At 46.7% G+C, this 72,089-nt stretch overlaps 1 protein-coding gene across 1 annotated transcript; it reads left to right on the forward strand.

The window, feature by feature from the left end:
- The first annotated feature begins 20,328 nt into the window (after positions 1-20,328).
- Positions 20,329-41,280, forward strand: LOC149324776 (neprilysin-like). Its single transcript, XM_089565279.1, has 4 exons — positions 20,329-21,261; positions 34,579-35,010; positions 36,698-36,880; positions 41,092-41,280. The coding sequence occupies exons 1-4, from the start codon at positions 20,329-20,331 to the stop codon at positions 41,278-41,280; spliced, it is 1,737 nt and encodes a 578-aa protein (XP_089421405.1).
- The last annotated feature ends 30,809 nt before the right edge of the window (positions 41,281-72,089 follow it).

Here is a 72,089-nt window from a genome sequence, read left to right on the forward strand (position 1 = left end):
AGCCGTCGTCAAGGCTGCTTACTTGCTCTGGCAGAGCCTTGCAAGCGTCGCGGAAGAGTTCTACGCTTCCTATGATGGTTCTTGGCCGCAGGTTTTCCAAATCTGCAACGACAGCGTGGGGTCGATCAACGAAATTTGGGACCTCTTTACGGCGGAAATTCGGACGACGCCAGAGAAAGACGAGCAGGCAATTCTGACATTCGCCGCTGTGAAGGAAGCTGTTTTCTGGGACTGTCGTCGCAGCTGGTTGTTCGTAGGCGAGGACACTGAGAAGCTGGAGAAATATTTTAAGGATTTTACTCTTGTGACTCCTACAACCTCAAGTACAATGCCAGTCGCGCTTCCAAAGCCCACGCCCGATTTCGCTGAAAACTTTCTGCGAGGCCGAGCGTTTAACTTCGAGGCGTTCAGGGCGCGTCTGTGGGGCTTGCAAGCTTCACATGTGCTCGACACCGGTATCATCGTTATCCTTGGGGGCCGATATTTCCTGTTGCCGGCTTCCTTCTACGATGCCATCCGTCCCAGTTCACCTACATCAGAGCTGGCGAATATGGCTGCCCTAGGCTGGCTGCTGGCGGAAAGCATGTGGTCTGCTGTGTTCCATGGCATCGCGTGGAATCCCAAAACTGAAGCACACCTCGAAAAGCTACGCGCTTGTTTCGTCAGGACCTACTTGGGCAGTGATAGAAACCCCATGTTGACGAACGCCATGATGGCCGCGTCGCTTGGCTTGTCCTCGCTTCTTGGTGCTTTTCACCGTCCCGATTGGAACATTACAAAGACTGTTTTCAGCGCACTTCAAATGTCACATGGACAGCTTTTTTACTCTCTCGCTACCTACCTGCGTTGCCCTATAGTAGAGTATCCAGAACTTGTGAACTATGTCAACGTGCCATTGATGTACGTTAATGACTTTGCAAACGTGTTTGATTGTTCACCAGAATCGCCCATGACAAAGCCTCAGCTTTGTTCTATCCGTGGAAAGTTAAAGTAATGATCGACGTATTCACGTGAGCGCTGCCCACGATTGGGAACTTAACGCCCGAAGCCTGTGAGATCTTCTGTGGCACTCTTTCACTGTAGCGTTCTTGAGTTCAATTCAGTACTTGATGCGTTCTTTCATTTTCTCTGTGTGCCAGTTGTTATTGCTTGCTTAGTTATCTCAATCAAGTAACCTGCTCAGTTGCTCTCTGGTGTTTCATTTTTTAAGCCGGAAAACACTTTTGTGATAAGATATGGAGAGACTATCGATTTGTTCCTGTCATGAAGCAGCATGCTTTTCCGTTACTTTAATTCTTCATTGATAACTAACGAGCATTATTCACAAAAGAAACTAAAGGTAACCTTCAACACATAGCGCAAGGCCTGGCGAACTACATTTTTACTCGCGAAATATTGTTCCCTTTAATCTACCCTACCTTGACGACGAATACTCTTATGTCGGCCAATGAGATCTACTGTCTATATTTTCATCTCTGAAAATTGCATGACCTGCTGCAGGTGGCGTCAGAGCTGGTGTGCTGAAAATTTTAGTGCAAGACTATACTGCGTTTTGCCGATTATCAACATCTCCTTGCAATAGATATGTTTCCAAATCTATAACAAAGCTTGTGTTGTTGGTGAAACCACCCGAACGTTTTTACAGATACAGGTATGATACTCGGTTCATATGTACAACATCAAAATTCGGAAGTCACTGTATGGAGCTACCTCAACAATGATAGTTGGGCCGGGAGATCCTTTACGTGATGTGCGGGTTGGCTTCCGTTTGGTTTTGCTCTTAATGGTCCTTCGGAACAGAGAGTAGAATTACATCTGCTAAGGGAAAAAAAAGGAACTAAGCACTTGTCATACGGATTACAAGTCTTCTTTTCAAACTAGACGAAATATAACCACCTTTTCCTGCATTGACCAGCACACTGAAGACGCAGGTAGTTCTAGAGGCTGAATGTTTTCTTCCTACACGGAAATTCTGTCTAGACGAATGCAGGAAGAGCCAGTCCGATCAATATATCTATTTAATGCACGATTATTGATACAGTAGTTGTTCAAGATTTCAGGGTCGATGTGTAGGCTCAAAAGTTTGCATTTTCGTACTTTGCAGGAGACATTCTTTCGCAGTTCCCAATTTTTAAGTGCACTTCAATGCTCTTGAAGTCTACCTGGTTTTTATAAATTAAGTCCTAAACATGACCAAACAGACGCTGCCGTTTTTGTTGGTAGCGCGCATTTTACAACCAAGTAACTTACCCCAGTTAATCAACCCGACTTTTGCGCCGAGTGTCGATAACCTTCTTGGATATCATATAAGACCCCAACTGGGACAGGTGGCCTGATATCCGGAGTATCTCGTCCAACATTCTGGGTCAAAAATTTTTAATACTGAAAAACTGTAAGGCACTGTTACAGAATTATTGGGGTCAGTGGTCTATTCTTGTCATGTGCAGCAAATTCTTTCTTTTTTTTCGGTTTTCTATCCCTTCCTTCGAGCAGTTAAGACTGCCATTGAAAACGAATGGGAAACGCTTTTGAGAATAGCAAACACGCTAATGCCGAAAAAAAAAGCGAGCCTATCCACGGGAGGTCTGTGGATAGAGGAATTGCTATAATGAAATCTTACAATATGAAAAAATTGCGTTCATGAACTGTTTCCCGCGCATGAACGCTTTTGTCCGGAATTGTTGCGTATGAGCGTTGGGAGGGAAGTAACTTCGTCGGAGTCTAAAGATCATTAGCAACAGAAAACGAATCATGCATGCGCACTGACAGGCTAATGTACGCGAGACCCATATAGTCACGTTGTAGTGACGGCAATCCAGCGGTCAGTAAGACACGAACAGAACCTGGAAATGAAGCTTATTATTTGGGCTGACTTGCGCCCGCAAAAGAACTGAATCACTCGGCAGCGGCGTAAGCAACAAACGTGCTCATCAGTCGTCGAACTACGAATGCCCGCTGCTCGCGGCATCGTTCATTTAAATCCGGCAAGGAAACTTCGAGATAACAGGTCGAGATCATCTAGAGTAATCTGGAAACACGTAGATGCAGCTCGGCATGGCTGTGATGAGTCGAGATTAGTCCGGTCGCTTCTCGCGTCACGAACACAAATGATAACACCCCTTTCCTGCGGCCTTGCGCGAACGAACGGACACTACAATGATACGTGGCAATATTGCAACTTAGTCGTTTTGTTTGAGCGTGTTCGAAAGAACGAGGGCGGGTGGCCTATCAGAGGTCAAGAAACACTAGTCAAAGGCAAACATGAGATGTTCGCGCAGACAGTGAAGCCAATGTCATTACAAATATGAATTAGATAGTTAAAGTAGCTGGAGAATTGTACAAAGCTCACTGCAGGAGCGAGAAGCTCAGAATGGTATTGATGAAGCCAGCGGAGTCGAGAGGTCCAAAATAAGAAGGTGGGGAAAACGTTACTGCAGGTCTAGTGAACGATGATGTGAAGATTGTGCAAGAATAACTTTCCACACACTATACCCAGCTCATTTTGACCTCGAACATGCTCGAAATTTGAAATGTGATCAGTGTTCAAGTTTAATTCGCTCCTCATTCCCTCAGTCCGCACAAAAGCCGGAATAAAGAACAAAACGCTACGTGGCGGCGTCTACAGACGAGACCGATACGCAGCCCATGACTACTCGCGCACATTTATCCTGATCTATAAACCGGAACTTTAAACACTGCTGTTAGCGAGCCAAGTACCATCATATCCTATGGGACTGCAAAATAGAGCCACCTCCGGGTGATTTAGTTTCCGCTTCTTCTCTCGAGCGTGGGGACCATGCTGGCTAGCTCTGACCCAAGCACACAAGTTTTGGCGGCGGAGTGGGCTAACGAAGTCTTCGAGAGCTGTGTTCTCTCGACCCCTTGACGCGACCTCTCAACACCAAGGTCTCTTCGAGGAATAAAATGTTTTACGCTCAGTTGCTCAGCCACAGCGGCGAGCGTTATCGCGTATTTGAACGTCCAAAAACTACAATGGCTATTATGAACGGGAGCTGCTTGTCTCAAACCTGCTATTTTAAACGATTAGTCGCGGTTTCCCTGAAACACCTTGTGTGTGTGTGTGTGTGTGTGTGTGTGTGTGCGTGCGTGCGTGCGTGCGTGCGTGTGTGCGTGCGTGCGTGTGTGTGTGTGTGTGTGATTATGTGTGTGTGTTTGTGTGCGCGTATGTGCGTGTGTGTGTTTGTGTGCGCGTATGTGCGTGTGTGTGTGTGTGTGTGTGCGCGTGTGTGTGCGTGTGTGCGTGCGTATGTGCGTGTGTGTGTGTGCGCGTGGCGTGCGTGCGTGCGTGCGTGCGTGCGCGCGCGCGCGCGTGTGTGTGTGTGTGTGTGTGTGTGTGTGTGTGTGTGTGTGTGTGCGCGCGCGCGCACGCGGGCGGGCGGGCGTGGGCACGCGCGCGCAACCTGGTGCCTTGCCCAGGCTATGCGAATGGATGTTTGTACGCATTGTGGTTCGTCCATGCCCAACATTCTCGGGGAGAAATTTTTGAAAATTCGAAAATTGTTGATTATGTAGTATAATCTTTCAAACAAGCACTATAATATGGATGATAAGTTAGATGAACACAATAAAGATGCAACAACTTATGTCATTACTATGGTTTAATACGTCATATCTACTTTATCCATCAGTCTGGGTTAAAAGGGTTAAAAGTGCAATCACGTACTTCCACGGGAGAAGTTTTCTCTAATAATGGCCTGCGACACTACAGGACAATTATTACGTGCGGTGGTAGCACCTCCTATGCCTACATAGTCGCCGCATGCACCCGCCTCAGGCTAGAACGCCGCGCTGATTTTTCAATCCCCCTTGAGACAGGCATTATGTGCAGTGCAGACAACGTGCACTGCAGGCGTAACCACAGATTCGTCACGCATATCGGCACTGGCTAGATTGAGCCAGCCCTCACTTAACTATGCCCTAAAGTAAGCTCGAGAGGATGCTGTAAAGGAACCGATAATTAACACCATACCTTGCACTATTCTTCCGCGGGGCGAAACTGTACATGTGGTCCATTCCAGACATTTCCCTTCATCGAACATCCTTTAGAGGGTTTGGAGGCTGCAACAGCAGAAATGGGAAGAGTTTTGTTTCTCCCGTTTGTGATATTCGAATCCCTATAGCCCTCGCTGCACTCCTTTTCAGTACTTCCCATCTGAATGGTGCTGCGTTAAAACGCAATAAGCCATTTATGGCCTGCAAGGAAATTAGGCACAGTTGCCTGAACTCTTCAACGGACAGTATCACTTCCACGTCCTGCTTTTGACAATTTCAACTCGAGAGGGTACACAATGGTTTATCGACGTTTCCGAGTCCGAAATATTGAGATATCACCGTATGCAGTGTTCTGGCTTATCCAAAATCTTTCCAAGGCAAAATGTACCCAAACAGCTGCAATCTTGGCATGCAAGTCTCTCAACCTAGCCGGACTATGTACAACACTTTGGTGTCGTGAGACAGAAGCGGACAGTGCGCAGGAAATTTAAGGTAAGATGGTAACAGCGCTGAATGCCAGCAAGTTGAAAATAGGCTTCAGCTAAAGAAAGAGTCTGCAGTGTTAAAAAAGAGCACTGACGGATTGAAGGCAAACCTGTAGTGTCTCCAAAGGGCATCCGATGTCGAAAGCTTCCAGGCACATATGCCAGGCACATATGCCAGTCACGAACGGCACACTTCTTTCGTGTCACAAATGCAAACGCAGCTTCATACGCATTGCACTCTGTTGTTTAGCACCAACAAACATCGGATCATTCGAAAAGCAATTCAAGCATGCCATATCCATATCGATAATGCCGCAACTGACTTAGTAAACCCTCGATAAGATTGGGATGAAGAGCCTGCTGCTCTGGGGGCTCTTTGACGGCTAAGTGCATTTTTTGTTGTTATGTTTCACGATGAACTCTCAAGCCTTACATGTTTCGTTTCTTTTTTCCTACTTAAAAACCAGGTATATCTAATCCAGCCTTAATCGAGAGCCACAGCCTGTGCTATGTGCCCCTTTTCCCATATTTCGTGCTTTGCGTCGTTGCAACCATGGATCGTAACAAACTAGTCCAAGGACTCACTGCACTGCTAAGCACATAGCAGACCTTTGCCAGTTCGGAAAATGAACAAGCGGCTTCAGCTCGATTTAGGTGCGCGCCAATCTGACAGAAGTGCATAGCACTTGGCTAGCTGATAGCCCGACAGCTAGCATCATTTACGGCAACAGGCTGCCCAGATTTGATCTTGACACCATGATCTTGAGCTAAACAGGACAGGGGCAAAAGAGGTAACAATAAAAAGATCTGTATGCACGAAATACATGCTCACATAAAATCACGTAAAAATGAAGTTTTCTTTTTTGCGAGGTGAATTTGAGCTTACTCAACTTACAACCTCTCGTTTCAAATCTCGAATGAAATGAACTAAGGCAAGCTTACATTCCGAAAATTCCACTGCACGTGCTGTGAGGCATGAGGTCAAGGCATTTCTTAATGCACTTTGTTCTGATTTTTGATTAAGATCAGAACAAAGTGTTTTAGGAAACTGTCCATGCTCATACAGGTGTGTTTGAGAGAGAACGGGCTTTTTATGTACTGACCTGCTCGTGAACAGCCTATTCAGTGCACCGGACTATATTTTATGTCTTCGGATGAGTCTAAGCTCTCTCAACTACCAATACAGCTACTTGCGCAGAAACTTCCCCTTCACATAGCTGAAGCTAACTGCTGATATGCCTGTGCTTACCAGCGTTGGTTCGATTCTAAACCACCTGCCTCTTCTACTACTTAATCTGTGGATAAAGCATAAGCTGTAACCATGTCAAAGCCGCTACAAAACCTTAACACACCCCTGGGCGGCACCAGCACACAAGACAAATGCAGCAACTCCAAAAAAAACGACGTGGACATGGTTTCATTGTTTATCCACGTTTACACAAATGTAATGAAGTCTAAAAAATCACGGCATCGTTATTTTCAGTTTTCGCCATCAAAAAATTTTCAATGGACTAACAGTGGCGTTTCATTGAAGAAGCATCAAAGCACGCGGAATGCAAGCTCGTGCAGAAGAAGTTGAAGATTTGCAGAAGAAGCCGCTCTTCGCCTTGTCGCCACTGTCTCTAATCGATCTCTTGATCTGCGATACCCCAGAGAGTCTATACAACATTGTCCCATGTCGTCAGGGGCCGCAGATCAGTCAGCGACAACCGAGGCCTGTCCCGCCGGCGTCTGCTCCGCGGTACAGGGCGACAACGTCGCGACTTCCGCGGCTGCACCCGCCCCAGCCTCAGATGTCCTCACCGAGCCCAAGTCTGAGCCGGCGGCGCAGAGATCACACTCCCACGGTGGTCGCAAGCGGAAGCGCCGTACCAGAGAACCCGGCGATGGCGGCCGAAAGTCCGGCGCAGAGCGAGGCGTTTCGACGTCAGCAAAGACCGCACCGGAGCCTGCTACGCCTTCTGGTCATTCCGGCGTGAAAGCGGAGAAGGACGCGGCCCCTGTTCCTGAGGCCGATCACTCGGCTGTTCCTTCTAAGCTTCGCCCGGATGCGTCAACCCTCGCCGCGGCCTCAAAGGTACGCGGAACGATGGCAGCATTGCGAATTTTGGCGCCGAGTTCGTAACAGCTAGTAGTCTTGAGTACTAGTTCGCATGTTTTGTTCCTCCTACTGTACTGCGGTGTTCGCTGAAATAGTAAGCCAGCGTTGTAGCAGACGCGTCTATTCTTAACTATAAAAGTGAATGCTTTGAGCTCGTCAACACGTTTTTCCATGAAAGATACGCGGTTGATCGCAGTGAATTTTTGAGGCGTGTTTTGCTTAATGTGCTCTGCCCTACCTTTTTAATATGTTACCGCTGTGAAAGTAACGTTGGCTGCTAAATTTCATTCTCCAGCTGCCTCTATAATTCCCAAGGAGGACAAGTGTGCACAAATTATTTTTGTATATCTTTATAGCATTTCCGCAGAAGACTGAATGCACAGGATGGTAGTCCTTCGATGTCAATTTCGAATAATGCAGTTTCCGTGTATCCCCATTTCCCGAAGATTGGTAAGAAATTTCATGGAACTCAGAGCGAAGAAAAGCTTTCAGGTTCAAAAAACTAGTGTCGAAACTCACCGCTAGAGGAGATGCTTCACTAAGCGCTTCTACGGCAACAGAGAGGTGGAAACAGACTAATAAAATAACTGGCGGATCGGCCAGCTTCTGCGGCAATATTTAGGACAGGGAAACTATTCAGAAGTTTGCATGATATTGTTGCAGAAATAGCTGTGTGTCTCAAGCCGTTATTCAATCGTCTGTAAGATGTATTTGAGGTTTACTTATAAAAGAAGGGGTTCCTGTGTTTTATTCCAATATGTGGACTTACAGCGAGCTTCGGAATGTGTGATGGTGAAGCAGCTGAACGGCAAAAAGACCGATACTAAGAAGACTTGACACCTCGCTGTGCTTGCGCCGTTTCGCTGTTTTATCATCCTGTGTGATCAACTCGCTGACGAGTTTGAGGAGTGCAAGAATACTGCTTTGCGATGCTTCTCCTACGGAATTATACCGCACCTGTTTCTTGTGCTTTGCTTTCCAAATTGCACAAGTGCAATGATGTTCAGCTTTCTTGTCCTCGCAGCTCATCCCATTGTTTTGCTTTGCAAAAGGAGCGTACAGAGTAGTAGTTCCTCCCTCGCACCAGGGCACTAGAATCAGGGAATGGTCACTTGCTCAAAACCATCTGTCACTGCCACGCTGACGGCGTGCCACAGCAGAGTAAAGAACATTCCGTTTAGACAGGTGAGAAAGATGGCCATCGACTAAGAGCGGCTTCCGACAACAGCCGTATTACCGTAAAAGGTTGTTCAGTCGTTGATATGTTCGTTATTCTAGTGCTAATCCACAGAACTAGGGTGAGAAAAAGAAAACAAAACTTATTTAAAATTAGGAGGGCACTTGAACTCTGCGCCCTGAGGTATCACGCTTTAGTGTTAATGGCTGCATTGAGCGGCCTAGTGTCCTTTTTACATATCACTTTTTAAACGCGAAAACTGTTCTTTATTGCATGTTGTTTTATATCTTTATTTCTCTTATTTTGTATTTACCACAAGACAGCAAGGCTTCCCTTTTACAAGTCGAACAAAGGTTACAGAATGGTTCAGGGGTAGCGGTTCAAGTCCCGGCTAGAGTGCTTTCCTTTCCAGAGCAACTGCTCTTTCTTTAGAGTCAGTACTTAATAGTGGTGGAATGACGTCATGACCCTGTGTGACCGTTATGGATTGTTTGAATTACCGGCGCTACCTCATAAGGTTGTAAATTCACGACCCTTTCGACCCGTCTGGATTTTCTCGACGCGTCAACGCCAATGCCCAAGACTGCAGCTACGAAACTATAGCGTTTCCTTCGCTGAAAAGCATCCTTAACTCTGTGACGTTAATAAAAGTAGCTTAAGGCCCCTTCATTCAAGCGCCGTGGATATTCCAGAAGCTTGCTAGACTAAATGCGCCGAAGAGTGTTTTAACCACAGGGAGCTGGAGTTAGCGAACCTTACTTTACTGTTCAAGGGAATACAGTTGTGGAATTCACATACACACCAGCCTCAATGTCCGCTGCTGAGGGCATACCAGTAATCGCTTCAAATGCATCATCGCTGTGATGCCTGAATGATGTAAAGTCTTAGCCGTAACGAAGCAATGGGGTTGGCATCTAAACTCTACAGCGGAGCGCTAAATGCATCCATTAAGTGCTAAATCTTTGGCATATAAAGGAAAGCCGTGCCTGCACATTTCGTTAATGTTTGACATTTACAGGCGCCGCAAAGGCTCGAATATATGGCTTAAAGCTCTACGCCATTGCCTGGTTGCGCTTAACAAAGACGGTGCTGCGTGTTTGCCCCTGGTATACGCTCACACCGCCCCATTGCACGCATTGCAGGGGTCAGCCCAACAGCCGAAGCCGGGCACAGCTACAGCCGGATCTGCCTCCGCCTCCAATGCGGGGACGCAGGCCAAGACAGTGGCCAGCAAACAGCGCAGCAAAGCGGCGCCTCGGTCAGGCACCCATGGTGCAGCGACGCTGACGATATCCCCGGGACGCAAGAAGCGAGACTCCCTGAAAGCCATGAACGCGATGCTCAAGGCCCACTCGGAACAGTCGGTTCTCACGGTGAGTGGCAGCGGGTTTGCTCTGAAATACGCACTCAAGTCGCCGTACCTAAAGATTTCTGGTGCGCTTTCCCTGGGTAATAGGACTGATAATTACCCGTGCATTGTGTATGGTGTACGGCATCATCTATAGTGCCCACGTAAGGCCTGAATTATTACATGTGCCGTCGTCATTAGTAGCCTGGAAAAAAATTCAAACTTTCAGCCAGCATTATGAGTTAGGGACCTGGTCAATGCGGGGCCTCCCACTGCAGTGCATGTGCGCGGAAATGTCGCGTGACTTTTCGGAAGTGACAGCGAGCCGCAACAGGTGGCGCCAAAAGTTGCCCCCGAAATGCAGCCTTCTCCGGCCTTATGCTTGGGCTTGCGTGCATCCTTCTAGATGGCTTAAAATTGCCTATCTGTGTAAGCCCGCTCCTTCAAGAAGTTATGTGAACATAATCAGAAGGTGGTGTAGTTTTCTTTCGTTCAAATTTAGGCAGCGCTAACTTTTAGGACGAATACACAGAGGACTTGACAGGACGGGCGCGAACTATGTTTATTCAACACGTTTTTCGTAGAACATAGAGGAAAAGACGACTGTGAGCGCATGCGCATCTGCGACTGACCACAGAAGGAAAGGCCAAGAAAACGGGACGGGGGCAAGAGTAAAGTGAGGTCGCTTTTTTTTTCTTCTGAAAGATGAGAGCAAGGTAGATTAAGGCGAGCAGAATGCATTTCGACCCTTATTTTCAAGCAATCTGAATTCTCTGGCATGCAGGGAGACAGAAGCCGTGCTGACACACATGTCGCATCTTGCCTTGATAAAAAATGCTTCGGATAATTCCCGAGCTAATCTATCTTTGCTCCAGGTTAGAATTTTGATTTTGTTAAGCCGTGGCTCACAGTTCTGATCGTTTAGATCCTTGCAAGAACGGCAATGGGCGGGTAGATTCAGGCATGAGTCTGATGCATTTCCCAAACTTCGTTCATGTTCCTTGGCACGTTCGTTATCACAACACCCTGTCTGGACAACGTACACTTTGCCACAAAAAAGGGGGATCTCACAGACCACACCCGTCGCACACTGGACAAAGGGCTTAGCGTGTTTTTTTCCACAGCCGGATGTTGAATGGCTACTACTTCTGACTTTAGGGCACATCTTGGACAGTTTACAAGGCGCAGAGAACACCATCGGAACGCCGTACTTCTTGCCTACCCTTTTTAGGTTATGGCACACTTTGTGGATGTATGGCATAACCACTGGTTTGGCGTTCCCGGGTCTTTCTTTTCTGCGTGTCGTTTTCTGCCTACCCTTGAATAACCTGCACCAGCAGAGACAAATCATCCGCCCGTCGAGCACACGAGCTGGACGGTGGATACTTTCCCAGACTTCCTACGCACCCATCTCTTTCCCACGCCCACCGCAGTCTCCGATCCATCCCCTAACCTCCGCCTCGCACCCATTCCCCGCAACATGTCCGCACACACACAAGCAGGCCGCTGCCAAGCATACGCATACAACCACAAGCCACCTTTGGAAGCTACGGCGGTGGCCTACACAGACGCCTGTCTCACGGAAACCGCGGGCTCTACAGCAGCCTTCTTCCTTCGTCCTTCCATCTCTACAACCAGCACTCACACAAGCGGTCCATACACCTCCCCACCCTCCACGCTCGCCCTAGAAATACCCGGGATCGCCGATGCCATCACACACTTTTTCACCCTACCCCCCGCCCCCCAATACGTTGTCTATACAGACTCGCAGGCAGATCTGCGTGCCTTCCATGAAAGAGCCCTCGCTTTCCCTACCCGATAGGCCTTAGATGCCGCCCTCTTAGCATTATACCCACTACCGGTGACCCTCCGGTGGATCCCTCGTCACATGGGCATCCCCGGCAATGAGCTGGCTCACCAGCTTGCCTGCGAAACTATACACCGGACGCCGGGGATCCCATGGACGAGCCCACCGACGGAGCAGGCGGTCAGGGCTTACAAACGCACTCTCGACGAATACTACGCGCAGCGAAAATTGGGTTTAGCTCATTTACCACCACCGCACCCATCCTTATCGATCCGTGAAGCTCACATTTTTCGCCGAATACAGTTTAATCTCCTCCATACACCAGCCAAACTTTACCTATACCGGTACACTTCCACACCTCAGTGCCCAAACTGTCCACACACATATGCAGACATAGAACACTGCCTTACACAGTGCAACGCAGCCTTCCAGTCCCCTGCCTATCCTTTCCCCCCACCTCCACCGTGGCCCATCTGGCTCGCCTCCCTGGATCTGAAGCTGCAATAGGCCCTCGTCGCCTTGGCCCAGGGCATACTGAACGCCTAATAGAAAGGTTGTTCTAATAAAAGTATCACACCACCACCACGTTAAGCCGTGGTTCACAGTTCTGATCCAATGGGCGGGTAGAATCAGGTATGAGTCTGATGCATTTCCCAAACTTCGTTCATGTTCCCTGGCACGTTCGTTAACACAACGCCCTGTCTGGCCAACGTACACTTCGCCTCAAGAAAGGGAGATCTCGCAGACCACACCCGTGGCACACCGGACAAAGGGCTTAGCGTGTTTTTTTTCCACAGCCGGATGTTGCAGGGCTACTACTGCTGACTTTAGGACACATCTTGACCAGTTTACAAGGCGGAGAGAACACCATCGGAACGCCGTACTTGTTGCCTACCCTTTTTAGGTTATGGGACACGTTGTGGATGTACGGCATAACCACTGGTTTGGCGTTCCCGGGTCTTTGTTTTCTGCGTGTCTTTTTCTGCCTACCCTTGAATTTCTGTAGGAGTGCTTCGGCCACAGCTGGCAACACGTGATCAGGGAACCCTGCTTTTCGCAGCCTCGCTACCTCACCCCGAAAACTCTCTTGCAACATGTGAGGGCACGACTTGACAAGAGAAAGGGTGGCAATAGCCCTGTTAACAGTTTTTGACTGGGCCGAATCAAAAGGCAAGAAATCTTTCTTGGCTCTATGGCGGTAGCACCAGCATACACACTTTTCTCTGAGCATGATGTTCAGGTCCAAGAACAGGAGGCGGTTAAGCACAGGTAACTCGTACGTACAACAGAATCTTTTTCCATGTTGCACAAATTGTTCTACAATATTCAGCGCAATTTACTCATACCGGCCTTGGTCACTTTTCTTTAAATTTACTAAAAAATCGTCTACATGTCTAAAAATCTTCAGGACATTGCCTTCGTCAGTTAGTAAAGCCAAACCGTTGTCGAATGATGCAAAAAAAATGATACAGAAAACTGGATCAAGAAATGATCCGATGCAAATGCCCTGACGCTGTAGATAGCGCCGGTTGTCAAACTCGATAAAAGTAGCGTTGATATAAAATTCTAAAAGTGACATGAAGTTATCTACGCTTAAGCCGGCTGTATTCTGGAAGGCGATAGTACCGTTTGCTTCAATGCACTGTCTGACAGCAATAAACATGTCCTTATGTGGTATATAATAAAAAAGATCTTCAACATCTATGGAAAAGGCAAATCCAATCTGGTCTCCTTTCAACATACTGCACCTTCCAATGAATTCTTGGCGGCAAAGGTATCCGAAAGTTGCTGTAGTTTTAGCGAGGCAATCTTTTAGTGAGCAGGAGTTTTTGCTTACACAAACAAACTTTGAGGCCGGCTCTAATCTTGGGCATGATCGCGAACCTCCTAGTCGCTTAGCCGAATTTTAGCGTTGCTTTTCATGGCTCACAGCTGGAAGAATTAAATTACATTTCCTGCGTGCGGTGCGCTGTACATTCCAAACGCAAAGTGGCGTTTCTTGCCTCTATTTTCAGAACGATAGCGTGCCTCGCAGCGTTCTTAGTGTGTTATGTTTAGGCCTGCTCATCCGTTTGGCAATACTTAAAAAAAAATGTTTGAAAAAAAAGAACAATATAATAACACAAAACGAAATGTACTCTTGAGGAACACTTTGGCTTTTTACCTGGAAGGTATGAGTAAGACTAATTACTTCTCCAATTAAGGGTGTTCGATTAAGTTCTTCAATAAGGTGTGGGTTAATTCTCACGAAGTTCAAAATCGATTGCGCGGAACGTGACACAGGAAATTATTTGGAAAAGGCAGTGAAAATATTTGTGAAATGCGGTGTCAGGGCATGTTATAATTGACAGCCAGGGGGATTATTGTCAAGTTGTGCCCGCACACCAAATCTTTACACGTGCACAAACAAAATTAGCTAATCACGGGGAAGTTCTAACAAATGGTCTCCTATGTTTCACTATTGACTAATCAGATGATCGATAAACCCGGCGAAAAAAGCGTTTCCTAACGCACTCTTTTTTATTTTTCATATTTCATTTCTGTCATTTTATTTTTTATTTTGGGGTCTTCTCTGATTTTTAGTTTGTTAGTTCCTGTATTTTATTTATGAAACCCATGCATTCACTGCATGCGCCTGTATTCATGCTTAAGGCATGAGTGTTCGCGGCGCAGTGGTAGCGTCTGCGCTTCGAATACCAAAGGCCCTGCTTTGCTTCCCAGCCTCGACACAGTTCTTTTTTAAGCAGTGGCGCCGAAACGCGGACACATTTGCGAACATTCCTTGGTCACGACAGTATGAGGCATTAAAGGCTTCCGCCTTAATAACCATTCCTTTTGTGTAGCTTTCTTCGATCGAACGCGAGTATGTTGCGCGCGATCACTACGTGTGACACACATTTTTACGTTCTGTCAGCAACAGCAGTAAGGCGCCTGCGATGTTTCGTTTGTCTAATTCATTCATGGACGTCGGACTCGGCAGCGCCGATCGAGATCCGTGGCGATCACAACCGATCGCAGTTCAGTTTTACCTTCGTCGAAAACGGCTTGGATTGAACACGGCTTCAACCTAGTTACACGAGCGAAAGCTCTGTTAAGCATGGTCCCCGTTCTCGGAAATCGAATGTCAAGGTCAGGTACCTAGTGGTCATGTTCATATGATCACGTGGTCACACTGCTCTAGCTAGGGCCATACCACAATGGCAGTTAAGTTCGCTGTCAAGTTGTGCGGCGCTGAAGGTCAGTGTCTCAACCACATCGAAGTCGCGAGTTGCACCTCGAGGATTAGAGCTGTCGCTCTAAGAACCTAGCTGAATAGCCGCACCAAATCTGCGTACATGTGCCGCCAGGAGCGCCAGTCTATCAGTCGGAACAGTGGAGCCGTCCAGCACAGGAGACAATAGAAAAACTGATTGTAATATCCACAATACCTCCTAAGCTTCATGCTGGCATGTGGACACAATATCCGGAGGCCCAAAATTTGCTGATTACAATCGAACGATCGTTCAACCACCTTATGTGCGATGGTTTTCATACGATTCATTTGCGCGCGCTGTGTAGACATACACATAGACAGTCTTTCGCTGGATTAAGAAGTTGTTCGTAAGGCGTTGTTAGTAAACAACCCTTATTGCCAAGTGTGCTCGGCAGTGCCTCCGCTGCCTGTGACCACCAGCTGCGTCTTCTCGGCGGCGGGGGAATCGCCTTGCTCTGTCGACACGCTTGGCATCCATGTATGCCACACAGTCTTGGCGAGAAGAAGGAAATAATTCGTGCCTCTGCTGTTAGGACTAAATATGACATGGACAGCAGGAGATAAACATAAGCCGCGGCGTCGCTCCGAAATTAGTGCACTCCCTCTTTCGTCATGGTGGCCATGCCTTGTGTGGTACGATAACACAGGGGGAGTCCGTCTTCGCTGGGGAGGAGCTTCAATTAGCGTTAATTTCATGGCTGAAATCAAGAAGGAAAACAGATCTTGGCAGGGCATGGTAAGTGAAGAGCAGATATTGAGGTCCCTCGTAGTAACGCACTTAATTCGAAGTCAGTAGCGTGAAATGTTGTCACAGTGGTTTGATAGCTTAGGGGCTGGTGCTGAAAGCCGACGCTGGACGAAAAAAGGCTTGAAAATGTTCCCGAGCGTTGCATTGATTATTTGGCGAAGCTAAATAAGCAAACTCATACTGATCAAGCGATCAGGTATGACCCACGATGGTATAACTGGCAATCAATGAGAGAATTGTTATCAGATAAAGCTGTCCTTTGAAATGACAATGTAAACTAAACGTCCCATAACTGCTGCTATCTGGGGACCATAGCACACCACAGAGGCGTCATCTGCGGTCCGTGATGTATATCACGAACGAAAATCGAAGGATGGACAGGACGACGCTTGTCTGCACAAAGCCCTTGTCTGGTTCGTCCGCTCCCTCTTTGGTTTATCTGTTGCGCACTATTTTGCATCATGAACGTTCAGCAACTGGCCCAACTTTCGGATTTGCTTAATCGGTGGTACCATTAGATCGCCAAATTTGCCAACATGCTTCTCGCAGGAGCGCACGGCCGGTTCCAGTCGTTCCAGTCGGCTGCTCCGCTCGGAGTCACTGCAGGCGATGGGGTTCCCGATTATGCTTGTTTTTGCCATCCTGGTCTGTGCTGCTGTGATCTTCCTGCTCCTATTCCCCTGGGTACCTGCAAGGGCACATACGCACTGTGAAACCATGTCCTGCAGGTTCCACAGGTAAGCAGTAGCTAAGTTGGCTGATTGCATTGCCATGGACAGTTGCGCGGCACGGAGCCCTCACCCTAGGCCCACCGCAACTAAATCGTGCCATAGCCACCTTTCATGTCGTTCACTCTTCATCCCCTTGCCATCGCGTAACATTTGGTGGGACGTGTGGGGTAATCATCGCCGTGCTTGTCCTGGAGCTTCGATGTGCTGTGTCTGCCGTGGTCGTCAGCCTTGTGTTCCTGGTCCGCACCGCTCGGCTGTGCCCCACCCCGCCTGATCAGAGCCGACCTCGTCGTTTGCCCTGGACCCGTCCACCGCCCCTACCACAGGACACGATGAAAATGATCCTACTGATCGGGCGCCAAGCGACCCAACCGATCCAAGACACATGAGCACACAGTCGCTCCGCCCATGCCGTTTGGTGCGCCCATGCTCCTCGGCCTTGGGCTCAAGGTTGCCTGTGTGCCGGAAGCTTTGTGGGCCAGTGCTCATCCGATTATCTCATCTCTTTAATCACGACGGCAAGCCCATCATCTTCTTCTCTTCTCTGTTGATGATGATGATGTCCTAAGGCTTAATGGCACATACCCACGGTGGGGGATTCATTCCTCGTGTCACGACCACCGTCACTTCTGTTTCGTCGTGACTGCCATTCTTCGAGATAGCGTGATCTCGACGATCGGTAGGTGACACCCGGTAGTGTCCACGGACTAGAAGACGACAAAGTGGGCAGTGGCGCGGCACGGAGAGCCCGTTCTAGACCCACGGCCATTAAATTGTGGCATAGCTGTCTTTCCTGTCGTTCTCTCTTCATCGGCTTGCCGTTACGCAACAATATTCGCGTATGGTAATCGAGTGGAGGAAGTAGCAAAGATTTTGCTATCCAACTGCGGTCAATTATGACGGCTGTAGCCTTTGCTTCGTCGTTTTTTGAATAGACTTACTAGGCACATAAAGTTAAATTTTCTTAATATCCTTTTTTGTGAGTTATCTAAAAATTATAGGGTGTTGCGGGAAAATTACGGCAAACGCGACAGGCGGGAAAACACTACTGGTAACCAAGGACTGTTTTGTTAGAATAAGCAAGCCATATCCTCAAAGAGGACATTCGCATCAGATGGCTGCATTGCGAGAAAATGAAAACCCGTCGCAGGGCATGAAAGGTGAGCATACGGAAAAGAAAACATGTAGCACCAGAATGCAACATTGAGGCCCTATACTTTTTGTCAACTGTAACATAGAGCGCGCAACGTTAATGCGTGATTACGGGACAAATCTGGAATGCCTCGAAGAAGTTCGATTGGAAGGCGCGGATCACAAGCGGATTTATGCGACGCTACCTCGCTCAACGTGCCGTATGCGCGAGGTACTGTCAGGCGGAAGGTTGCCCGAGGATGGTAGGTTGCTGGCGTCTGACATTTCTCTGTCCGGAATCACCCCTATCCGGAAATCTCGGAGTTGACGAGGAGCGCCAAAACTAGAGGTGCGATATCACAGGCTTCTAGGGCCGAACTGTGCATGCCCGGTATACGCTCCGGGCACGGGCAGCTCTACTTCATTTTAGCGCCCAGCGACGCTGCAACGCGGTGGCGCTCAGTTCAGAACTCTCAGCTGATACCTTGGTGCGAGCTACGCAGTGCGACAGGAGATGAAAATAATGTGGGGCAGCGCGTGCCCTGGGCGCAAGCCGGGCACGGGCAGTTCTGCCCTAGACGCCCCCAATGTCGCAGATCTAGTTTTGGCGCTCCACGGCAACCCCGTCATTTCCGGACAGTAGTGACTCCTGACACAACATGGAAAAACTTCAGGAGTATATCGGATAAGTTGGCCCTCAAATTCGGCGTCAGATTCGCGCCTGTCTTAGGCTACTAGTTCAGGAAGTCTTCGCCCTCAGCAAGCGAGAATGAGAGCTACGAGCGCTTGGTGCCTAAAACGACGCTGTGGAGATCGTCATAACGTCTGACCAAACTAAAAGAAAAGTCGCACTGGTGAAACATTTCGGGATACCAAAATGATATCCGAGCTGAAATCAAGAAGAGCAATGCTAAATGGACAATTTATTTAACCCGAACATGACTCACGGTCCCTCAGCACTATAGCCTGGATTACAGGAGAACAGAACAGAAGCTTGGAGTACTTTCGCTTTTGGCGATGGCCTTATCTCACGCACGCTGCGTTTGTTGTGCCACTTAGGATGATTTGCGCAGCCTGCGAGCAGGCGAGCAATGATTTCGCTTCCAATTGATCGGCGAGCGCCTGGCCGATCTGTTTCAATGTAACTTTTTATTTCTGTTTTTGGACCAACCCTGCTGAAAAAAAGTTTTGTGATGCAATAACCTCATAGAGGCTTTATCATAGAATATCATACAATCTGAATGATATATCAAACAATTTGTATAATTTTCTATGATATCTCTGTGATGACTGTATGATTTTACAGAAATTAATGGCATTTGTATGATATTTTTCTATGGTTTGCATGATAAGTCTATGATATTGGTACGATAAACTGTATGAATTTATTGCATCATACATCTTTTTTAAGCAGGGGAATGTTCTTCCCAGTTCGTTGTCGCCAGGCCTAAGAGGCGCTCTTCGATCCCCGCGCTTTCTGGAAGGGCCACTTAAATTTTACGACAAAAGTTTACGGCGCCTCGTCATTTCGGACACCCGCGTGGTGTGGCCAAAGTTGTTTGTTGCATCTGAGAGGAATGGCCATTGCCCTCATACATAATATGATGGAACGCCACAATTTTTCGTAATGAGAGAATTCGTTATAGCTTCGGCCGTTATAACTTACCTCTGCTGTGCTTAAAACACACAGATCGTTAATTATGAACGATGAACGTCCAAACATCTATTAACGTTTTTTGAAGAGATATATGTAACCTGTAGTGCATACTGAACTATGCATATTTCACGCGGTTATCATTAAATAATTTCAGCGTATCATTAGCAGCAGAATCCTTAAAGTAAGCGCGTCCAAGTCCTTCACTGTCAAGCATACCCCGAGCATTGGGAAACAAACGACAGGGGTCTCAGGTGTGTGTGCGATGGGTGGACGCAGCACACTGGACTGCCAAAAATTTGCTGTGCGATGCTTTCAAATTGTAGCAGCTTCATCGCAAATATTCTGCCGCGTCACAACTGTCAATCAACTAAGTATCTACATTTTTTCGCAACCATTGTTCGGACCTGTGCATTTTTAGCCCATGGGTGCAATAGTCATTGCAGTATGTGTCCTTCCCATCCAAGCTTTCTTCTCAACCGTATTCGTTTCATCAGGCGCATTTAGGAATGCTAAGAAGTCACGTGAAGATTTTTAAATCTCCAGAAATTCAGGTTTAAGCACAAAAAACAAGGTTGACAGGACAGTAAAAAAAAAACTATCCAATTCAGGGCATTAAAAATTATTTGTCTTTGTTAGCACCAGAGGATAGAAATTGGTACTAGCTGGATCCTCGTAGAGGCCTCTATGTTTTAAGATCGGTGTTCCACAGCTGCGGCACGTCCTGCTTTAAAAATAGAATCAGTCGTCTTTCTGCAGGGATCTCATAGAAGGCCAGCTAGATCTCACCGTGGACCCGTGCGACGACTTTGGGGCCCACGTCTGCGGCAACTGGAGGGAACGCAAGTTTTCTGACTACTCCACATCTGCGCTGTCTGACATGGTGAGCCAGTGGCAGAACAAGTTTTCAGCACTGCTGCAAGACGGCGTAGACAAGCTGCCGGCGGGGAGGAAAGCGGCCGCCATGTTCAACAGCTGCATGACTCAGACGGGGTCGCAAGTCGACGTCGTTCAGGACTTCATGCGCGCCCGGGGTCTCGTGTGGCCGGAGCAGTCGGAAGAAGGCGGGTCGCCCCTTGATGTCCTATTCGACCTGGCTTTGAACTGGAGCGTGAATCTTTGGTTCAAAATGAGGTTTCTCCCCAGCACTCCAGCATATCCAAAGCGGCGCATCTTCTTTTCGCACAGCAACAGGATGACCGTCTGGAGGGCTATCTTCAAAAACGTACCAAGAACCAAACACGACTACGTTTACGGAGCCCTCTTCAGGCTTTTCGCCAACGCCACCGACAGCGATCCTGTAACGGCGGATATCGCGCAGTCCTACAACATGCTGGAGTATGTTTTCGACCTCCTTATACGGCCTGGGACGTCCAAGCCTCGAACTCCTGGTCAATTCGCGCTGCGCGATTGGGAGAAGCATTCGCAGACCGATAGTCCCGAGGAAGTGAGGCGTGCTTTGAACTCTGTGCTGAAAATTCACCCGCCCTTGACCCTGGACGACTGGATTCTCTTCAGTGATCTCGCTCTGCTAAAAGGCATCAGCGATATTTTCAGCAAGTTCAAGGACCGCCTTGTGCGCCGTAACCTTGCATGGCTCTTTGTTTGGACATACGGCATCATGGCAAACCCAGCAGCCACACTGGAAATCATGCACGGCGATAAGACTCGTGCGGAAGAGGCGCGAATTCGCTATTGCGCGTCGCAGGTGGAGGCCAACTACAAGCTGCTCGTGGCCGCCATGACTATCGCCTCCTACTTCCCCAGGGAAAGGAGAGTCCTGGTCGACGCTCACCTGTCCGGCATTTTAGAGGTAAGCAAATACCTTTTACTTGGAAAGTACTACGTTATTTATTAGCTGATCTTGTACGATTGTCGCCATGTTGGAAAAGTGCTCTGTATTAAGCATGAAATGCTTTTAGCCCCCGTTGTCGGCAGTGTGGTGACGTCACGCCGAGACCGAGAGCCATCATCCCGGCACTGAAATCCACTTATCCGGGCACTGAAATCCACTCATCCGGGCACTGAAATCCACTCATCCGGGCACTGAATTCCATTCATCCGGGCTCTGAATAAAAGGGAAGTTTATTCAACAGTGCAAACAAACAAAACATTGGAAATACACTCATGACTGAGGGCAAAACAAATGTATACAAAGTGGGTGGCCACCCAGAAACACCATGACCTTATTTTAACACACCGTACATATCACAAATTACAGCCTATAGTGCATAGAACGAACACTGGACAAAGAATCAGCCTCCCGTAGCAACGACGCACGGGGTGGGGGGCAAGGATTTTTCTCAGGGTGATTGGCCCTTTGAAATTATACACCACCATCCTCGAACAAACCAGCATAGTCGGTAAAGAGAGAGGGGGGGGGGGGGGGGGTCTGCCCGGCTAATACCGCAGCGCCGGCATAACCAGCTCTGAAACGGGAACATCCGGGCACCGTACGAGACTTAACGAGATTTAACGAGAATCTCTAAGCCCTCCTACGCGACCGGCATGCAAGCACCGGTTGGTCTCCAAAGGAGTCACAAAAAAAACTGCTGCCAGTGCCTTCTCAATGTTTATCAAGATATCAGTCGCTGTGCGTTTGATAATGCACGGAATTATAATTTCCGATTTCTAATAACGCGTGCGAAAAACACATAAATGCCACGATACACTTCGTTGTCATACGTGATTTCTTAGGGGCTTCGCGCATCGAAGCAAAGCCGCGCAGGCGCACAGGGGCCCGGGGGAGAAGCGCTGCGTTCAAAGGGCAAGGCATCGCGCCGAACGGGTGGTGGCGTTCCTCCCTTCCATTACGGTGCGGTTCGGGTGTCCACCGAGATGGCAGAGAAGTACTGCGCCATTTCCTTTCCTCAAAAAACCTTGCGTTCAAATGGCAAGGCATCGCGCTGAACGGGTGGTGGCGTTCCTCCCTTCCTGTACGGTGCGGTTCGGGTGTCCACCGAGATGACATTAGGCCCGTAAACATTTCATGCTTACTCTACTCTCGGTTACGGGAGAGGCAGAGATTTTTTTTGCAGCACAAACCTCTAGAATCCTTTTAAATGAAATGTAGATTTTTTCTGTTCACGTTTTCCTTATTAGTGTAGATTTTACGAGTAGTTTGTGTTTACCATCTGATCCTACCGAACACTTGAAAAAAAAAACGTGTAGACAACAAACATCGAAATGTAGAGACTTTTGCACTACTGAGTTCATTTTCCTGTTAATGATTGTAGCTAACTGGTGGTATATTAAGCTGTATGCGATTTAAAATGTATCGCATCAATTTTTCTCTGCAGCTAACAACAACAACTGATTGATCGGTACAGCAGTTTACATAATAGGCTACCGCCTTTCTGTTAATAACTGCGCAGAATTGGTGCATAGTTTTGTGCGAATGAGGAACCCTAAACTTATACTGCATACTGGGGAACTCCAGGAACTGCAAGACTATTCAAGGTTAAACAAATGTAATTTTCCACTACGCGTGGGTGAGCACCGAACACCATGGCATTTCATCACTGTGTGAAGAGAAGAGAGGCATAACAGCGAATATGACAATAAAAAATGGCAAAAGAGAGGAAAAATGCGGTACAATACAGTGCATTAGAATACAATATAATATAAAAATAAAAAAGGCGGAAAAACAACACTAACAATAAAAACTTGACAGATGAGGAGTGACATAAAAAAAACAAGAAATAACGTCGCAAGCAATGCTTCCTATGCTTTCTGTCGCCCTTTCTGTCAGTCTCTACTCCCAACATCTAGGAGATAATTATTTTTGATAGCCGTGATAGCCATGATAGCCGGTTTACGGTTTCGTTGATGCCGCTTGAGACTGAAATCTGTGAGTCAGGTGCGATTCACAGCTCTCAAGGTGGGTGTTGTCAGTGGTTTAATTAAAAAAGAAAAAGTTGAGGAAAATAATGCTGCCGGCCACGGCATATCCTATCTTATATCATAGGCACCCGAGCTCCAGCCGTTACACGTTCAACGGAAAGGGAAAGGATAGCGAGAAGTATATAGGGGAGCGATAGCAAGACAGGAGAGGGGAGAGCTTTGTACACAATTTAAAAAAACCCATAAGTAATCAAGTTCGTGCCACTCGTGCGCAAATGCCCAGGCTTTGTCCGGAAGGAAGTGCGCTCGAGCGGCCACTCTGTAGAATCAATTACAAAAGGTGAAATACACTGCATGTACATAGCCGCGCTCTTAGCGTCCTGTATCGGACTAGTCGCGCGCATGGCACACTGCACTAGCGCCCGGAGTGGGACACCCGACCCTTTATACCGTCCGAGGTAGCACCAATGGTGCATTCATGTCGCGCGTGTAATACCGGGCAAAAGCAAGCGGGAAGTCAAGCCCTCCTGCTCGATGAACGCACAGAGGCTCAAAATTGTGTCACGGGTGCGCATACTGCCGCGCGGCCACAGTAGCACCTACAGACTATCTGGGATGATTCCCAGCACCCTGCAGGCCGCGAGCATCTCCTGATGCGGAACTGCAGAAGCGGTACAGTGAAAGAGCATGTTCTCCAACGTCTCCACTGCGCCGCAGTCACCGCACGCGTCACTCGACTAAAGTTCGTGGCGCACCCGTCTCTCATAGGGCCACACGCAGCCGAAGCGCACTCAGATAGTGATCGCGCATGGGATGCGCGACAATCGGCGCGTGCGGACGACAGAAATGCGCTCCCCTCGCGCGATTCGAGGGTACGGGTGTTGCTGACGGAGGTGGTGATGGTGGTGAAAAATTTTAATCAAAGAGAGCTTGAGGGTAAAAAAACCCTGCTGCATGGTCGGTACCCTTAGTCCGGGACACCGCACGACGAGGCCCCGTCTCGCGCCCGCTTGATCAGAGCCCTTTGGGACTCCAGTGTGGAGCAGTTGAGGAGGGCAGTCTCCCATGCCTCTCGGGCGGGGATGGGGGAGGGGGGAAGGTGAGGATTCTGAGTATATGCCTACACCATGTGAAAGATATCGCAGATCTCTCCACAGTGCGGGCAGCGCCCATCTGTGTTCGGATCGAAGTGTTTTGATATTGCAGGACAGAGAAGGGTTCCTGTCTGCAGGCGCCGCAGGGTTCGCTCCTCCGCCTTACTCAGCCCCTTGGCGGGTGCCGGGTAGAGACGGTGGCTGTCGCAATAATAAATTAGGGTTAGGTGGTCGTAGATCACTGCATGCACGCTTTCCAGGGCGAGTGTTTCGTCGCTGGGAGGAAGCTGATGTGCGGTGGTGGCGCGCATGTCGGCGTACTCGTTGCGGCAGTGCCGTGGACGCACTGCACACGAATACTAAATCTACGCTCCGCGACACGCTCAATGTGCTCGCGTAACGCGCACAGCAACAAGGTGCACGGGCGCGTGTCTGCAGTCGGCTAAGGGTGACACGTAAATCGGAATCGCACAGCAGAACACACCTGGGCGGCGGCGGAGTAGGGGTGAGCACCACCTCCAAGCCCAGCCGAAGGCCCACTAGCTCCGCTGTGGCCGAAGAGCCGAGGGAAGCCACTCTTTGGAGGCGATGCAGCTGCAGGGCGGGTATGGTGGCCACCGCGGCGAGCGAGCGGCATGCGCTGGCCACGGTATCGTCAGTACAAACACGCAGATGGTCACGCACTTTCTCGCAGATGACGGCTCCGGCTAGCTACTGCACCGCACATAGTGCTGCGTTTTCCCGCAATACCGACGATCTCTCGCTGAACCTCCGTCGTGAGGGGCCAGGGCGCGTCAGCTAGTCACATTCCTGTAGTGCCGCGCCCATTCCTTAGCGGCGCTAAGATGGTGGACTGTTTACCTCTTCTTCTACCTTGATCCTTATAACCTTTTTCCTTTCTTATTCCTTCCCAAAATTGAATCGTTTTCGTAGTTGACGCTGCGCCATAGTTCTTTATTTTTGTCAAGTTTTCAGCTACCCACGATACAATAGTGCCACGGTCGAGGTATTCCTTTATTGACCTCTACTTCCCGTCTGTCTCCGCACCTGTGCAAAAAACGCCGACAAGTAGAACCCATCAATTTCCACAGGCGTCTGCTAAGGTCTCCTTGATGCATGTGTCGAAGATGGCGCATTTTTGCGTACGCATTTCCTCTGCACGCCTCTCTTTCGACGAATGTCGGCGTTTGTTGAAGATTGGGTATTCGCGGGTTGCATGGGTGTCAGGGTGCCTTCGCTAGAGCTGCGCGGCCCTTGAGGTAAAAGGCTCGCAAGGGAGATGTTGCATAAAATTGAGCATAAATAAATGAATTAATTGTCAAGAGACAAAGATGACGTGACCTTGTGATCTCGTTACAACATTCCTATCGCGCTGTGTGCAAACTGCCCATCGTGGCAGGTAATAATAATGAATGGTTGCGAGAGCTTGCTCGAGGAGAGCAGCGTAGCTGTTACGAGCCCAACCTGTGGCTTTGTTTGAAGCAGCCACCCGCCCGTCCAGGGAGGAGGAGGAGGATAAACTTTATTTCCGTCGACAAATGTATCTGACGTTGTGGGGTTACAGCCCCATCAAGTGGCCATGAGCCCGTGGCGTTCGGCGACTTCTAGGGCTCTTGTCACAACTCGGATATGTGTGTCCGAGTCCGAACTGAGCAATGCGGCCTCCCACTGGTCTGGATTCGAGAGCTGCAAGCCTCGAGGGGGGGGAGTCCCGAGGGCAAGCCCAGAGTATGTGGGATAGAGTGGCATGTTGGCCACACAGTTGACAGGAAGGGGAGTAGACCCCAGGGTATATGCGGGCATATATCGCGGGGTTGGGGAAAGTGTTCGTTTGGAGTTGCCTCCACGCAACTTCTTGGGGTTTGGTGAGAGAACTATGTGCGGGGGGATATAGAAGTCTACCTAAGCGGTAGTGCATGGTTATGTCATGAAATGTAACCATACGTTCTCTCGCCGTCCGCAGGACGGGCGACACCACATCCCGGTCGACGAATCCTCGGGCATAATTGTGGGCCGCCTCGTTCCCTGGATGCGATGAGTGCGCAGGGACCCAGATCAATTGGATCGGGCGGAGTTGAAGTTTGGTGGAGTGGAGGAGAGAGAGGGTGACAGGGGAGACCCGGCCTTTGGCGAAATTACGAATCGCAGATTTAGAGTCGCTGAGGATGGTTTCTGCAGAGGTGGAGACCATCGCCAAGGCTATGGCCGCCTCCTCGGCCTCTTCAGGCGATCTGACGGGAATGGAGCACGCAACTAGCGGCCGTCCACAGTAGTTTACAGCCGCAAGCGAAAAAGCTTCGCGGTCGGGGTATTCGGCGGCGTCGACATAGACTGCTGTGTGATCTGTTAAATACTTTTTGTGCAGAGACTTAGCCCTGTGCTTGCGGCGAGCGACATGATACTCTGGGTGCATATTTTTAGTAAGAGGGGTAACGATAAGGTTACTGTGGATATGGTGTGGAAGCTGGACCCTGTCGGGTGCGGTTGTTTCGAAGCATATTCCAAGCTTGTCGAGTATGTGACGTCCCGTGGAGGTGTGAGTGAGACGCTCGTACTGAGAAGTGAGATGAGCTTCCGAGAGCTCCTTCACAGTGTTGTAGACCCATAATTCCAGTAGTTTATACGTGGGGGTCCGGTGGGGGAGATGAAGAGCCGCCTTGTATGCCTGTCGAATAAGGCAGTCAACGCGGTCCTGTTCCTGGCAGCTAAGGTAGAGGTAAGGGAGGGTATATGTGAGGCGACTGATAACAAACGCCTGAACAAGACGTCGGAGGTCGGCCTCTCGCATGCCTCTATGTTTATTAGCAATGCGACAAATTAGACGAATGGTCTGCGATACAGAGACAAAGTTTAGCTAGAGTGTCGGTGTTTTTCCGATTGCTCTGGATGAGGAGCCCCAATACCCTAATGGTGGATACTTCGCGTATGGGCTGACCGCTAGCAGTAATGCAGATGGGAGGATGGCCGTGGAGGCCGGGTTGACCTCGGATGAGCAGCAGCTCGGACTTCTGAGGGGAGCACGAGAGGTCGGCTGCGGCTACATGGCGCTCAATGACATCGACCGCTTGTTGAAGTGCGGATTCGACCTCAGCATCGTTGCCTGTTGAAACCCAGAGGGTAATGTCGTCTGCGTATAAGGTATGGGATAGCCGGGGGATAGCGTCTAATTTAGAAGGTAGCGTGAGCAAGGCTACATTGAAAAGAAATGGGGAGAGAACGGATCCCTGGGTGGTAGCATTGCTACCGAGGTTTATAGGGTCTGAGAGGAGAGAGCCAAAGCTAAGTTCAGCTGTACGACCAGAGAGGAAAGTACGTATATACTCGTAGGTACGGTGACCTGGATTTAATAGGGAGAGGTTAGTGAGAATAGCTCCGTGCGAGACGCTGTCAAATGCTTTAGTTAAATCAAGCCCTAGAATAATAGCCTTTGTGCCCGCTCTGGTAGAGGGGCACAGTATCTCTCGTGAGAGCTGGAGCATAATGTCTTGCGTAGAGAGATTTGAGCGGAAGCCAATCATGGTGTGAGGTAGGAGATGGTTATCTTCAACGTAATTATTGAGACGGTTGAGAATGACGTGCTCCATCAGTTTCCCAGCACAGGAAGTGAGGGAGATGGGGCGGAGGTTTTCGAGAGCTAGTTGTTTGCCTGGCTTCGGTATGAAAGTCACGCGTGCATGTTTCCATGCTGCGGGGATTTTACCCTCTCTCCAGCAATCATTCATAAAGGCAGTGAGGGCCTCAATGAACGGGTCATCTAAATTACGGAGAGTTTTGTTGGAAATGCCGTCCGGTCCCGGGGCAGAGTTAGGACGGAGCTGAGTGAGAGCGAATCTTAGCTCAGCTTCCGAAATCTCCTGATCGAGGGCAGGGTTGGCACCGCCCATGTAGGGGGGGGGGGGGGGAGAAGGTCCGGGGAAGTAGTATTGAGATAGCGCACACGAAGTTCATCGAGAAGATCCTGGTCTGAGCCGGGGTGTTGATGGACTATGCGGGAAATGCTGTCTCGTTGGGATGTTTTGCAACCGTCTGGGTCTAAAAGGTAACGGAGAAGGTGCCAGGTGCGAGTTAGCCCGAGCTGTCCACGCTTGTTGTCACAAACTTGACCCCATTGCTGGGTGATAGTGCGATAGTGTGCGCCTCAATCTGTTTGTCTATCTGAGCTACTCTACGCCGAAGCGTTCTATTGTGGCGCTGTTTTTTCCAACGGTTTTGCAGGCTTTCGCGGGCCTGCCATAGGTGGAGGAGACGGCTGTCTGTATTGAATTGATCAGCCGTGATAGGTGACTCTTGAGTAGTAGCAGAGACATCTGCCTGCAGTTTGGAGATCCACTCGTCCAGGTTATTAATCCGGGTAGGGGCGTTCTGAGCACGTAGGGAACGAAACTTGTCCCAATCCGTGATTAGGGTCGGGCGACCTCTCCGGCGGAACGGGGACATGCTGAGGGTGGTCGCGAGGAGATAGTGGTCGCTGCCGAGGGTATTCCCAGTGTTGAGCCACTGATCGAACCGTACGTTTTTGCAGAATGTCAGATCAGGTGAAGTGTCAACAGACACGCAGTTTCCTACGCGGGTGGGGGTGTGAGGGTCAGTAACAAGGGTGAAGCCCAGCTCCTGTGCTCGCAACCACAGAGTGTTACCCTTTCGGTTGGCGGTGCGGTAACCCCAAGCGGGGTGGTGTGCATTGAAATCTCCTACAATGAGGAGACCGGAATGGTGCGCGAGCCTGTTGACCCGGGAAAGAAGGGTGGTGAAGTCGCGTCTTCTGTCTTTTGGAGGGCTATAAAGGTTAAGAATGAAGAGGCTTTGTTCGCCCCTTTTACGAGGGAGTAGTTCGAGCAAGACGCAGTCTACCCCAACGTCGTCTAAGGAGTGTTGGACGGCCGTCAGGTTGCGTTGAACCAAAATAGCTGTGTCGGGAGTGGTGACATCTAGGGGGGAGTATGGTTTATAGCCAGGTAGTTTCACTGGGGCCATGAGTTTCCTGAAGGGCGATGATATCAGGGGGGATGTCGGAATTTTGGACATACTGCTGCAGGTTGCCTCGCTTGCGGCGAAACCCCCTGCAGTTCCATTGCCACACATTAATTAGGTGGCGGGGCGCCATGGTGAAGTGTGGGTGAAGCTAAGATGGGTTGGGTGGTGGGAGCGTGCGGCAAGCGACGGCCGTTGCGTCTCCCCTAGCTTCAAGGCCTGTGACGCGTGTTTGGATCTGTTGCATGAGGATGTTAAGTTGTTGTTGGATTTGCTGCTGCATTTGTTGTTGGAACTGGACCATTTGCTGTTGGATTTGATGGGAGAACTCAGCAAATTTCGCTTCGAGCTTAGCATCAATTTTAGCCTCTAATTTTTCCTCTAGGCGAGCCTCAAAATCCTCGAGGTCGGCAAAATTAACGTAGCGTTCTGAGCGGGAGGTAGCTTTCCGCTTAGAGGGAGGACTAGAGGTAGTATCTTTGGGTTGCGGGGGAGTAGATGAGGGCGCCTGAGGTGAGATGGTAGGAACAGGTTGATGTGGTAGAGTGGCATTTGTTTGAGGTGGTGGATCCGGTGCAAAGGGTGGACGCTTTAAAGAAGCGTTTTCTTGTTGGAGTCTATGATTGCTAGCTTTAAGGGCTGTTATCTCGTCGCGCAGGGCTTGCAGCTCTGAATCACGAGACTGAGATTGCTGAGAGTGAGAAGCCGCAGCTGCTCAGCTCACCTGGTTTTTCGTGGAGGGCTCTCGGTGAGGAGACGACTTGGAGTCCAGGGGTGGGAAGGACTGGGAGCGATTCCGGCTGGAGCGCCGGTAAGAGGAGGAGGAGCGGTTAGAATCCATTTTGGCCGAGGTGTTTCCAGACCCTTGGCGACGGGCCGGGATCGGGAACGATGGGAGGTGGAGGCACTGTCTGAGTCAGCTTGTAGCTGGCGTTTCAGTACGGCAGCAGGCACTTTGTAGCGGCGTTTACATTTGGAGGAACCGGTCTGGTGAGGACCACAACAAACTGTACAAGTGGGGGTGCATTCATGGGTTTCGTCAGGGTCGCAAACTCCGCAGTGAGGACACTTGGAGAGCTTGGGATGATGTAAAAAATAGCGCACAGGGAACACACGGGACGGAAAGTAAACGACGCAGACAAGTGCTACAAGCGCACAAGCGCACAAGCAGACAAGCGCAGACAAGAATAGCGCTTGTCTGCGTCGTTTACTTTCCGTCCCGTGTGTTCCCTGTGCGCTATTTTTTACATCATGAACGTTATCCAACTTGCCCAACTTTTCGCTTTGCTGAGAGCTTGGGAGACGGGCAAACGTCCTCTCGGTGTCCCGTTTTGCGACAGTTAAGGCAGGCTTCCACTTTGTTCTTGAAGATGTAGCAGCGCACAGCACTTCCTGCGTAAGAGACTTGGCGGGGGACCTTTGTCCCTGCGGAAGAGATGACAATAGATTGGGTCTTGCCTAAACGGCGGCCGTAGAGAATGCAGTGTTCTGGATTCTGGGGTATCAAGTACTCCATGATTTCCTCCTGGGTCTCATCCACGTATTGGTGGTGAATGATACCTCGGACGTATGCGCCTGGTGGGGCCAAATAGGTGGCAACTGGGTAGCTTGTCGGACCCAGGATGATTTCCTGTAGCTTCGTGTAAGTGATGGCGCGGTCCCGGTTCGGGGTGCTAAAGGTGCGGGTGTTGTGAACGAAATTCACCCGAAGGCGGCCCTCTGCGGTATCGGAGTAAGTCAAATGAAGGCTTGAGGTGATTGCTCTGCGAAGAGCGTTCTCGCCCCAGGCACGCAGATTGAGGCCCCCGCGAGGGCGAATGATGACTTTAAAGTCTTCAAGAGGGAGACGTGGCAGTGACGGTGCACCTCGAGGTAGCTTACGTGACGTGGAGGGAGGTAGCTGCTGGGACGCGGTATGCTGGGCGGACGTGGAAGGCGTCTCCGTCAGCGGTGGCTTGGGAGTGCGTTTCGATGAAGAAGCGGTGGAGCCGCGTTCGTAGCAGCGGGCTACGTAGGTCCAGTCCGTGGGTATATAATCTTGAGGGGCTAGATCCTCCCCCTCCACGGTGACGATGTCCATACTTGGCGAAGCACTGGGCCCGGCTGCGAAGCAGAGCCTATCGCCAGCGGCGGTAGGCTTAGCGAGGCTGGCGCTGGGCTCGGTGGAAACAAGTGTCCATGCAGGCCACAAAAACGGAGTGCCGGTCCCGAAATTGGGCTGGGCAGGTGCCGAGCACCTTCGTGAACTTCGGGAGACACAATAAAAGTCGGCGGAAGGTCAAAAGTCGGTCAAGATAGGAGAAATGGCCGGAGCCCATACGCACACGCGTCTGCACACCAGGCCAGGAACGCCGACCCGCCCGTCCAGGGAAGCAGCGCTTGGCCGCCCAGCATTGCCTCAGGGGTGCTATTAGGACTTCGCGTGACTTGTGAGTGTAAAATAAAGAATGCGCGTCTTTGCGAAGTAATATGCAAAGTGCAGCCCAGGCCACAGAAGGAACCCATTACCGCAATCCCGCCAGACGCTTAAGGTGGGGCTTGAGTGGCCCCTGAAGTTAAGAAAGCCCACCATCTGAATCTTCGCCGCGCCATGGTTTATGCTATAACTATAATCAGAAATATATGAGAATATCACAATAAATTGAAAAACATAGCAGGATATAATTCACGGCGTTTCATCTGGAGAACCAGCTTTTTTCGAGTGCACTACGGCATTCTAAACACGCAGCTTTTAAAGCATGCGTGAGGTACTTCAATACTGTAAAGCACCAATGCAAACAATGGAGGGGGAGGATCAAAAAGATGTGAAAGGAAAAAGGGAATGGGTGAAAGCTTGAAAAGGTGAAAAATGCATTGGTAAATTGGTTTTTTGAGGAAAGGAAATGGCGCAGTATATCTGTCTCACATATCTCGGCGGACACCTGAACCGCGTCGTAAGGGAAGGGAGGAAGGTGGGAGTGAAAGATGAAAGAGAGAAAGAGGTGCCGTACTGGAGGTCTCCGGAATAATTTCTACTACCTGGGATCGATATTTAACGTGCACTGATCCCAAAACGTGTATGCAGGTGTTCGGAAGGAGCTAAGGACAGAAAGTAATCACCACCTCACGGCTTTCTTAGAAAGACACGGGAGTGACCCTAAATTGTCTTTTCTTAGTTTGTGCACCCTGCATCTCCTGTTCTGTTGTCAAATTGCTTGTTGATAAGTAGAATGAGTCCTGATTCATGGGCTACGCTCGGAAATTAGATATCAGTTTTTATCCTTAAGATATGCCCTGGATGGCTGTCTTGCCTTCATTATGCTCATCACTGTAATATTCCATATGTAAATCATCAACTACGTTAGGTAATTCTTAACTGACTCAGTCCTTGGATGGCTGTCTCGCCTTCATTATGCTCATCACTGTAATATTCCATACGTAAATCACCATGTACGTAAATCACCATGTGCTCCTTGGTTTCTGTGGCTGTTGGCTTCTCTCACATGTACATTAGGTAATTCTTAACTGACTCGGTCTGATGTTTATAAGGTGAATTCTTGTATTTTTTTTATCCCTGCTTATAAGATGTCCGCACTTGTGCTTGCTTAACTCTATGCTGTGCGCTGCTCCTAGTTAAACATATGAAATGAATTCCTGAATTTCTTTATTCCGGCTTAATCGATGTGCACACTTCTTCTTGCGTGTCTTTGCTCTATGCTGTGCGTTGCGCCTAGTTAAATATTGAAATATAAGGAAGTTCTCTTGCTTCGGGCTATTTTTTTCTGAAATAATTTTACTAGATTTGAGAGTTCTTTCTTCCAAAGCCGCAGAGTCGGGACAAATGTTTCTAGCAGCGATCGTGTCACGCAATTAAATTCTTGTGTCACCTCTGACTTACAGTTTGGTCTTGGGCTAGTTAGTCAATAGTAAACGTGGCAGAGAACTGCCGCCTGCAAGCGCTGTGCTCTGCTCTGTTCTATGCCGCTCCAACACATTCATCAGCCAGTTTACTTTTCACCTAACTTAACTTATTTAGTTTTTCTTACTCCAGGAAAACTAATATAGCACGAGGGAGTAATTAAGGATTATCAACGACTGCACGTGTGCCGATGGTTCCAGCAACGTACAGTAGAAGCGGAATAGCATTTTCTGTGCTGTTATTGACGAAAATTCCAGCTGCAGGATTCTTAGAATGAACAATGAAGCATTTGTCCGCAATTTTTGTACGGTGATTTTGAGGACAGAAATGATTGTACTCGTTCAGAGTAAATAGCAAATCCACCACAGAGCTCTGCAAGGAAATGACAAAATTTGAGAACTGTAGCTTGAATGGCAGTCAGCCACCCTCACTTGGGATGCCTTTAAAATTATTACCCTCATAGCTTCCAGTAGAACATCACCAGATGTACAACACAGTGTTTGCACATCCCTGATATTATTGTGAAGCAGTCAGTCCTTCCCAATTAAAAGAAATTTGGTAGTACGGGCCATGGGGAAATCCGAAATTTCTTTTTTCTGAGCACCACCTGACAGTTGACACTGCAATGTAATGAGCAAATATTAAGACGAAATCCTTTAGTGACTCATACTCGCGACCATGACTCTGTCGGCCGTCCGTCCGTCCGTTACATCAGAAGTGAAAGTCATAATTAGTCTATAATAGTCACAAGTCCTGACTAGCTAGTCATTAACCAGGAAAAAATCTTGTGCACGGAGAGAATCGACCTAACATCCTTCCTTTTTAAAGCCGAGCGTGCTAACCACTATGCTACGCCAAGTTCCTACCATCACATATGCAGTTCTCCTAGTCTAGCGTAACGACGTTGGAGACCGTTGCGGTAATGGCTTTTGCCTCATCACACTTCGGATCACCAAAGGGCCCCATCGAAAATTTTAGATGAAATTACCCGCTATAAGTGCGCTGCAACTCTGCTGGAGGGTGGCGAGATCGCTCTTTCCAAATGCATGCAAAATATTTCGACGAGAGCCTTCATGGACAAGAAAGCGCGAGAACAGGAGGAAAATTTTGCCATTGTTTTGTAAGCCGATGACTTGCAGAATTTTTATAAGATGGCCTCCCTTGTAAGGGGTCTTGTGAGGTGTAGCATTTGCCAGCCCGAGAAAAGCATTGTAAACCCTCGGCATAGAATGCGATGCCGTCCCGATTCAAGTTCATTCTTTAAATATTTTTGTTACCGACATTTTCTGATGAAAAATGCGGGTGTGTCTCCTTCGTATTGTAGATGGCCATCCAAAAAATTACCGCTGCCTCGTGGATGGACAACCAGACCATCGGCGTCGCTGTCGAGAAGCTGAAGAACGTGCGCACCGTGCTGTGGCCGACCGAAAAGTACATCACAGTGGAAGGCATCGAGGAGGCCTACGCCAACTTCAGCGAGAATGCCTCCTCATTCGCGCACCTCTGGATTGACGCCCGACGCAACATCCATAGCCTCTTCGGCTCCGAGGCGGGAGTCCAGGAGCAGCGGCTCCGTCTGAGCAGCGCTCAGCCGTACATCGAATACGTGCCGGTGCTGAATGAGCTGGCTTTGTCGCTGGGCGCCCTGGCACCGCCCCTTTTCTACCCGGATGGCACCAACGCCATGATACACGGCGGTCTCGGCTACTTTTATGCCCGGGAACTGGTCGGATCGGTGGACCGCGAGGGTGTCAAAGTAAGGACGCGAAGAAGTGGCCCTCGAACGAAGAGCGCGTTATGAGCAGAGGACAATATAGATAACAGCTTTTATCGCGTAACCAGTGGTATGAGAATGAAAAACTAGGTAGGCTATAGGAAGTACAGCCCGCCCTGAGCAAGTAAATGACAGCCTGCCTTTTACTTCAGCATTATCATTAGATCACTAAAGTTTCGGGCGATCCACAGAGAACGGAAAAAAGCGTTGAAATACCTCGGTGGTGGAACGGGCTAACAGTTCGCTCTGGTCGTTACTGCGCGATGCGCACTGATTCAAAGTAACGTTCCTTCTTAGAAGGCGTGTGCTTTTTCCCGTGGACGACAAGACACTGGTGTGAACGAATTGTTGTCCAACTGGCTATGCTCAAGAACCGGTGCAATGTCAGTGCAAGATTGTTGGCATGGCATTGCGGAGAGACCTTAATAAAGTCGGATATAGACAACGAAGAGAATTTATTCCGTCCAGCTTTGGTAAAGCTAAAACTGGGGCTCAAATGTGAGGTTAGAAGTGAGAGAAATTAAAAATTGGTGCACTTCTCTCGTATATGCATGTTCCTAATCTGGGCGCATAGCCACGAGAAGAAACGGCTAGCAATTCTTTTTTCGATTTTTTGCTTTTGCTACAATAGTAATAGTTTCTCTCGACTGTGATGCCAAGGTTCATAGATTTCAAGTGACATGGAACGCTGTTTCCATTATCATAGGCGGGGCTTACCGAACGCAAGCGAGAAAACTAGTAATTACGTGAAAAATGTTACAAAACGGTGACTGTGCTGACCACCCCAGGCAAACTCTGATTGATAACGTTCCCTCAAGCCACATCCTTGTTCTCCACTTCTTGATTGTCCGCATGGTGTACTTCACCGCATTGTGTAGTCACCTCGCGTAAACCGTGATTTTTTTTCATATTAATGTGCCTCCTATATGCGCTCTGTCATTAGTAGCGCTTGTTGTTTGCCCTAACCAAATGTGATTACGCTTTACTTATTTGTAGCTGGTGCTCTGTTAAGCCAAAATAATTTTTCTTCGCCACGCGCGTAGACGTTTCACGTGCACTCTCCGTCAAAAGTGTATGCACCAAGTGGCTTCATTTGCTTCTGAGGCCTGCTGCATGCCACGTTATGCATTCTCAACGACCGTAACCTCTCGAAAGACGACTGGCATCGCGTCGTAAATCCCGCCGCATTTGCACTCTAGATATACTATGGAGCCCCGCTTACCAGCTTGGAAGCAGACTCCTTGGAATGTGTACTTTTGACGGGGAGAGTGCCTCTATAACCAGGAAATTAGTGGACGAAGCCATGGCTTTTCGTCCATGTGCATTGCATGTAAGCTACAAAACTAACGGCAACTGACAATTTTACTTGTGGACTACCGCACTCGTCCTGCATAAACACGTCACCCATCTGCATCTAATCGGAAGAACTACTTTGTAATATTGTGTTGTAATTGAATCGGCTTCTTAGGCATCGTTGTGGCGTTGAACTGAATGTCATTGTAAGTTTATGGTTATCTTATATATGCGCGTCAGTTTCTTTTATATCCAACTGCATCAGTTGTGCTACATTTCGCAACTAAAATGGCATTTTCTAGTGTCCCGTTCATTATGTCTTTCATAGTGTTGCACCAAATTAGTCAAGTCGTCGAGCTCATATGTAATTTTCCAGGTGAACCCACTGGGCTACATTGTACCCTCTTGGCTAAGCGAGGCCGTCAAACCTAGATTCCGGCAACGTGAACGGGGCTGTCTACGCTATAACGCCAGCGTATTCCCTGAAGTACCGGCGATGGAGGTTGCGTTCGCAGCCTTTCAGCAACACGCCGAAAAGAATGAACTCCAGCTCTCTGACGTAAGTGGACGAAAAATCTTTTCTGGTCACTCACTGTAAATGGGCTCTCATTTTTACCTTCCTAGCAGGAGTGTGAAAAGTAGGTGAAGCAGACTCATTTGAAAGAGCTAGACAAACATCCGCCCTTGGATAGTTAATTTCGAAAATGATAATGAAATTATTCGCTATGTGGCGTAAGGTCGCAATATAACCATCGCCAATCGCAGTGAATTTCTCTCTTCTTCGATATTTTAAGAATAATGTAGCGATAAACTGGCGTAACCGAGATAAAAGCACTTACGGGAGGGGGGGTAGAGTGTTTATAATGGGTTACCTTGAGGCCACCGAAAAAAACGACCTTGAAATCTTCCTTTGACATATGCACCTTCCAGGAACCCTTTGGTTTATCACGCGGCCAGCAACCGTCATCTAAAAGACCCTTTCAGAACATTCCAGTGCTTGGGCTTACTTTCTTCCAAGAATTTTTTTTGAATAAGTTGCGAAACTATAAGCATCGGAATAGTCCTTTAATCCGCCAGTACACCAGTCCTAGCTGTTTATTTCCTTTCAGATTTCTTCTTTTAATTCATTTTATAGCACTGTATGAAGCTCTGTGACTCACTGTCGATTTACGCTCATTCATATAGCAATAATAAGGCAGACCTCTAAGTCGTTATTGCGCTCGGCTGCTGTCCCGAAAGACGCGCGTTCGATCCCGGCCGCAGCGGTCGAATTTCGATGGAGGCGAAATTCCAATGTCCCGTGCGCTGTCCAATGTCAGTGCATGTTAAGGAGACCGAGGTGGACGAAATTTCTGGAGTCTTTCTCTACGGCGTACCCCACAGCCTGGGTCGCTTTGAGACAATAAGCCCCATAAACGTTAAACAAGATTACCTCTGCGTTACACAATGCAAGATCTGTATCATGGCTGCAGTTTTGGTGCCGATAAAGTCATCTGAGGTTGCTCCTCCATGGGGACGAGAGCTCTCGCCATGACGCCTATGTAAGGCTTTTTGACTCGAATGCCATCCTTGAGGCGCCTGTGGACAATGCCGTAAAACTCATATCGCAGGCTACCCTCTGGGTAGTATTCATGCTGCTAACGAGGCGCATACATGAACACGGAAAGCAGTAGGCACGCCATTTTTCTTGAGCTCCTTCACCATGTCCCTCTTGAGGCAGTGGTATCCTGGTCTCCACAGAATATGTTCTCCTGGTCACGACTCTCTGCTTAGCTTTGCCACCAGCAATCGCACTCGATGTGTCAGTGGCATCATATTGCCACGCGCCTAACGCGCCGCGCGGCCTCCGCGCTGAGTCGAAGACGACGACGAAGCGGCGGTGGGCTCTCGTGGCGCGCTGTTCTGTTCTGTGTCGTGGAAGCTGGCTCCATAATTAAAAGAAGGCTCCCGGTCTTGGGTTCTTCCCGACGTCTACCTTCACGGCTCCTCTGGTCGTGACAATATCTTTTCGCATGCCGTTGGCACAATCTATGGCTGTCATATTTTACCGCGCAAAAGATTTCTACTACAATCTTGAAATTGTTCATTGCCTTTAGGCGACGCCGGTCATTGCCAGATTATCCCTTATGTTAGCGGAAAGCGTATTTCGGTTGACTCCTCCACTGGAGTAAAATTGTAGAACGCGGGAAGGTCATCTTGACTACTTCCGCAGGTTCTTACAGAGCTAGCCAGTCGTTAAAATACAAACGTGAATTGGAGCAGACTTTTTATTAATTAGTTGGCCGAGAATGTTTACTGCAAAAATGCAAAACCTGTGCAGCATGTCAACAAACATCAATTTAAGTTGTTTCAATGTTCCATGAGCGTGAATTAAAGTCTCGAAGATTTTAAGGCGAAAGCCTTTAATGTCTCATCGGTGTAAGCAGCAGTTGTCGACAGAAATTTCACGCTTTTCAGTTGGTCGAAACGGTCGTGACGTCACAGTGCGCCAATTTTAAACGGGGCCAATTGCACTTTGGCTAGTAACCATGCAACCAATTGAAGGGATCATATAGTGATGCTCCAAGTAAGTGGGACTGAGCTTAGTTAATTGCTTAATTACCCAATTAGCCTAATTAACTTTTATAGTCAGGCCATATAAATAAATAAAACCGAGTAAGAAATTGGTCGAGCTCGGGAATCGAACCCCGGTCTTCGGAGTGCGAGACGAGCATGCTACCACTCCGCCATGCCAGCTTTTTTTTTCTTTATTGCCTGGGTTTGGCGCATGACATTGCACAACAAAAATACACATAACGCTATATACATGCGACACTGTCGTGGGCAGCCAGCACGAGACTGGCTTCGTCAGCTTAAAATTCCCGCAACATACACAACGGCTCTAGTCTTAAGAGCCACTCGGGAGGCTCCGCAGCTGCTTTTTTGATTGCAAGAAACCAGTCCATGCTTTCCCGAAAATAAATTCGGGCCGGTCGTGCGTCTTTGTCACAATGGTAGCCTGCCATTCTGGAGCGCCATATACAGTGGAGGCCCAAGAGCATTATGAGATCAAAAGGTGCCCCATCCTCATTATCAGTGCTTAAATAGCGAATTCCGTGCACGTCAAGTGGTAGCTCTTTCTTTATGGTCCTTTGTAACACGTCCCAAAAATAAACCCCTTCACAGCTATGCAAAAAAACATGGTCTATTGTTTCAGGCAGTTTACAAATTAAGCAGTTCGATCCCCGCGGAAAAAAAGATCCTTTCCCTCTAGAAACTTTTAACTGGTAACGTCCCGGTGTGCAACTTAAAAAAGAAAGTCTTTACTCCTGGTGGCACCTGCATTTTCTTCACCCTTTTTAAAACATCCCCTCCCGGGCCTCCACTGTACAAGGCCCTGTACATTGGGTCCGGGAAAACAATATCACAAAGATCATTGTACAACTTTTTCCTTTCACTTTTCCACAAATAATCGGTGGAAAAACGTGCCGAAAGAAACCGAACGCTTGCTACAATACCTTTGTAGTAACCAAAAGTTCCACCAGAGAGCTCTTCTGTAGATACCACAAACTCCGGCAGCAATCGCCGCAGCTTCACTTGGCACACAGTGCGCAAGAACGGGTCTGTGACGTTCGATGGTTTGGAATGAACAAAGGTGCGTCTAGTGAATACGGTGTCTTCGCTCAGTGCCATCCTCCTCCCTTCCCTTCCGGCGAGGTTTAGCTCTCCACCGAGATATGAGAGAGAAATACATTTCCTTTGCTCAAAAACCAATTTACCGACGAGCGAGGCGTAGAACCGAATGGGCGATGGCGTTCTGTGGACTCCATGGCAGCGTTGCAAGACGCTCTCGCGTTCCACTCTTAGAGGCGAAGCTTAACATCTTAGCCACACATCAGTGACCGGACTTTAGGTCAAAAAAGTGCACCCCACCACCCCCTGAATTTTGACGGGTGTCCACCGAGATATGTGAGACAGTTACTGCGTAATTTTCTTTCCTCAAATACAATTTTAATTTTCTTCATTACGGGCCATCTTTGTCTTTCTTCTTTCACTCCCACTCTCCCTTCCTCTACGGTGCGGTTCAGGTGTCCACCAAGATGACAGAGAATTACTGCGCCATTTCCTTTCCTCAAAAAACCGTTGCGTTCAAACGGCAAGGCATCGCGCCGAACGGGTGGTGGCGTTCCGTGGGCTCCCTGGCAGCGCTACAACACGCTGTCGCGTTCCACTCTTAAAGGCGAAGCTTAAACGTCATTAATTAGCAGTTAATTACTATTCAGGCATTAATCAGTAATTAATCATTAATTAGTGATTTGTCATCACTTAGTAATTAGTACTCAATTACATGTGACGCCAACAGTGCTACAGAAGCAGTGAAAGTGGTGCGTAAAACGCTTTCGCCTCTACGAACTTTAGACAGTCAAAGTGCCCCCTGAATTTTTAAAACTGCCGAGTGACTACGATCTCCGCATTATGAGCCGCCTGAGTCAAACCGATGCGCACAAAATTCTTCCACAAGTCAGATATTTGGAAATTGCCGCCTCTGACGCGTTTCTGTGCAATTGATTAAACAATAAAACCGTTGTTTTTCCTTGCAGCAGTGGCTCCAGTGTTTGTAGGTTCCTGAGATAGCTTCAAGCATCTACCTGCGTAATATCTGCCTCGTAGCCGACTGAAGTTGTTGCAAACTCAGCTGGTAGTCGTTCACCTCAAAATATGCTTGTGTTTCCTCCGAGCTTAGTTTCACACGTGTAACAACTTGCAACTGCCCTGCGATCTCGCTCGCAGGAGCTGAGCGAAGCCAAGGTGTTCTTCATCACTGCCTGCCTTACTAGCTGCTCCACAGAAGAGAAGAACAACCTTTACGGCGGCGACTGCAATAAGGCGGTGATGAACTTTGCGCCCTTCGCTCAAGCATTCCAGTGCCCCGCGGGCTCCAGGATGAACCCTGGGAAACAGTGCACTTTTTTCGACTGACCCCTGCTTGCAGCCAATCAGTGCACGGATGGTTCTACTGAACCGCACATAGATTGCGCTATTTTGGTATTGACAAGTTATTGCGCCTTTGAGGTTTTTTTTTTGCAATGTCATTTGTAAGATTCTTCACTTCTCCTGTGTTAGAGCTCTGCATACAAATCCATTCTAATCTTCCTGAAAGCATAAATAGTGTTTTTAAAAGGGCTCCTCCATTATAAGCAAAATGAAACTGTTTAACCAAAGAAAACGAAAAATTAACGTCACATTGTTTAAAGCTCGCTATGCGGTGCAAAATGGGCTTATACTGAGCAGTTTTGTGCGTAACCTCTCGGTAGCTCGGAAACAACGTTAACTCATATAAGCGGAGCTTAGGTGTGAATAGGATTTCTGTGTTCTTGATTCCTTTTACGGGATTGACTCCGCGTTCTTGTTTAACGACTGCCCTAGTCAGTGTGAATATCGCTGCGGAACTGTGAATCTGCACATACCAGCGGCAAGGACATGCTCATTGCTGAAGCTTTTTTATAGATTCACTTACTTGTGCGGAAGGAGATCCCAAGGACTGCGTCACGTATACAGGAATTTTGCGGGTTATATTGTACTTTGTGCTTGCGTTTCCTCATTCGTAACAGGAGCGATCGCGTCTAAAGGACTTCGAAACCTAAACCTTTCTACCACAGTGCATGACTAACTGAACTGTTCCCTGTGCTGCGGAACGTTGAAGGACTCAAAACGAAGTTTTTGAACAGTGTGCCCGCTTTTCTAAACTGAACTCTCGCGGCGAGTTGTCAAATTTGAACTTTCTTCGATCTTCTGTGCTCAGGTAGGCTACTTGCATACGCGCTTATCTCCTGTGCCGTGAGATAAAATGATGTATATACGCCATATTTCGTCCAGAAGAGATGAACTTCATTAGAAAGAAAATTGGTTTGTTCACCCACTCTTAAGCCATACTGATGCGATTTTATAGTTGTATTGCACACGCGCAGTGGATAATAAAGCCCAAAAGCGTTTCATGCTGTTGGACAAATGTAAAAATTATATTAAGTATTGCTCTTCCACCTCCTGCATTAAGGAAGCTGCCATATAAAAATACCCCGCCGCGGTGGTCCAGTGCCTACGGCGCTAGAGTGCTGACCCGAAAGACGCGGGTTCGATCCCGGCCGCGGCGTCTGAATTTCGATGGAGAAATTCTAGAGGCCCCTGTACTGTGCAATGTCAATGCACGTTGAAGAACCCCAGGTGGTCGAAATTTCTGAAGCCCTTCACTACGGCGTCCCTCATAGCCTGAGTTGCTTTGGGACGTTAAACCATAATAAACCAAACCAAATCAAACCATATAAAAATACACACAGTTGCGTGCTGTTGCACGACAGTTCTATTTATTAGCGGAGTTTCTCACAGTGGGAGCACAAAAATGAAGGAAACAGTTTCTAGAAGTGACTTCCTCGCCGCTTTGTGCATGAAAAATTGTCGCTCAGGAGATTAACTGCAAAGCATGATCAGTGAGATAGACAGGCAGAACAGAAAGGTGGGTCTAAACATTCGCATGCAGAAAAACAGTATTATTCAAGAGTATCGCAAGAGAACTGAAGAAACAACTGGAAGAATAATAGGGTGGAGCATATAAGGCAAGTTCTCTCAGATCATGAATGGCGGTTCGCTCACGTACGCCAAGCGAAAATTATGCAACACTTTTATCTTACAGGAACTCACGTATGGGGCAGAAAATTTTTTTTCTCTCTCTCTCCCTTTCATCCAAACTCTTATCCCTTCTCAGTCCATGCTCTACTAGAGGTAGAATTCACCAGTGTGTGCTCTCCCGCGTGCTTTACTTTTGCCTTTATTATATACAGGTGAATAGCAACCTCTCCCTCCCGATTCTTGGCCGATCCCCCGGTGTGGGTATGTGCTTGGTTTGGTTTGTTGGGGTTTAACGTCCCAAAGCAACTCAGGCTATGAAGGACGCCGTAGTAAAGGGCTCCGGAAATTTTGACCACCTGGGGTTCTTTAACGTGCACTGACATCGCACGGTACACGGGCCTCTAGAATTTCTCTTCATCGAAATTCGGCCGCCGCGGCCGGGATCGAACCCGCGTCTTTCGGGTCAGCAGCCGAGCGCCGTAACCACTGAGCCGCCGCGGCGGGGCTGGTATATGCCATTATTTGAAAGCCTGATAACTTCATGAGGCTTCCGGTGTGATTTGGCCCGTCGCCACGAATTTCCGGACGACGTAACAGTGGACCAGAGCCTCTTCCGCGGCTGCTGCTCTAGGCTAGGCTTCTCTATCGCAGTGCGGTCGTATTGCTGGGATGTGCTGCTTTCGCGCAGTTTTTTCCCTTCCCATCTCTAGCACCTTCGAAAGCCAAGAAGCGAAGAATATCGTACAGTCCCCAGCATTTAGTGCGATCAAACCTTCAGAGTGCCCTTGAACACTCGGTCTCGGGGTAACCTGTGCCCGCGGAAGAAGTTTCGCTTCTTAATAGCACTGCTAGCCTATACACATATATATCGTGATTCACGGCTACTACGGTGACCGGGCACCAAATGCTGCAGTGACAAGGCACCAAAGGCGCCAGGTGTGGGCGCACACCTGCAACTATGCTAACGTTGCATTCACACCAAAGACCTTTGCCGCGATCCGCCGTGGACCAGACGTAACATAACATGCTGCTTCCGCTCCACGAGCTCCGTTCCTAGCCCGCGGGCGGAGAAATACCACCTGCTCATCTAATCCGCGTTCACATTTGCAGAGACAGATAAACGGATGGCTAGTCTAGAATGTATTCCACCATCCTCATTTAATGAACATGGTGGACCAGGCGCTAAACTCTGGGATCGGAAGTGGGACGTCGCGTGATGCTGGTCAACGCCTGAATCCATATTAAACGGATCAAAGTACCAGAATGGTAATCTTCGGTTCCGGAGTGCGACAAAAACTTGGTTTGTATACACGGACACAAGCCACGGCTCACCAAGCATTCATTCCAGCAATGGCGTTACGCTGTATAATAATGGAAGAAGCGCAGATCAGACTACATGTTTTTGTTAAATTCTTAGCCAATTTCTACAAACAGCCTGCGTAGCTGGCAGATGGTCCGTTTTGTTTTCATAATTAGAGCCGAATGCCGAAATGATGCGCCTCATGTTCACAGGAGTGTTGTATCCTTAATATTAACATAGTTTTTTACCCGTAGGTAACAATACTATTCAGACATCTTTTGTGATTACTTTTAGAAGAGAAACTACAAAGTAAAGATCCCTCAGGCCTGCTTCTTTGACCATCGCTCTCAACCTGCGTATATAAGTTATTGTACGCAGGCTTTGCCTGCAACGCAGCTCGTTCGTGCACCATTGTTCTAGCAGAAAAATCTGAGCGGTGTAAAGAAAAGCCATCATACTGTCGCGCCACTCTTTTATCTCTGTCTTGTTCGTGACATTGTGACAATACGTGTTCCACTGCTACTGGATGCTTGAGTTTTGTGTATACTGTATACAGGGTCTGTCCTGAATGTAATGAGACAAGTTGCTGTATGGCACGTGCACGCGGTTGATCAGGAAACCGCTTTTTGGAGAACGAGGGGGAACCTTTAGCTTCACAATGGAAAGACCTCATTTGGCTTCCAGCAGATCAAGTAGTGGACGTGTTCAAATGTGTACCCCTCTTTCGTCGCTGCGTCGAGGAAACCATGAAACAGCGCGACGCGGTGAAGCTTTGCAATAAACGGAATAAATCACCGACCGAGACATTTGTCAGCACGTGGTAATGATGCAATGTCCAGACCGCAAGGGTTCCAATGGCACAGAGCATTTACAAATGGCTGTGAAGACGTTCAGGGCCACACAGTCAACGTCAGCGTCCATAACCGCCATCGACGGGCGCCTGGACCGTTGCTCGTCGTGAACGTCGTCACGACCGTTTCTAAATACTTTGTGCCATTAGAACACGCGACCTGGACATCGCATCGTTACCACATGCTGTTTTGATCACGTTGATTGACTCGGTAGGTGACTTACTCGGCTTATTACAAAGCTTCACCGCGTAGCGCTCTTCCAAAGTTCTCTCCATGGTTTCCTCGACGCAGCGACTAAACATGGTACATGCTCGAAGGCGTCCACTCGTTTCGCCTGCTTGCAGCCAACTATGCTCGTCGCATTGTGAAGCTGAAGGCTCCTCCTCCTTTCTCTAAAAGCTATTTCCCAATCTAGTGCACGCTTGCGTCATGCCGCGACTCGTCTCATTACTTTCAGGACATACCCGTACTCTGGCGTGATTTCAAAGCGGTCACTTAGGCTTGACCTACTGCGAACAGGATGCTCTGGCGCAGCTAAATTTGGCAGGAAGCCCGACAGCAATACATTAGCTCAGCTAACCGAAGGGCTCTTATACCCTTCACCATCATTTTTATTCTGTTTAACAAGGGCTACCTGGAAATCAAGTTTGTTTTGTCATACCTACTACCAAAAAGAAGTTTTTGTGATCCCATGCCAGAGAGTGCAACACAGTGTTGCCTGTACTTCGTGCAGAACACTGTTGCCAGGTTTTAGTGGCAAACGTTCTGGAGTCCACCAAATTTAGCGGGATTGCTAAAAAAATTGTTTTTTCCACGGAAGAAGCATCTCGAAGGCTAGGAAGAGCCAAGGACAGCATTTAGGCCCTAGCACAAGCTACAGAAGACCAAGTGGCCAATATCTGCTGATCATCAAGATTTTTATCAAGATAGACAGGCAGTAAAGAAGGTTATCCAACGTTTGGACACATTGCTCGAAGATTGAAAAGAATCTGACAGACTTCTGAACAGAAGATACGACACTCAGAGAGAACAGAAGAACGTTTGGGTTGGAACCCGAAGACACGAACAACTATGGACAAAGACAACCCTAAGGAAATCATGACATCAAAGCCTCAGAAAGCTACCAGCAAATAGAAGACAGGAAATGACGAACAGTTCAAAAGACCAAACAATGTGAAGAACAAAGAGCCGCAAAAACAAAAAAGGCAAGGAAGAAGGGACGATGATGTGGAAGGAGGCAGCCACGATGAGAGAGATTCAGACACAGCTCAAACACAAGGCGAGGTCAGAGACCAGGAGTCGCTCTCATCGAGGCGCAAAAAGATGAAAACCAAGCGACCAAAATCACAAAGTGAAAAAGAAGAGGCAGGAGAGGAGGAAGAAACTCTTCTGACCAAAATCCTCGAACTCGACGGAACGATCACAAAGGCATTGATTAAAGTTTCAGTCTTAACAGACGGAAATGAGGAGGTCCAGGAGAGTGTGGACAAAATTCTCACAGCAGTCAACCATATGAAGGCAATGGCTCTGGAAACGAACCAACAGAAAGCACGAGAACAAGAAAAGTCAATGCCGTCATATGCAGAGGTGCTCAAGGCAACACCAACAGAAGAAAAGAAAGAAAACAAAGAAACCCAGGCATTAATTATTTCGTCCACAGGCACCACGGTGAGAGATCTCATGGATCTTCTGAAATCTGAAGTAGACCCACTTGAGCTGCAATTAAGGGACACAACTCTGAGACCTGCAGGGATGGAGTGATAGTAACATCTTCACATCCACCCTCACTTGACATCCTTTCCAGGCACATTGAGGAGACTGAAGCCCTTGAAAAACTGGACGTCAGAAGGCCAAAGGCCAGAAGATTTGAATTCAAGGTCGTTGGAGTAGAAGAGGACATTGAGATAGAGACATTCTCAGAAAGACTGATTGAACAAAACAGATTACTCATTGACAATGAAGATGTGGAGACAAAATCCAGTTGGACTGGTAAGTCCGGCAAAATAGTCATCATTGCTGTGACAAAAAAGGGATTCAAAGCCCTCCAGGACAAGACCCACGTGACAGTTGGATGGGCAAGATGTCCGATCTATGAAAACGTTAGGGTCCTTAGGTGCACTAAATGCCCAAGCCTCAACCATGGCGCATTCGAATGCAGACAGCAACCGAGATGCACCCATTGTTCAAAGGTTGGCCATGCAGCAACGGACTGCCATTATGAAGCAGATTGCTTGCTCTGCAAAAATGCAGGGCGACGAGAAGAAGAGACGGCCCATTCCATGCTCAGCATGAATTGCCCAACCTTCCAGCTGAGAGTGCAGGAAGAAAAAGGAAAAATTCTGCAGAGACTAAACTGAAACTTTCGTAATCACCATGGCAGGACAACAAAGAGGTCAGAACTCAGAAGAGAGGAAAAAACGAGAGACCCTAGAGGAAGAAGACACTACAAGAAACAACATTAATATAATACAGGCCAACCTCGGTAGATCGTTTAAAGCGAATCAGGCACTACAAGATTATCAGGATTCCATGGTAGAGAGAGGGTGCGGTAGATGGTCCTTGGCGATCACAAAATGAAGATTATCAGGATGAGCATTATCATAACATATCCGTAATTCAAGAACCGTATCATTTAAACAACGAAGTTATCCCGTTTCAGATTAAACACAAAATAATAGCATATAGTAATAATCCAAAAGTGGCAACAATTGTCCATGACGAGGACATAGAAATCTTTCCGATAGTAGTTAAACAATGTCTGGTTGTAGTTAAAGTTGCTAAAGCTGATAAGACAGTCGTGATTATAAATTCATATTGTCCACCGAATGACGACATAACACCCCATTTAAATGAAATAGAACAAACATTAACTAAATACAATCAGGAACAAATTATAGTAACGGGGGACTTCAATGCAAAAAACAGTTTGTGGGGTAGTAGAGAAAACGATGAAAAAGGAGATCAAGTATTTGAATTCCTTACAAGAAATTTACTCATACTACTTAACGAAAGTAATTCACCACCGACCTTTAAGACGTCAAGAGCTAAAGGTTGGATAGACTTAACAATGACAAATCAAGCATTATATGGAACTATTGCTAAATGGGAAGTCTTAAAGGAAGCCAATTACAGTGATCATAGATATATTCAAATAATCATGAAAAATATGAAACAACCAGTCACATACCATATAACTTTGAAGGGAAATCAAAAACTCCTGGAAGCACTAGGTAAAGATAAATGGTTCGATGAACCATTCAGTTTATCAACCCCAGAAGAAATAGACGAAAACATAGGAAAATTCTACGACAAAATTGAAAAATTAGAAGGAAAGCACAAAAAAAGTGGAAGGAAAGTAAACATAAGTTAAACGCGTGGTGGAACACAGACCTGGAAATAGAAAGAAAGAAAGTACGAGCAATGCGGAAACGATATCAAAAAGCGTCAGGAGGAACAAGGCAAATGTATAAAAAGGTATACTACTGTGTACAATGGTATGTTGGGCGACGCCAGAAAAAATAGCATGGATAGGCTTTGTGAAAAAGTAGAGAGGAATCCATTTTCACTACCGTATAAGATAGCAAAGAAGCAACTAAAAACTCCAGTAATAGTTACAAGTATGACCAAACCAGACGGGGAACAAACACAAACATTAAATGAAACAGTCAGTTACATCTTGGATACTCTTTTTGAGACGGAGGAACTCATAACCAGTACAACGCAGGTAAACAGTCAGAACAACACGACACTAGAAAACATAGGAAAAGATATACCAACACGAGGAAAAACAGTAGACGGAACAATACAGTATGGAACAACAACAGATGATATACCTTTCTCAGAAGATGAAATAGATGGAGAAGTTGGATCCTTAAGGAAGGATGTAGCTCCTGGACCAGACAAACTCAACACATTATTCGTACAACACATATACAAATCACATAAGAAATACTTTATAACTTTATTTAACGCATGCCTTTCTCTTGGGTATTTTCCGGAAAAATGGAAAATATCTCGAATAATACTCATTCCAAAGGCAGACATTAAAAATAAAAAAGGAACAGAGAAATATAGAGCAATTGCAATATATTCAATATTAGGAAAAATATTGGAAAAAGCATTAAAAAATAGATTATATCATTTCCTCCATAAGAATAAGCTACTTGAGAAACATCAATATGGATTCAAACATCGAACATCCACAACAACGGCACTGAGAGAGATTAAAGGAAGAATAACACATGCAAAACTAGATCATTTGGGAATGGCAATAATATCTCTAGATATAAAAATGCTTTTAATTCTATTAAACCGGAAATAGTAGCTAAAAAAATTGAAAAAATACGAATGCCATCAAAACTTAGTTAAAATATCAGAGAGCGTATTAAGGAACCGGACAATTCAATATGAAACAAAAACAGGGAAAATAGAGAAGAAATTGAACACTGGGTCCCCTCAGGGCTCTCCACTCAGTCCATTATATTGGAATTTAACTACAGGAGATGTCTTCACAATACAAACACAACAAGGAACACACATTCAAGCATTTGCTGACGATTTAACAATATTAATTAAATTCAAGTCCAGGAAAGAATTAGAAGAAAAAGCAAATAACATTTGAAAGGAAATAAATGATTGGAGTAACAAACAAGGACTTAAGTTCAACCCGGACAAATAAAAAATTTTAACAATTGGAAAAGAATATGGAAACCGTCCACCAACAATAAAAATGAACAACAACAGAATTCAAGCAACACAAGAACTGAAAATATTAGGAGTAATCTTTGATTCGAAACTTTCATTTATACCACACCTAAACTACATTAAGAGCAAAATACAAACACTCACAAACAATTTAAATAGATATTCCAGCGCCCAACGTGGAATAAAACCAGAAACCTTGAAGCAAATATAGATACGAGGAATAGAAAGACAAATAGTATATGCAGCTCCGGTTTGGTGTGAAAACAAAGTCCTAATTAAAAATAAATTGAAATCAATACAAAGATTACCATTAGTTTTAATAACAAAAGCATGCAGAACCGCCCCAAATATAGCATTAAATGTATTGGCAAACATTCCACCAGTAATTTTAAAAATTGAACAGGAAAATGAATTGTATTACATCATTAACAGTAGTAAAAGGTTCACATGGAAAGACAAAACATTTACGGGGGAACAAATAGTAGACAAACATGATCTTTGGGATTATCACCCAAGTAAAAAACCAAAATTCAAGTACTTAGATAAAATCGATCAACTTTGTGATTATAACATTTACACAGATGGCTCAAAAGATAAGGAAAAAACGGGAGCAGCATTTGTAGTATTCAATGGAGCCGGAAATATAGTTCAACAAAAACAATTCAAGCTCCCAAGTTATAGTAACAATTTTGATGCAGAAGTAATCGCCATTGAGAGAGCAGTAGAATACATAGTACAGTGTGAACACACACACACATTTCAGATCATTACAGACAGTCTAAGTACTTTAAAGGCGTTGAATAATTCAAACAATGCAAACCCTTTTGTACAATCTGTCAAAAAGAAATTAATGACAAGTGAACATAACATAACATTTGCATACATTAAAGGCCATAGTGGAGATATAGGAAACGATAAAGCAGATCAATTGGCAGGGACAGCTTGGAAAACAGGAGAGGAAGTAGAAACATCGGTCACAAAACACTTCATAAAGCAGCAGTTAAAGAAAGAGATAGCAGAGAAATAGAACAATGAATGGAGAGAAAATGGAAAGAACACGTACATATATCAATGGATTAAAAACATCAAATACATTCCAACTCATTTCCCAGCAAATCACTATACATCACAAGCAGTCTCAGGACACGGAAGATTTCCATTTTACTTATCACGATTCAACATCATAAATAATTCGAAATGCACATGTGGAACAGAAATAGTAGGTTTTGATCATTACCTAGATAACTGTCCATTGACACTACAACACCGAAATAAGTAGGAAAAAATTCTAGGCACTGAGTTAACAAAGAGAAAACCAGAAATCATCAAAACAACAGAAACAACTCGAATTTTAACTGAAATGATGAAAGTAATTTTAGAAAAATCGTACGAGTAATCCTCTGTCCTGACCCCCGAAGTATAACACCAAAGCCGGGAGGCTGGTGGCGCAAAGACTTTCAGGGGGGCAGGACATAATAATGTAATCAAGTTCCACAACAACACAAATGCCACTCCAAAAGGAATAATGAAAGAATGTCCATTTCAAGTGCAATTTTTTAGTAGTTTTGCAGATCCAGGACTTCCAGGACTTGCAGAAGCATCAAGCGGACCACAGGGGAAAAAGCGTACGCACCTTGGAGCAGCGGAGCCAGAGGTCACGGGTCATGAATGAAGGTCCAGTGGCTGAGGTCAAGTCAAGGACGAGACAACTAATACAGCAGTGACAACCGTCATAAACCTACAACAGTTCCAGAACTTTCAAGAATGGTCCAGAGGAGTGCGCATAAAAAAAATGTAAAAAAGAAAATAAATGCCGCTGAGCTCGGCCGGTCCCCTTGGCTGCGGGACGCTGATGGTAGATTTTCCCCCCTCTTTTTTTCCCTTCTTTCTTTTTTCTTTTTTGCTTTTTTTTCTTTTTCCTCCCACTTTCTTTTTATACATCCTTCGTTTCTTTCGGAACAAATCCGTTTTATTTTAATGTACTTTTCTTTTCAATTTCCTTCTACCCGCGGTACTTTAGTGGAGCGGGCGAGGTTACTTTCAACCTCAATCTACTTTCTGTGGTCAATGCCACCACCAGGGCGCAAAAATTTAATTTTCTGCTCAATCGTAAAAGAACGCGATAACCTGTGAATTGCGGTAGGCTGCGCGCGTGCATATTTCAGAAATACGAGACACCCATTCACTCAGCTCATGCTTACCGAGCCGACAGACAGCTCTACCTACCACCACACTCCTCGCGTGATAATTACCATAGCGGCAAGGCAGCTTGACGTCGTCGATAAACAACCAATGTAAAAAAACATCCGAAGTGCAATTAAGCGAGGAAGCTTCGTGAAGAAGGTTCCGTTTTCTATTGAGTCTACGAGCGTTTCTGACCAAGTACCTGAGAGCTGTTTATGCTGTACCACGCTGTGTTGCCTCGAACGGACCCAGAGCTCTAGTGCAGACCATTTATTTATTGTACAGGGAGAAAAGTGCCCGCTCATAAGTATTCGACTGCTCCGAGTTCGCACAGCATGCACTATCTGTGGGCGATAGCGATTCAGAGCCGAGAGTGACAGCTGTTTACAGGGTATTTCTGCGCGATGTCTATCGGCAACGCGAGCTGATGACTATCAGGAGGTATGTAATGCACATTAGAGTCTGGAGTTGTTCATCGGATTGGTGGCATTTGGCTTAGTGCGGAAGTCGTGTAGGGAGCCGATCCCGAAGTGTTTCTACTGACATTATGGGTTCCAGCAGTTTAAATAATGTTTTTTTTATTATAAACCACATGCAGCAGAGAATTAGCATTAGTAATGCCGTGGTAACGTGCATATCAACTGATTTTACTACATTCTGATACCTCTTATCTGAGCGCGTGCAGCTATGATAGGGAGGCCATCGGGTATACATTCTAGACGCGCTAGTGTGCGCTAGTGCGAGCTAGTTTGCGTGAGCTCGGACCCCACTCTAATTCAGGTCGTCTTGAGAAACAGCTGTCCAACGTCTACCGTAACTGTCTTGCATCAGCACCGCGCTCTGCTTTCCTACCACGAAGCGATCGCGTACCTGCCTTCGTCGTGGACTACTCCCTTCGGTCATCAGCTGTGATCAAGCCGGAGGATGACTTTCGAAATTTTGTGTCTTATTCATGAAAATGCCCGTTTTTTAATATGCAATTTTATTCCTCCTAACATCTTCTTGTCAAGACTCCGGTTTGTTTCGACGCTGTGCAGTAGGGGATCATGCGGTAGATTACAGGTTGACATCTTGCATTTGGCTAATAATTTTATACTTAACTTCTCGATGTCAGGAAAGAAGGTACATATGGTTAGTTAAAAAATATTTACAGTAACAAAATATTCCTCATAACGAAAATGAGCACCCCGAGCATACGCGCAGTGGTGTTTTCGGGAACTATGGTCGCAAATATCTTGATACATATTAAAATGGGCCATGTCAAAATTGTAGAGCGTATCTACGAACGCTCTGATGTGTATGCAGTTATTTTTCGCGCGTTCCCACTGGTTTCATTTCTCAGACCAAACGCAGATTTTGCGCACGGAAACACTTCTGATTAAATTGGCAGTTTTTGATCGAAAAGCGAAAAGAATGTGGAACCACAAAAATTCTGTGCTGTATTCTACACAACGTTTTCGATTAACAAGCATAAAATTGAAGTGTACATGTTGTACTAGTGGGAAAAAACAATCCGCAACCTTGAAGAAAGCCCGCTAACAAAAAGACATTGCGCGACGATGAAAGAAACTAATTTTTGTGTATATTTATTTTGAAATTTTATTCGGACACTGTGCAGTATATCAATGTTCATGAGCATTAAAAAGCGTTGCATAACATTTATGGTGCGTCTGTTAAACCAGCAATAAATAGACAGTTTCTACGCACACTTCTTTTTTGCACACCAGTTATGAATAGCAAAAATGTCTTCAGGAGACCTGGCTTTTCTGTTTACCGTAGAGTGCGTGAAGTTGCTGGTGCCGATTTGAAACGTATTAATTTTTCTGATAATTTTTTTGCTAACCGAAATTATTTCGCTAATTTTTAATGTCATCATATCAACAAAGACAAAACATAACGGCTTTCTGTTGTCCACTACGCAATCTAATGTGCTGAAGCATATTTAACTCACTGATATCATCATCACTATCAGTCAGACTATGCGCACTGCAGGGCAAAGGACTCTCCCACGTCTCTCCAATTAACCCTGACCTTCGCCACTTGCAGCAACCGTATTCCCGCAAATTTCTTAATGTCATCCGCCCACCTAACTTTACCAAGAAAATAACGTCTGCATAAATTTCGGGAAAGCACACTACCGAAACGATTGTGCAAAAAAAAAATATTTCGCCATTTTTATACGTTCTGCGGGTATTTTATATCATTGGCTGTGAAAAGATTGAATCTCCTCGGAAGCAGCAAAGACCAATGGTAGACACGGGCACCTCAAATAGGTTATGGTACGCACCTCTAAATGTACTCTGTGCAGTCAGCTCGCGTAAGTTTTGCTGGGTGTCGTCTCTAGCTGAACTTATGAAGGCGGATTGCGAGCCATTTCTCTGAGTGTTCTATGTTTCTAGCTTAAAACTCACAAGTCATGTTGCAGCTCATGATATAATCATCATCATTATAATCAGCCTGACTGCGCCCACTGCAGGGCAAAGCCTTTTGGCAGCTGCGGCCACCGTACCCCCGGAAACTTTGGAATCTCATACGCCAACCTATCTTTCTGCCGCCTCCTGCTGTGCTTGCCTTCTTTCGTAATCCACTCCATTACCCTTAAAGACCAGCGGTTGTCTTTCCTTACAGTGTTATGATTCAAATGCTTCTCGAACTCCGTTCTGATTCCTTTGGAAAACTGGCTATGAGCTGTGCGAATTGGCTAGCCGTCTTGAAACATTGGTTTGGTTTATGGGAGTTCAATGTACCAAAGCGACTCAAGCTATGAGAGACGCCGTTGGGAAGTACCCCGGAAATTTCGACCAAGTGGGGTTCCTAAACATGCGCTGACATCGCACAGTGGACGGGATTCTAGAATTTCGCCTCCATCGAAATTCGATCGCCGAGGCCGAGATCGAACCCGCGTCTTTCCGGCCACCAGCCCAGCGAGATAACCACTGAGCCACTGCGGTTTTTTTCTTCTTTATTGCATGTAAATAGCGCCGAAAATAAAAATTTAAGCATGCTGACGCCAAAAATCACCAGGTCACCATGCACCTGCATTATTCTACCTCCCAAAACATCAAAAGTCTGGGACGCACACATGTATCCAGAAAGGGGGGCCAGCTAGGCGGCTCTTGCAGGGCAGCATATACTCCCCGCATCAAAGCGCATTGTTCACAAAGCAAGGATTTCGACGACCCTGGTGATTAGGCGTGGCGGTCCATCATACGGCTCTTCGGGGGACTAAATAGTCCCACCAGCATAGATAGATCATAAAGCAAAACATAGTTTTTTCTCCACAATAAAAAACGGATAGTGTAGGGCGTGCTGTGATTGCCCTTCATTATTTTTCGTTGAAATATGTCCCAGAATAACACAGCATGAATGCACAGAATAAAATATGGGTCAATTATCTCTGGTGCACTGCACATGCGGCGGTTCATCGTCCATGGCACAAGCATTGCCTTAGCATGAAGCCATGCCTTCAGAGGCTGCGTAGATGTCGCAAGTTCAAAGAAGAATATATTTGCAGCAGAAGAAATGCATATTCGCCCCGCACTTTTTAAAACACTTGTGTCAGGGAACTCTACAAAAGATTGCCGATAGAAGGGTACAGTAAACAAATACTCTGTAAATTCCTTAGTGGTCTGCCTTATGGAAAGGCTATACAGGTAGTCTAAAGAAAAATAGCACAGTGGGGAAATTGAAGGTGTCAGCATCTTTCTTAAGGAATGCCCATAAAGGCCCCTCACAAGTGTGTCTAGTCGGTGAGAAGAGGAAAGGAAAATGGGCACTGAGTCGTCTAATAAGCACACCTACAAAAAATAAGAGGTTTGCCGATTTAAAAAAAAAAAAACGCCAAACAATCGGATGCCCGAATAAGTGAACAAGGACTATTTCAATAAGGGAGTAATTACTCATTGGCACCCACCCAAGCGCAGCCATACGGCTACAAAGGAAAGCTATACAGCTTTCTCAGAAACTTCGTGGTTAAAGAAAAATTCGTCCTGGTCCGGGGTTCGAACCCGGGACCACCACACTCTAGAGAAATAAATAGGTTATCTCGACGCATGGGTTCCCATTGGGACTGCAAAAAGAAGGTAGCAAATATTCTGTGCATCACTTTCTTCCTCGTACAATGCAGAACCTGCATCGGATACACATGTTTTACAAATAAAAAAATGTTGCAGACCTGAGCCCGAGCAAACTCTGACAGTTCCCCACCCATCCAATCTTGGGTTTGTCGCCTCGCGGAGATGATCTGTGAATCCCAGTAGTCCCCACTGTTGCCAATTTTGGGAAGAAGAACCCCTAGGTAGTGAAGGGTCCCGCAGCCCCAGCTTATGCCACCATGATAACTTGGCGTTGTACCCCAATGACCCAACCAAAACCTCTTGGATTTTCTAAATTAAGAATTGCACCTGAAACATCACAAAACTGTTCAGTCAAATGTAATGCCTCAAGCACACTCGTTTTGTCAGAACAAAAGAGGGCGACATCATCTGTATAGGGCAAAATATTAATTTCACCCTGCGCTAAGCAGATACCACGGAAAGTTGCGCTGTCATTAATAAAGAGCCAAAGGGGCTCAAAATATAAGGCAAACAACAAGGGCGATAATGCGAAGAGAGGATTTCAATGGAATAGGTCTGGTTAGCTCTTGGTTAACAATTAGCCTTGTATAGAATTTCTTATAGCACACTTTTAAGTCCGTAGGCAAAACATCTCCAACATATGCATGCTCTAGGGCCGCAAAACAAGAAATCGTGACGACCTTTATCAAACGCTTTCGCAAGGTAAGTCTGATTTAGAGCTACATGTCCGGTCTCATATCATACTGTCTCCAATACCGATCATGCAATAAGAACATTGGTTTGGATGCTGCGGTCTCTGATACCGCAGACCTGATGCGTTCCTGTTAAGCGAGCAACAGCTAGCTGCAAAATATTGCAAAGAACTTTTGCAGAAAGTTTGTAATCTACATTACACAAAGAAATTGGACGATATGCCTGAACTGTTTGCAATGAATTTTTATCTGTGCTTTTACAGTATGCCCTAAAGTGCCTTTACAGTATGCTGTGCTTTTAATACAGTATGCCCCAAATAGAAAGGGGGAACCAAAAACCAACATCGTAAGAAGCCTGGAAAACCTGCATTTTAGACAGGAGCCACGCAAGTGGAAAATGTTTTGAGAATTCGCTAGTAATGCCTTCTGGCCTTCTGGCACAGGAGATTTCTGAGCTTTAGGTCAGAAATAGCAGGTTTAATTTATTCCAAAATGATAGGCCACTCCACTACAGCACGCTGTTCATCGTCAAGTCGTGGAAAGACTTCGAATAGGCGACTGTAATCTCACCTCACATTTATGCCCGTACAATCTCGAAGCAGCTTCCGGTAATAGTCGAAGAAAGCATCAATAAAATCAGGACCATCGCTGTATGTGCAAGTACCGTACTCAATTTCCATTATTTCTTTATCAGGAGCAGTCTGCCTTTCATCACTCAGGCCCCGACTAATTGGTTGCTCATCCAGAAACCTACGGGACCGAAACCTCATCAAGCCCTTTGTATCTTTCGGTGTCAATTTGCTGAAGCTCTGCTTTTATTGCAATGATATAATCGACGTAGACTCCTGGCCTTGTCCTCTATATCTCATGTAGGTCAACCAAATTACGGCCGAGCTCTAGAAGGTGGCGTCTCTTCAAAAACGCGATTCTTGCTGAGGCTTCAATAGCAATGTTTTTGCTTGTTGTTTAAGTTAGTCGCATTTTCGCAAAACTAAGAGATCGTCACGTGACCATGCGTCCTTAAAGCATGCAGATACAGGACGTTTGAAGATTTCATATCACAGCAAAAAGCTATTCAGCTTCCACACCTCCCATCGAGGATAGAGTATGCGCCGACTAGACTTTGCTATCTGAAGAGACACCATGCAGTGCTCACTGAAGAATATGGGCCGCACGCAGTAACTAAAAACGCTGGCTGACATGTCTGCTGTAACGTAAATCCTGTCAACCCAGTCACTAGACGGGCACTGAAAATGAATAAAATGAATGTTATGTCCCTTACATTGCGCAACATTCACCAAGTTTTATTCGCACGCCAAATCAGTAAGTAAAGCAGCACTAGGGTCATAACGCGTACTTAACATTGCATGGTCTTCATTCCTGCAAACACAATTGAAAGCACCCAACAGCACAATTTTACGATCCGTGTTCAAATGGTGGAATAGTCACCGGAAAAATAGCGTTCTATCACGCTGCTTTACAGTGGCATAAACACAAATAATTCGCCACTGGACACCCTAAATTGCAAGATCACAGCATGCGAGATCACAGCCAAGTCGCCCGTAAGTACCTGTGCGATACGGCGCGGGAGTAATCTCCAGTGTGTTCGCAAGCTATAGCATGCACATTCCTGATAAGCCTCTCGAGTGACATTGAATTCTGAAAAAGAGGCTCGAGAGCAGCTTCACTCACATCAGAGGACAGCTTCGTTTCCTGGATGGCTGCCACAATCACACAATACTTTTTAGAAGATGCCGTGACTGATATTGCCTTCGACGGTTACGTAATCCGCTAATGTTGAGGATAGCGACCTGAAATTCTGCGGCGCCCGCCAATTTTGGCGTAGGTCTTATTGAGCGCAATCCCCCGTGCTGGGGTTGCGTGCCTGAAAATCGGCGGCCTGTGGGGCAGAAATCGCCCTTTGTTTTGAGGTTACCGTTCCGAATGTGACCACACCAGGTGCTTTCTGCTCATCGATATAGACACACACCCCATCATCGGCAGGTCGCTTCAAAGGTACGCTGCTGTCCACCGCCTCTTCTAAGAAAGCCAAGGCGTCGGCCAATGAAGCCGAGTGGACGAAATCGCACGCAACCACCCTCACGGCCGACGGGGCACCGAACACACTAGAGGCCGAGACTTCAGGCGACACACTGCTGCACTCTGGCGACGTAGGGGCATCGCTGGGGAAGAAGGCATGTAGCATATTCACTGGCTGTTGCGCCTGCACTGACTCTACAGAAGGAGTGTTCTGCTCTCGCGATCGCTGGGGGACAGATGGCTCCTGAGCAGCAAGCACAGGACTCAAAGTAGCAGGCCCAAGCAGATCCGGGTCCTGTGGCTTTGGGTCTGGAGACGTGGATTCCTGTTTGCCTGTACTTGCAGGTGGTGTATTGCCGTTATACGGTGCAGAAGCCTTCGGTTCATCTTCTGTTCGGAGCTCACGACTCAGTTCACCCGACGCTTCCTCAACATGCGACACATCCATAATGTGTTCTGACACCACTTCATCCTCATGTGTCCAGTTTCCCTGGCGTAACCTGTCAGCATAACTCATAGCACAGTTGTCTACTGTGTGTCCGAAGCGTCGGCACTGGGTGCACCGAGGCGTACGACACTGACGCCGTACATGGCCCACGCGTCTACAACGAAGACACAGTGGAGGCCTGTCTGGGAACACAACTAAAGCATGTACCCTGAAAACGTGAAGATTAAGCTGCTTTGGCTCCCTGACGCCGTACATGGCCCACGCGTCTACAACGAAGACACAGTGGAGGCCTGTCTGGGAACACAACTAAAGCTTGTACCCTGAAAACGTGAAGATTAAGCTGCTTTGGCTCCCGCTCTGTATGGAGCACCGGAGGACTGAGGAAGCTGAGGATTTTTTGGAACTTTACAAACAACCGAGCGTAAGAAGTGGCGGTGCCCGGAATGGAGCAAATGGAAACAGTCAACCGCGAAATCTCGCTCACACCTAAGGACGGAGTGTCAGCAAGTGCAATTCTTCACACGCTCAACTAGGGTACTAGCGTACACGAGCGCGCACCGTGTTAATCTGGTTGGTTGGTTGGCCTCAAGTAGAATGGCACATTCCCACAACGGAGGAGTGGCCAAGACACAGGCGGTGAACTGTTGGAATGATTAGGAGTTCTAGAGCAAAAGGAGTATTAATAGGGTATAGGCTGACAGATTGGACGACGCAACGAAAGGGGTCCTGTTAGCTGGGAGATCGAAGACGGGACGACGGCTTTATGTGCAAAATTGAATGCAACATATGGAATGGTTCAATGTTGTATTGACTGAAAGAGAGACAGAAAAAAATAAAAAAAATAATCATAATAATAAATGAACTGTTTGATAATCAGAAAAATGGAAACAAATAGAAAAATAAATAAATGAAATTAATGTTAACATAGGAGTCGCTGTGTTTCTAGAAGAAATTTTTGAACTGCTCAGCGCGCACTCCTGTTGCTTCGTCCAAGCGAAGTAGCGCCAAAGAAAAGAATAACCTCAGCGGACACAGGCAGACCCAGCTGGTGAAACAGAATTTCCAATAAGCGCCTCCTCGAAGAAGAGAATCGGCGGCAGAACAGCAGGTAGTGATCCACTGTCTCAGGCTCGGCACAAAATGGGCACAGTGGAGAAACCGCCAGACCAGATCTGTGAACGTAGAAATTTAGCAGAGCAACTCGGCATCGCAAACGCGTGAAAGAGACCTCCAGTCTGCGCGAACTCCAGTCTTTGCTACTCCAAGGGTGCAGAAGGTGCTGATATTCGGGAGATGAAGTAAGCGCCGAGGCTGAAAATTCCTGAAATATTGTGTAACTGCGAAACCTCACCGCAGCTGTATATGCGCAGGTTGGCAGGACAGGAATTATTGGGCCACAGAGAGAGGCCCTTGCTAATGAATCAGCAACTTGAATTAACTGAATGCCCACGTGACCCGGTACACAAAGCAACCTCACCGAATTTAATTGGAGCGGGATCAGCTGCTTAAAGAGGCGTAATGCCCGAGAATCAGAGGGTGATGATAATGAAAAGCAAATAGATAGAGAGTCCGTCATAACCATTACTTGGGAAACGGTTGGGTTTAATTTTCATAAAGGTAAAGTTACTACTAATAATTCGGCCAGATAAATAGAAATGAAGTCAGGAAGACGGACAGAAAACGACCATCCCAATGTAGGTGTAAAAATGCCCACACCTGCCTTTTCACGATCCTGCGAGGCATCGGTAGCAATGACAATATGAAAAGGAAAGGACCTTAGGTGGTCCTGTAACAAACCGTGAAGGAGAGGAAAGGGCTGGAGCTTGGCATTCGATGGGAAAATGTTATCAAATGCAATCTCGAGTGAAGATGAGATGTAATGCAGTGGATGGATATCTGTGTGCTTAATGTTTAAGGGATCGAGGAGAGACTGCACGAAACATATCTGCGGAGTATGCAAACGAGACCAGGTGGCATTTAAAAAAAACAGCGGGTTGACTAAGAAATATTACACTGGATGTGTGCAGAGGAGAGTCGCACAAATTTAAAAAGGTTTGGACTGTTAAAAGGCGAAATCTGGCTAATTAAGATGGAATTCGCGCCTCAAGGTGCAGGACAACATTAGCTACATACCTTGGAAGTCCCAAACAGAGGCGCAACGCCTCACGCTCCAAGAGCACAAGCGGGCGAAGTTTATAGGCAGGAGCTCCTGAGAACAAAACACATCCGAACTCCAAAATTAGGCAGACATACATTTTATAGATCAGCAGAAGTGTGTGCCTTCTCATCCCTGACCTAGCGCTGCAAAGCCGACGCAGGATGCCAATGGCCCGAACTCCTTTTACAGAAACTTGCTCAATGTGAGCCCGCCAGGAAAGAGAAGAGTCATATATCACTCCAAGATACTTCACTGTTTGAACCTGAGGAATTATATGATTTCTATAAGCAACGCAGATATTTACAGGATGAGAAACCGGGAAGACCAACAAGGCGCATTTGTTCACATTGAGGGACAGATGAATAATTCCTAACCAGTTGTCAAGAATATTGAGGAAATCCTGCAAGATCTGATACAGAGAGTGAATATCTTTTTGCAGAAGCAAAAAATGCGACGTCGTCAGCGTACACGTAAGTTGTCACATTATGGATGCATGGAATGGAGCTTAGAAAGATGTTAAAAAGAACAGGGGAAAGAACTGAGCCTTGCGGTACACCTCTTGTCTGTCGAAATTTCCTTGAAGAAACACCATTTCGGCAGCAATACAATTCTCTGTTTTCCAGGAAAGCAAAGATCTAGGCTATGAAATAGTTTGGGAAATTAAGGACCTGTAATCTGTGTAACAGCACCGAGTACCCGACGCTGTCGTAGGCTTTACTGATATGCAGAGTGACAAGCGCGGCAAACTGTTTAGTGCTGCGAGCTAATTTAATACGGCTCTCAACGTCAGTATGACCACACCAAATCGAACAGCCCGGCCTGAAACCAATTTGACAAGGATTCAAGATATCATTTGCAGAAATGAAATACATGATACGACGAAGCAGGACCCGTTGCACCAATTTCTCTAGATTCGATGTTAATTAAATCGGTCGTATGTTGTCAGAAGTGAAACCCTCCCCTTCTTTTTTAAGTAGTGGAACTATTCCCGCAAGACGCCACTCATGGGGTATCCATGGACCTTTAAGGGAATGGTTAACCAGAGCCAATAGATCTTCAGGAGATTCGGTAAACAAAATTGTAATCATAGATGTAGTGACCTTATCGGGGCCAGGAGCCGCTGGTGATAGGCGCAGCACAATTTGCGAAAGCTCAGGCATAGTGACCTCAATGAAATCGCTTGAGATGCAAGAGAATGTAGGTGGAGAATAGAGTGCAGATGTAAATCGACGTTCTAGGCCACCCGCAATCCCCTCTAAGGCCTTAGCAATGTCAGCAGGGGATTGAACGAGGGATTCAATATTGGCAGCCGGTGGAATCACTTTCCTTCTCCTCATAAAATTAAACAAGGCCCGTTTATTTCCTGACTGAGAAAGAAAATAATAATGACTTGTAATATACTCCTCCTTCGCGCGGGAGATAGTGTACTTAAATGTTGCTGCGACATACTTATAATCCAACCAATTTTTTGGGCATTGATTTAGGAGGACTTTCTTCCAGGCAGCTTTCCGCCGTCTATAGGCACGCGTGCACTCTGCATTCCACCAATTATTGGTGATTGCATCCTTGGATCCTGTGACAATGAATTGAGACTTGCCTTGCGCGTTCCAACATTGAGTAGCTTTACATTCGGACCTTGTAGTCGTGTTTCGGTCCGAATCAATTGTGCGAGCTGATTTGAGAGTATCTTTAAAGCGACCGTAATTTATGAAGGTGCGCTGTTGTCGTTCGGGAAGAGTTAAGTTACACGCAACCCTGAAACTAATCGGTAGATGATCACTGTTTGTCGCGCAGTCAACAGGCACCCAAGACGTGACAGAGACTCCTGGGGAGGAAAAAGTTAAGTCTACCACAGAGCGGCATAGACCACGTACAAATGTAGGCATTCCTGAATTGTTGCAGACTATGTTTTTGTCGCAAACCCAATGAAATAGTCTAGAGTCGAAACAATCTGTTTTAGACCCCTACGTCACGTGGTGCGAATTAAAATCCCCAACTAATAAAACCTGAGATCTGCTGCTAGACATCAATGAGTCAAGGGGCCGAGTGTCATGCACACCTGAAGGGAAATATGCGTTAGCTACAGTAAGGGGCTGTTGACCTGGGATATTGAGATCAACAGCAAGTATTTCGCACTGATTATCAGCATACTGAAAAGAAATGAAGGCGCTGTGACAAAACTTTAAGGAAATCAGCAACGACAACCCTCCCCCTCGTGAAGACCTGTCTAGCCGGAACGAACGGTAATGTTTGAGATGATAATTAATATCTGTAGTAAGCCATGTTTCCTGTAACGCAATTACATCCGGTTGAAGTAGATTGCCTTGGCATATTAAATCTGTTGAAGCGGAGAATATAGATCGGCAATTCCACTGGAGAACACTTAACGACCCTATCTTGGCGGGAGTGCTGCAGCGGCAACTGCCGCTTCGTGAATCCTGGTCTTAGGATTTTGATTTGCATGACTTTTCTTGGACTTGGACTGGTGACAAGATGGACCCGGAATACTCAAAGGAGACCCACTTCGTTTTTGGGCGCGGGTATCAAATTCCATCTCAACACATTCATCAGAGGATGCGTCCTTAACGCTGTTCGGGAGAGATTTTTCAGGAGTCGTTTGTCGCTCATGCTGACTTTGGCCCTGTGGAGGGCTATTGATGTCCACAGATGGTGGAGGAGCAGCCGAAACCATAGAGGACAAGGGCGGAGCGGCGTGCGCTTGCAGCAGATTAGTCATCTGGGTAGCTACTACCTGTGAAAAGCACGTGGATACAGTTTCCATAATACGTTACATTGCATTCGCCACTGCTTTTTCAACCGCAGCGGTAATTGCTTGTGTCCAAGAGGCGTCCATTGCAGGCGGACATTTGGCAGCCGCACTAGAGTAACATGAGGCTCTTTCTTTGCCTGCGGCAAAGGCCTCTCGTCGCGTGCATCGACGTTTATCTACTATCTCTAGAACTTGCACTTCTTGAGCTCGTGCAGGACAATCAGCACAGTTGGGAGAGTGGGCACCACCACACAGGCAACATTTTTCTTGCTGTTCAGGGAATTCTTATCTAGCATGGCTTTCGCCGCATGCACAGCACCGTGAGCCCGATTTGCAGGCTTTGGCGCTGTGGCCAAATCTCCAACAGTTCAGACACTGAAGGGGACGAGAGTTGAATGCGTCAACTCGAAACACTAGTGGCCACACTTTGATCTCTGAAGGGCACACTACTCCTGCGAATGTGGCTATGACGGACTCTGAGGTATTTTCACCCCCTCTACCATGCTGCTGCAACGATGGACCGCAATGACGCCCGCAGACGAGAGGTTCTCCTGCGTTTCCGAAGGGCTCAAACGAGAGTCAACACCTCGGACTAAGCCCTTCGAACATGCTAGATGAGGCGGAATAAATACGCTCACCGAAGGAGGTACACTTCAAAAGGTCGGCGACACAATCCTTGTCCGGTGACCTGCACAATATTCCAGCCCTGCCGAACTGCCGCACATCTGTGATTCGCATGTAGTGAGGCGATGTAGTCTGAAGGGCCACCTGCACCGCTTCCGGGTTGTTCAAACGAATCGCGCCTCCATCAGCAGGAACTAAAGCCACAGGAATGCTGGTTACTACACTGAAAAAAAAGACATCGATTGGGAGCTGGTCCTGTGGAAGAGAGGCCGACCAAGGGGAAAACCTTTGGCCGGGAGAAGAGGTAGACATTAGCCATTGCCCCGTGCCCAATAACCCTACAACCCCCCCCCCCCCTATCACCGTATACAATCTCGCGCTGTGCATTGCAAATCGTCTTCTTCATGAACTAACACTACTATCAAACTAACATCGGCTCTTTAAGCTATATGGCGGTAGTGAGAGAGAGAAGTGAGCTGCATGCGTTGGCGAGGACAATGTTGTGGTAGAAACACGGCACTACAGCAAGACGCTTTGGGGTTCCCAACTTTCTGCAGTAACGCGTCACTAAGCACAAACCACTGGCGTACAATGGGTAATTTGGCATTGATGATGAAAAAGTTGAAGACGCCCATTACGGTCTCCCTGGGTCAGTGAACACCACAATCCTGCTATTTACGTGGCGGTGGTGTCCCCGTGCAAAAAAAGTGTACTTCGGCACAATATTTCGTGTTTAGCAATGCTGAACCGCGTAATTTTTTCAGTTCCTTCAAATATTTCGCGGTAAGTTTGAGCATTCTCTGTGTGGACTGTTTGACGCATTATCCATCTGGACGCAAATCTGTTAAATCCTTTAAGGAAACTCAAAGCTGCTATGTTGTTAACTGGTTTGAACAGTACGGCTATTGTAACAGCACAGACCAAAAGGTGTTGTGTACCTTTTATTCTGATCTTTGTTTCCAAGAAAAAAGAGGCCCTACAAAGTCAATGACAGTGATGAGGAAAGAAGGTTGCAGTCTTCTAACGGTTCACAGGCATCGATGGCATTTTCTGTCAAATGGCGTACCTCACACGTTGCGACAAACGAAACACCCCAGTATCAGTTTCTTCCCCGGCTGCCGCCATCACTGAGCGCAATATCTTTCTCGGACCAGAGTAAGACAGACAAGAGCGCCGGCATGAAAAACCTTTTGCGTGAGTTTGCTGGTTAATCAGAGTACACAACAGAGAATCCCTTGGAAGCCGAACAGAACAACGGGCTGCATACTTTTGTTTATACTTGGTGCTCTTCCTAGGACTCGATTGTCGATCGTCAATTTGAAGGACCGTAGGTGCCCTGGAGCGAAAGCTCAGTTTTACAACAGAGAGCTGACTTTCACTGCATACTGTTGCTTTTGCTCAACCCCAGTCGAATACACCTCAGCATTCTCCACTTCTTCAGACGAGCCCCGCCGCGGTGGCTTAGTGGTTACGGCGCTCGGCTCGTAGCCCGGAAGCCGCGGGTTTGATCCCGGCCGTGGTGGCAGAATTTCAATGGACGCGAAATTCTAGAGGCCCGCATACTGTGCGATGTCAGTGCTCGTTAAGGAACCCCGGGTGGTCGCAATTTCCGGAGCCCTTCACTATTACGTCTCGCATAGCCTGAGTCGCCTTGAGGCGTTAAACCCCAGTAAACGAAACCAATAAACCAAACTTCTTCAGACGAAAGTTCTCCTACCCTTCTGGGTCAGTTTACTAAGCTGTGCATGTGTCTAAATATCCCCGCTGTTACTCGCAGTAGCCTCGTTATTGAGCTGTAGTTCTTGATGTTTAGTAGAGGTTTGTACTGGATCCTCGTTTGGATGGTATCTGCGACAGCAGCCAATTCTTGATGCAGCACATCACAGTGTCCGGCGGCTATAAATATTTAGCACGGCCAACATTCCGTATCTCTTATCTATTGCGGAGCATGCCACCATAATCTAGAATTCAATAGCTGGACCAGGGAGATGCCTCTTGTAGGTAGATCAGCCGGGTTATCCTTGCCAGGACAGAATCGCCAGCGTGAAGGACCGGTTAGAGTCTATCTCTTGAACTGTATTGCGCACAAACGTCTGCCTCATACTTGGGTCTTCGCGTATCCAGCAGAAAACTCGGTGTAACACCGTCAAAAAGGCCACACCGCTCAGGTCAAGGTTACAGCTATGAGAAACATTGCGCCACATTCGCGCAGCCAATAAAGCTGATATCAACTTTAGCCATGCAAGAGATACCGTTTAAAGGGGGCAGCGCTTGTCTTCGACCGCAGCAAATCTATGTCAACTGTTTCACAACATCCACGTACGCATAAATACGGTGCGGCACCTTAAGCACTCTGACTAGCATCTGCGAAAAGGTGTAGCTCTGCTTTGCGTATATGCTCTTGTACTGCATCTCCCAGATACCTCGATGTTCCGAAATCCTTAACTGTGATATCTTCACCTCATTTAAACCAAGTGCCCACTGTACGCTTCGGTAAATTGTCTTCCCATTGATGATTGGCTTTCTACATGTCTTCAATAAGAATCTGGCCCGCACAATCAAAGATGCGAGAAAACCCAGAGGATGATAGACCGTTATAACGGTTTGAAGTACGAAGCGCTTCGTGACTTGATGGTGCTCGATGAAGGGAGTCATACTTCGGGGCTTAAATGAAATTGGTCTGTCCGCACATTCCAAGACAGCGCTAGAATATTGCTCATTCGTAGGGAAAGACAGATGTCTGTCTTTTCTGAGGCAGAGCTTTACTTGAACTCGGCTGTCACGAAAGGGCTGTTGTTAGCGGTTTTTTAGATTGCCACTGTAGAGTTCCTGAAAAATATCATTTCTTGTTGCATTCTGGATGTGTCGACACTGGTTTTCGATAAACATAGAATCCCAGAGGAGTCTCACTGCATTTGCATAGCACCTCGAGAGAGAGAATGAGAGAGAAGGGTGAACGGAAAGACAGGGAGGTCAACTAGGCGACGTCCAGTAAGCTACGCTAACCATGGGATGGGGGAACAGAGGTAGAGATAGAAAGTGGGGAGAGCAGAGGGAGATCACTTTTCCACGCGTCCCTAGGCGATTACTAGCAGGCAACATAGGGCGCACACTGACAGGTTACAACCTTGAACTCAGTCCTGAATCCTTCGAGAAGTAACACGTGCATTTAGTTCGTTTGCTTATTTGCCGGCGCTTTTCTTATATTGGTCATCTTTGCCGGAAACGCACTTCAGTTGTGAATAAGTGTCCTGCGCTTCTGTTCCTTTTGCCCACATCCTTTGCGATGTTGCCCTTAAAATGTATGATGGACTCCTGTTTTTAATTAACTATATAGTGAAGAGCGTACAGCTCTGTAATCGGGTCCTAGATTCGAAATACATGGGAGAGGCCTTTGCCCTGAAGTGGGCGTAGTCACGTTGAGGATGATGATGACCACAGCCATGATTCAACTTGCGTCAACGTGTTCAGGAACCGAAAGCTCTACCCAAAAAGAGCTACTGCTGCGTCATTCATCGTTTACGTCTGCACCTCGTGGCTGGCAAAGGCATCCTCACGATTAAACCAGGCGGTCGTAACTATATGATGCTTGAGGCAGATCGCTGTGCAGACATGTCCCACCTTCTCAGAAAAATTTTTGTTTCAGGGGAAAATTGCAAAACAGCATTGAAATTGAAAATGATCTTTCATTCTTCTCATGTGTAGCAAAACATTTCTTTTATAGTGTTTCCATCGATCACATCGAACAGCTGAGACTGTCTTAGAAAGCCATAGGGAACGCTTTGAACGATAGCAAAACCGTTAAAAGAAAAAAATACAGGACTGCCGTTGAGTGGCCTGCGGATATATTGTTTGTTATAGAGAAATCTTCTAATATATGAAAAAAATGCCTTCATTCACAGTTTCCAGCTCAAAAATGCTTTCGTCCGAATTTGTTGCGTAAGTAGTAAGGATTCGAGTGACCACAAAGTGATTATTTCTAGCGCAATATTCCTGTCGTAGAAAAGTAAAACTTCTAGCGGCTAAATTAAAGCTTTAAACAGACGACAGACAGTTCGACTGACATTGAATTCACAGCTTCCGAAGCTACCTTTAATTGAACGTTTAGATATGTTGGCATGTTTTGTTAGGGCCGATTCGTTCGTAGCTGCACCTTACGAGCAAGACCCGATAGCGGTAATTAGTTCATGCTATACATTGGTCGATCGCGGGGAGTGCTCATACCCCTCCTGATGCAGTGTTGCAGCGATTAAGCTATGCGCTACTGCACCAGAAGGTAGCGGTTTCAAACACAGGCCCCTGTGTTGCTTGTGAGACCCAGGTTTCTTTTCCCGAGCAACAAGTCATCACTGATCACTGATTCACGTGTTACCTGGCACGGTGGCAATCTGCTCACAATCGGATGGGCAGGTTGGAATCCACAATATACACAATGTCACCTAGACTGCACTGTGCCAAGCACCATGCGTCACGCTTGCCCGCGGCAGCCATTGACGCTTGCACAGGCCTCACTAATATTGGAACATCAATACTCAAGTTGAACAAGTACGGCGTGACATAGTATGGTATAATATAGAACACGGCGCTTAACGTCTCAAAAAGGCAGATTGGCGCTGTAGACAAATTTGGTCGGGTCTGCACAATAACTAGTGGTACGATTTTACAATTACATTTGGCGATAGTCAATTACCTAGTTTTACGAAACACAGGGAAAGCACAGTCTCGCAACTTTGCGCTTGATGTTCCAATTCGGCGCTGCAAAAGTGCCGTTTTACTAACTGCTTTCGTGAGTTTCTGGAACATCGTGAACATTACCTCATCTTTGTGGCGGCAGTTTAGCGCCTCCTGCAGAGCATATCCTTTCATCCATTTCACCCACTATTCCAAAAATTATGAAGGAATCAAACATCGTATCGGTTCCTTAATATGGCACCTAGTTGTACCCTGATTCATAAAAACACAGTTACAAAACTGATCAGACGTTAAAAATCTCAGAAATCGGTATGTCTCAAATTTGTCACGATGGGCATTTCTTCTCCTTGTGCAAGGTGGGTGAGACACCAACACAAAACTACGCAATCGTAGTGATTGATCTTCAAGTAGTTGTTTTTCGCTTAGAGATATGTAAGTGCCTTGCAGTAATGTCCAGATGCATCTACATTGCAATAACGTTCAGATGTATCTACACTGCAATAACGTCGAGCCATTTTCGGGAGTGACTGTTCTCGGATATTCTAATATGCTTTTTCTTCTGCTGTTGAAAACAAAAATCTCACTTTAGCTGGGTTTGGCCACTGTCTTTGTCGGGGTCACTGCTCTTATTTTTAAACAAGTCACAACTTTTTAAAAGGCACAAATAGGTTTCATAACCACAGTACCGCTTATTCTTACAATACGCGAATTGAAGATGCGAGGATGCCGCTTTTTTCATACAAAATGGGAAATCGGGCAGCGATGGGGAACACGGATGCCACATGACAAGGTTTTGACATAGGGAGTTGTCTTAATTGAAGTAAATAATTTCACCTTTAGCGAGGATAGTTCTGCACATGCACTTGAGATGAGTAGCTTAGGTCAGCGTGAGTTAGGGAAGGGGGCCATATGATTGATAGAGGAAGATTACGCCATGTGCGTTGTCTTAAAATTAGTCGGTTTGAAATGCAACCGAATAAAAAATGCAGAGAATTGTGTCGAATATCGAATTTATCTGTTGAGCATGAACTAACATCTAAGAGGCAAGATGGGCAATGTTGGCCTTGTCTTCGGATTAGTGTATGGTGCTTGCTATTAAAATTAGAAGAACTATATAGACTCAGCACCATATCAAAACTATTACTTGTAATGAAGTTTGTGCTACTTGTTTAGGCAGGTTAACGCTATGCAACCTGCATTTGCATTCGTGCAAAATGAATACGACAACGTAATATGCTCGAAAGCGGTATGATACGAACTCGCAAAACCTGGCGGGACAGTTTTGAGGACTCTTGTAAATTACAGCCTTCCTTACATATATCTCTGTGCAAAAATAATGTGCAGTGATCATATTACTGAAGTGATAGCGATACATATGGCGGTTTATTAGCACTCAAAGCCAATTGTATAAATTCCTTAATTCCCTCTGCAGCCCCAACGTTCATGGTACTCTTCCGTTGGAAGCGTAAATGGCCATTCAGTTTTCGTTCAGATGATGCAACTCTGTGAGCGCCTCGTTTTTTTCTTGTTAAAGTTTCGATTATTACAGCAAATATCTTTTTCTGTTAATGCAGAGCTTCTTGAATACTGGAAAATCTAGAAAATCAACTCTTTTGAACGCGTCTCCCCAGGAAGGCTTCACCTGATTTATGCTTTGTTGTTCTAAAACAATGGCGACCAGTATTTATTAAAGAGAGGCTCTGTTCCTAAGGTAGTTTTCTGCAACAAATATGTGTTGGGAAACCTTGTCAGCTCTACATTTGGCGTTTGCACTTCATTGGCCTTGTTTTCGTGCACGTGGCCGCAAAAAACAGAAGTAAAATCCTTGCCATCCTTAACAGATTTATACATACAGTAATGATTGAGTGATTGATTGATTGATTCAATTTTATTTCACAACAATCGTACAAGGCATGCTTGTGAAAAGATCTGGATCCCTAGCTAAAAGCTAGTTGGGATCCATGCAATACAGTTTAAATAGAAAATTGGAGGCATAACTGAAATTAATTACATACATATAAATGCTCACGAAATTAGAAATATATAAATGGGTACTTAGAGCAACAATATTCAGAGCACCAAGCCTCTTTAACAAACACATACAAACGCACAAAAATACATGGAAAGAAAAAACGCTGGCTTCATTCATTGTTTATAATATTTCTTCAATGACACAGGAAAGTTTCACAATGTTTCAGCTCACTTGGAAGCTTGTCCCATAGCTTAATACCAACATGAGCCATCCTTCTTTCTCCATAGACATTTTTCCTTTTCGGAAAAAGGAAGTTTCTATGAGTGGCGTTGCGAGTGCATAGTGGTGGGATACGGAATAGCGATGAGTGTAACGGGTAATTGTCTTTAAGGCATGTGTGTATTCTCAAGACAGTCCTGTATTCAAGTAATAATTGTACTGGCAGTATATCCATCTGTTTAAAAAGTGGAGCAGTGTGGCCGTTCTATCTTGAATGTGAAATGAATCGAATTGCCTTTTTTTGCAAGACCCTAAGTTGTTCCAAATAAGATCGGTAGTTGTGGCCCCATGATTCAATGCCATATGATAACTGGCTTTGAAAAATTGAGAAATAAATAATTCTGAGTGTGTCATTACCGAAATAATCTCGGCATT

Source organism: Amblyomma mixtum, unplaced genomic scaffold (genome assembly GCF_055824585.1).
Source record: "Amblyomma mixtum isolate Tamu unplaced genomic scaffold, ASM5582458v1 scaffold_18, whole genome shotgun sequence".
In the NCBI taxonomy this organism is placed as follows: domain Eukaryota; kingdom Metazoa; phylum Arthropoda; class Arachnida; order Ixodida; family Ixodidae; genus Amblyomma; species Amblyomma mixtum.

Coding starts and splice junctions, on each gene's coding strand:
- LOC149324776 (XM_089565279.1), top strand. CDS start 20,329: ATGGTGAGCCAGTGGCAGAACAAGTTTTCAGCACTGCTGCAAGACGGC. Junction 35,011..36,697: donor TGGACCGCGAGGGTGTCAAA/GTAAGGACGCGA, acceptor GTAATTTTCCAG/GTGAACCCACTGGGCTACAT. Junction 36,881..41,091: donor ATGAACTCCAGCTCTCTGAC/GTAAGTGGACGA, acceptor TCTCGCTCGCAG/GAGCTGAGCGAAGCCAAGGT.